Source organism: Brassica napus, chromosome C2 (genome assembly GCF_020379485.1).
Source record: "Brassica napus cultivar Da-Ae chromosome C2, Da-Ae, whole genome shotgun sequence".
Classification (NCBI taxonomy): domain Eukaryota; kingdom Viridiplantae; phylum Streptophyta; class Magnoliopsida; order Brassicales; family Brassicaceae; genus Brassica; species Brassica napus.
The window spans coordinates 17608790-17680878 of record NC_063445.1 but is presented as its reverse complement, the minus strand read 5'-3'; the positions used below and the strand labels follow the sequence as shown (position 1 = coordinate 17680878).

Below are 72089 nucleotides of genomic sequence, written 5' to 3'. Positions count from 1 at the left end.
TAATATGCTTCACGTGTTATGTGGTAATCTAAAACTAGAATATATGAGATGGTGTTCATAAAAATAAACCACAAGTAAAACACTCCTATAATTGGTCAAAATAATTTATAAATCTTTATTTTCGAGTTCATGATGGTCAATCCATGGAAGTTGACCAGTAGATAAGTCTTAACGGTGATGGAGCAAGAAACTTTTTGTAATGGAGTAGGAGAAAAAAAATCAAAAACATAATTTATAAACCACAAAAGTCTACAAATATACTCTATGCATACTCTTTTTTTCTTGAATGTGAAAGAATTTGTTCAAACCAAATAAATGTTTGTACAATGCTGTTTTTTTTCTGTTTAGAGTGTTCTTTGTTTCTCAAACCAAACCATACGGCTATAACTTTTCCACTCTACGCATACTCATAGGTTAGAAACTTTTTTATAACAGTTTCATTGTCAAAAAATATATAGAAAACTAATCTGAACTTTAACTAAAAAAAATAATTGCGGAACACGAGGTGGGAGTTCGCCGTCGTCTGGCGGTTTGTGAGGAACAAGAACAAATTTTTTTCCTTTTAAGTTTACTTTTTAATGTTTATATATTATAAATTAGTTGGACCTAATACAATTTGGGTTTAAAATAACACAACGTGTTTAGTGATTTTATATTTTTTTGGTAACTATAGGAAAATGAGATTTAAAATAATATAAATCCAAAGTGTAATTATAGGAAAATGAGATTTAAAATAATATAAATCCAAAGTTTTAATGCAAAAAATATAAATATTTTAGTTGTATAATTAAATTTTATCTTTTTTGTTTAGTAATTATATATGTGGGGTCAAATTTAACTTTTAGTGGAGTCAATATAAATTGTACTTAAAAGAAAGTAATTATATATGTGGGGTCAGGTGACCCCCTCCTCTTAAGCTGCCTCCGTCCTTGAGTCTTAACCTATAGGTTTCAAAATGTGGGAGCAAAAATAACAAATCTATCTAGGTTCAGTATGATGAAATTGTAATAAGCTCAATTGATCTCTCTCAAATTAATCCAAACCGTATTTGTTTGCTTCAGATTAAAAATCTGAAAAGCTATCACAGACAGCACCGGAACCACTAAGCCACTCACCAACTCTATACAAAGATCTGCTTTTGAGATCTACTAAACAAACCAACAAAGACCCAATATACACAAGATATAGAAAAGGATAACCATGTGGGAAACCGGACCGTCGCCGACGCCGGGCTATTTCAAACAAGATTTAGTCTGGAAATCCAAACCGAATAGAATAACCAACAAAAACTACACTTCTATGAAGAGCCCGGAAATCTTGGCTACGGAGTCTGCCGTCCATTTTTTTGCGTCTTTGTATGTGTGTGATCTTGAAATTTTAGAATCTTCTGTGCAGAGAAGCTATCTCCGTCATTTCTGTTATAATTTTATATACTAAAAGAAAGTAACATTTTATATATTTCGTTTGTTTTAATTATGAATTGTTCATCGTACATGTTATAATCTATAAATGTATGTTGGTTACGCAAAATCATTGTTGGGATCAAAATCAGCCACGGCGAAATTAACGGCTAAAAATGTCTGAGAAAATATTATTTGAACATAAACAATAGAAAAAAGTTCTTACGAAAGGTCTTATGATAATTTACAAGTTTTACGAAACAATCTTGCGTAAAAAAATTTCGGAAAGTTTCCACGGAACAACCTTACATGGAAATCTATGAGGGAGCTTTCCGCAAGACAACTTTCATGACATCCATACGGAAAAAAACTTACATAAAACAAACCAGTAGTTCCGAAAGTTCACATAAGCAACCAACGAAGGTATTGCGAGCGAGAGAGAGGAGCCAGTGGTCTCCAATCGCCCTCATACATGCTCCCATGAGCTCTTATCGCCCACATAGCCTTCCTCATCTCTTCTCATCGCCCACATAGCTTCTTCATATTCTCTAATCGTCTACATAACTTCTCACACTCTCTAATCGCCCAGATAGCCATCTCTAATCGCCCACATAGCTCACACAAGCTCTGATTGCCCTCAGAGCTTCTCATAGCTCACACAAGCTCTAATAGCCCTCATAGCTTCTCACACTTTCTAATCGCCCACATAGGTTGCACAAGCTCTCATCACCCTCATAGAGTGCTCTCATCGCCCTCATTGGCTCTCTGGCGTATAGTGATACTTTCAGTGTGTTCTCCTTTGAGTCTCGATCGAAATGTCTCTCATTTTGTCTCAATTGGAGTTTTTCCCTTGAGATTTTACGATAAAAATAACAAAGACTTATTTTCTCGTAAAAGTTTGAATCAATTGTATAAGCGATAATGGTTAACTTAACACCATTGTTGTCTCGGTTATATGATTGGTTTACATCATCCCATAGGACCAACGATACGGGAATAAACATCGTATAAATCTGTAATTTCTCCAAAAATAATCGTAAAAACGTTTAAGTCGAAAACGCCTTGAGAAGGTTTGAAACATGAGAAAATCCCACTTACAATTAAAGCAAGAATAGGCCCAAAGAATAATGATGGTTTATTCAAATTTTGGTGGAAGATAAATGGAAAAGAAGATAAATGCAAAACTTCCAAAATAAACATGAAGATCGAGGTGATAAGGAAAATTTCCGCAAAGAGATATACTCTAATCAGGGGCAGAAAAGAAAGGACGGCCGACTTGAAGGCAGAAGAGCCAAGGCGAGGGGCACAGGGAGACAAAAAAATTCAGAGCTAACTTAGAACCTAGAGCAATTTAGAAATTTTTTGATTTCATTATTGAGCTGCGACTCAACTAGGTCTTAAGGTCTTAGGTTGTTAGAACTAGAGGACACACTGATAGCTTTTGCAGCCGAGGCTATTCATCTGCTGTAATGCTTATATGTGGATTCAAAATAAGAGCATTCATACTTTGCTCTTTGTTTCAATTTATTTTACTTCGTTTGTTTTTTGCAATTTGATCACTTTTCATTGGCTTAACAGAATTCTGAGACCTCAAAAAAAATTAAGGGCTTCCTCCGTTTATTGAGATCAACAGTGTGAATTTTGATTCTCACAATCATATTTTCTCACTAATTAATTCCTTTTATGAAGGTAATAGTCGTTATTCAGAACAAAAATAAAATGTACTTTATCAAGAACGTGTTGATATATTATATTTATAGAAAATAAAATACAGTTTACATATTAATTTATCTATATTATTTTTTTTTTTTTGTCAGCAAACAGCTATTCTATTAATTAAACTTGAGGTGGTCTAGGTAACCAGACCGGAATAGAACAACCAATAAAACATAGAGATCTATGAAAAGAACGTGCATTCCTAGCTAACGAATCTGCAATCTCATTTTGCGTCCTTGGTACATAGCTGATCTTGAAGTAAAAAAAACACAACACTCGTCCTTGGCCACACTTCTGGTTCTCGCATCATTGCAATCAGCTCCTTGCAATCCGTCCCAAAACTTTGACAGGTCGAGTGTTGTATCATACTCTCCATTGCCCATCTTAACGCTTCTAGCTCTGAGTGTAATAGTGTTTCGCGCCGCGTTAAGTTCCTTGATCCCATAAGTTGAATTTTCCCCGTGCTATCCTTCCAGACCCATCCCATTCCACTAAACTGAGTTGTGGAGGTCCACGAACCATCCACCATGCAGATATTACTCAACCTTAAGGCATGTGTTTCTTCTTGGGGCTGTCCCTTTAGAGGAGCAGATATAGATTCCTTGGCATTATGCCAAGCTTGGCACTCACTCTCTGCATACCTGACTAGTTCCAATGGGTCTCTATCTATACCTCTGAACAACTTATCATTCCTGGCTTCCAAGATGTACCAAATTATCCAAGGATAAGGATCCCTGTCATCTTCCGGCTTCATTATATTATTTTTCCTCCAGAACAGGTAATCCATGTTAGCATAAACGCTTGATACCGGAAAGGTTTGAGAACTCGATGGTGTAGATGATAGTTCCCACGCATGTAAGGCTGGTGGGCATTCAAAGATCGCACAAGTAACATTTTCCTCTGGCTCTCCACATCTTGTGCAGTAGTTATCACATCGCATATTGCGTCGGTTCAGATTCCTTGTTACCGCTACCTGTCCAGAGTTTAATTTCCATATAAGATGACAAATTTTTTGTGGCGCATTCACTGTCCAAACAAAGGCTTGGAGTTTAGTTATACTGGGTTGTAGAACTTCTAAAGCCTCATCTGTTCTCATCAGATTCATAGCAACCCAATATCCAGACTTAAACGTATATTGCCCATTTTTGGTGTAGCTCCAACGGAAAGTATCCCGTCGGTGAGTGGGGCTTTAGCCAGACTCTGAATCATCAAAATGTCTTCTTGATCCACATATTGTTCCAGTAATCGTGCATCCCACTCCTTCAACTCGAAATCAATAAGACTGCTGACGGTCATCTTGGGATGTACAACTGGGACTTTTGCTCGAGCTGGCCTCCCTGGGATCGAAGGAATCCAAGGGTCCTCCCACACATTAATTTCATATCCGGAATGCACCTTGCTCCTAATACCCAATAGTAGTTGCTTCCTCGCCGCTATAATACTCGTCCAAATATACGATGGGGTATCCACTGCTCCAGTTCGCAAGGGCGAACTTAGACGGTAATATTTTCCCCGAAGAACTCTCGCCACTAATGAATCCAGAAATTGAACAAGTCGCCATAGCTGTTTAGCTAGAAGAGCTAGATTGAATTCATGGATCATACGGAAACCAATTCCTCCCTCCTCTCTAGGCGCACACATTTTCTCCCATTTTGCCCAGTGAATTCCTCTCTTTGGTGGATTCGAACTCCACCAGAACTGTGCAATGGCACTTGCTAGGTTTTCACATATCTCCAAGGGGAGCAGGAAACTGGACATGACGTAAGTCGGAAGAGCAAGCAAGATAGATTTGATTAGGACCTCTTTTCCTCCCTTTGACAGCCATCTCCCAGTCCAACCATTCACTATGTGTAGTAGCTTATCTTTTAAGAAAGCAAATAACTTACACTTTGATCCACTAATATCCTCTGGGATTCCTAAGTAGGATCCCATTCCTCCTTCATTTTGAATTCCAAGTGTATCTTTGATCTGTTGTCGATCATTCGCTGGAATCCTTTTACCAAAGAGTAAAGAGGATTTATCGAAATTGATGCATTGACCTCATGCTTTCCCATATGTCCTGACTACTTTCATAACTTCTTCACATTCATGGGGTTCTGCCTTACAGAAGAAAATGCTATCATCAGCAAAGAGAAGGTGAGATACCGAGGGGCTAGCGCGAGCGACTCGCATCCCCATTATCTTCCCTTGATTCTCTGCGTGATTAAGACGGCTAATGAGCGCTTCCGTGCATAGAATAAATATGAAAGGAGACAAAGGATCTCTTTGGCGTAAACCTCTCTCTGGGACAATGTTTCCCCTTGGCTCACCATTCATGAGCACTTTATACTTAACCAAAGTGATGCATCTCATAATCCAATCAATCCATATCTCCGAGAATCCCATCTTCTCATGACCGCCTCAATGAATGACCATTCCATCCTATCATATGCTTTGCTCATATCAGTTTTTATGGCCATTCTCTTAACTCCCCCCCCCCCCCCCCCCCCCCCGGTTTCGTTCGCAAAGCATGAAACATTTCCTGTGCTATCATGATATTATCTGTGATCTGTCTTCCAGCAACAAAGGCTGACTGGGTCTCAGATATCCTCTATGGCATAACCTTCTTCAATCTTTGGCATAAGACCTTCGATGTTATCTTATAGCTGACATTGCAAAGACTAATAGGCCTAAACTTTGTCATTTCATTCGGCTTTGTTGTCTTAGGGATCAAATAGATATTCGTATCATTCAGACCCTGTGCCATTGTCCCTTCAAAGAGAAACTGATTAACCATACGAGTTAAGTCCTCTTTGACAATATCCCAAAACTTCTGGTAGAAGAGGGCTGTCATTCCATCTTGTCCTGGAGCTTTCTCTGAATGCATAGCAAACAGAGCTAATTTGACCTCCACTCAGTTACTGGGGCTGTAAGTGTATCGTTTACATCCCCAGTAATCGTCGTCGATACCTCTTCAAGCGCTTCAGCTATATCCTCTGGGTTAGAAGACTCAAATATTTGCCTAAAATAGCTAGTAGCAATGGCTACTAGTCCCTCTTCATCCTCCACCACATTTCCATTTTCATCAATGAGCTGAGTTATCCTATTACGTGCTCTTCTTTGCTTTACTAGTGCATGAAAGTATTTTGAGTTCCTGTCGCCTTCCCTTAACCATATGACCCTACTTTTCTGTCTCCAAAACAACTCATCTGCCTTAAGAGCAGTAGATAGTTCCTTTAGAGCTTCTGATATCTCCTCAGAAGTAGCATCATCATCCGCATAAAGGCCCTCTACCTTTTCCTTAAGCTCTTCCACTAACTTTTCTGAGTTCACATTGTTTTGCCTCCTCCATTGGCTCAAAGCTTTCCGACAGCTAGCAATAAGTTCCATTATATTTGCTCCAGGAGGGAGATCCTCAGACTTCCATCCTTCCAGAATAACTTGCCTCAGCTCCTCATTGTCCAACCAACGCTTGTTAAATTTAAACTTCTTTTTCCTCCTTACTGGTTTCGTGAGAACATCTGCTAGGACCGGACGATGATCAGAACCCCAGAGCCTGAGATACTTGACAGCTGAATGAGGGAACTTTTCATGCCAATCATCATTTCCCACAGCTCTATCTAATCTGCATCTAACAATTGTTCCTCCTGATCTTTTTCCAACCCAGGAAAGTTTATTCCCAGTAAATGGAAATTCCAGCATCCCACAATCAGTTAGCATCTGCTCGAAAGGCAAGAAAGAGCTATCAGAGCGCTTTCTGCCTCCCTCTTTTTCGCTATGATCAATTATCTATATTGTTATTTGAGAACTGATTTTGCTTACTTGTTAGCTTCTCCATGATTTTTGTAATAACCAATCATACTAATAATTTTAATAAATAGTTTATAATATTTATATAATTTAATAATAAAAAGTTTCGAAAATATTTATGATTATCATAAGGTATAATCCAAATAAATATTTGATATTATCTTAAATTATTATTATTTAAAAGGGAATTTTTTTCTTTGCATACCATTAAAATATATATTATTTTATAATATTATTTAAGAATTAGTGTTGTTTATTTGTTAGTTTCTCCATTATTTAGGAATAATCAATAGTTTAATAATTTTAATAAATATTTTTCATAATATTTATATATTTTAATAATAACAGTTTTGATTTTATATGATTTTGTATGATTTCAGTTATTATTATTTAAAAAGCAACTTTTTATCACATGCAATTAAAATATTAATATATATTTATAGGAAATTTGCCAAATATGATTCAAAATTTGATTTTAGTCCTAAAAGTGTACCAAAACTTGATTCAAATGCAAAAGTAATCCAAAATACTAATGAAATTACAACCAACCCTTTATGACCAAACAAAAAAACCAGAATTCATTTTTTGTGAATATAACCCCGTGAAGTCTTCAGAGGGTTTGTAAGTCTTCTGACGTTTTGTAAGTCTTCCCATATAGTAGATCTTAAAAATAATTTATAAATTTTATAAAAAATATTTTGATGGTAAATTGAAATCATGTAATTATAACCATTTGTAAATGATATAAATTAAAATCTAGCAAAACTGAATTGTTTTCAACATAGATGAGTGAATATAGTGTGTCTTGGTATTCTTTGGTTAATGGTTTGGTAACATATGTTTTAGTATTTTATGTATTCTTAGGGTTAAATTTTGGAAGCTTAACCATTTTTTGAAAAAATAATTTTTGACTTATATGTGTTTAGTTTTGTGTATATTAAACACTTTTATAAAGTTGATTTTAAGTTTTATGAAGTGTTTGTTTCTAGTTAGTTAGTTATTTTGAGATTAAAGCTTGTTACAAATCTTGCAACAAAAATGTAATGTTTGTCATTCTAAAACTCTTCAACCTCTCTCTAATCGCTTTGAACTTAAAAACACCAAACTTTATATCAATTTATCATATTTTTCATCTGGTAACCTCGTGTTGCTTAAAGATCTTATCTTTTGAAAATTATTTTGGTTTTTTTACGTTCTTAACTTATTTTTCAAGCTTTCCAATGTTTGTAGCCATTTGAATGCTTTTGGATATACAAGTTTTTTAGATCTGAGACCGATTTGGAACACTTCTTTGGAAGTCTTCTCGGAAGTCTTCTTGCATTTAACGCACTGAGAGTCTTCTAGAAGACTTTTGCATTTAACGCACCGAGAGTCTTCTAGAAGACTTCCTGAAAATCTTCTAGAAGACTTCTGGCAGAGTCTTCTCCTATTTCTTCTCTTTCATAACAGATCTGAGTGTTTTGATAAGTTTCTATGTGTGATTTTCTTCATTTAGTAACTTCTAGTTGCTTAAATCTCTTACCTTTTTCCAAAACTAAAACTCTCCGACCTCTCTCCAATCTCTTAGAACTTGAAAAAATCAAACTTTATATCAATTTACTATTTTTTGTCTCATGTTTTTTTCTCAATAATTCATCATTTTTCATTACATCGTTCTCATCTTCCAATCCTTTAAAGGTAGTTCTATAAAAAATCATATATTTTTTATATTTGGTAACCTCTTGTTGCTTAAAGATTTTACTTTTTGAAAACTATTTTGGTTGTTTTAAGCTCTTACCATATTTTTGAAGATTTTCTATGTTTTGAAACTATTTGAATACTTTTGGATATGCGGATTTTTCAGATCTGAGACGGACTTGGAAGAATTCTAGGGAAATCTTCTAACATTTAATGCACCGGAAGATTTTCTTGTAGAGTCTTCTCTGATGTCAAGTAGAGTCCAAGTTTGTCTTTGTGGAGGAATGATCTATAATAGTTTTGTTTATGGTTTGTCTTGTGATTTGTAGGTATACTCTTTTAGTTGTGAATTCTTTTGTAAATCTGAAGAGATATTAATGAAATTGTTTTGGTAAATAAGTTCATGTCTACAATATTATCTTGCCAAACGTTATTGATACAACTTCAATAGCAAAACATAATAACACAAAAAAAGTCAAACTTACTACAACTAAGGGAGAAAACTACTCAAGAAAATTTAGTCAAATTCACAAAAGATCAAACATTACATATAAGTTCAAACATATAATAGTTTCATTAGAAGTCTTCTAGGAAGTCTTCCGGAAGACTTCTGGGAAATCTTCTAGATTTATTTTAAGACTTAAATTTAAAGAGGGAAATTAAAATATAAACGGGAAATTTAAGCGGGAAATTAAAATTTAAGCGGAAAATTAAATTAAAATTGAAATTTTAAGTGAAATTGAAATTTTAAATTTCATGAAAGTTAAAAAAGTATATCTTATGATCTAAGAAGATACATTAAACCATGTGACTTGATATTTTTGAAGTTACTTTCCACTTTTAAAAGTTAAAAATATATCTTGAAGTTGATAATACAAGTTTTACAAAAAACTTAAACCGAGAAGACTTCCCGAGAAATCTTCTAGAATTAGCTAGAAACATTAATACACATGAACGGTGGTAACCTCATAATTAAAACCAATTAAGTTATGAATACATGAGTTGACAAAAAAATGATAAAAAGTATTTATAGTTTTATAGAAAGTGAAAGATTAATAGACATTAAAGTAGAAGACTTCCACGGAAGTCTACTCTACAGCAGACTTCTTTGGAAGTCTTACTTTGTAAATATTGGCTTACTTTTTTTTTTGAAAAATTCTCGAAAATACCAAAGAAGACTTACATGTTAGTTTTCTGAGATAAACATGTTAGTTTTGCAATTGATCGAATTGTGTCAGAAATTTGAATTTTTCTACAAGACTTACATAGAAGTCTTCCACCAGAAAAATAAAACAATATTTTATTTTTGCTAGAAGACTTCCATGTAAGTCGCCTCGGGTTATTTTTGCAATTGAAAAATAAAACTTTAATATTTAATTTTAACTAAAAGTCTTCCAGCAGAAGACTTACGCGAAAGTCTTCTGTGATAACCAAAGGTTTGACCAGAATCTCGGAATACAACTCTGGAGGGCTTCCGTGTAAGTCTTCTCTCGAAAGATTTACGTGGAAGTCTTCTAAATAAAATCAGATAGTTAAGTTTTATTTTTCAATTGCAAAAATAACCTGAGACGACTTTCACCGACAATGAGATGACTTCCACCAACAGTGAGACGACTTCCACCGACAATTAAGAAGACTGCCATGTAAGTCTTCTAGAAAGAGTCAAATTTCTGACACAATTCGGTCAATTGCAAAACTAACATTCTTATCTGAGAAGACTTACGTGTATTTTCGAGATTTTTTTGTTAACAAAAAAAAGTTGGAAGACTTCCAGGGAAGCCGTCTCTAAGAAACATACATAATGTAAATTTCAAAACTAACCTGCATTGACCAGAATACTTTCGTATAAGTCTTCTACGACCAAAATACTTATACGGAAGTCTTCTGGCGAACATATCTGGAAACAATTGATTTCATACATTCAACCAGTAAGATAACTTGCTTAGTTTCTCCAAGCACACAGAAGTTCAACACGAAAGTGACCCACTTGTTAATGACCAAGAATCTTGAGCATGAATGGCTCTATGAACCTTAAAAACTTTAGAATCAAAATCTTGGGTTTTTTGGATGAATAAAGCGAGAAGTGAAAGAGATGTTGTTTTCGTGCATAAAAAATGAGATAGGAAGAGTGGAAAACGATTTTTAGGTGCATTAAGAGGTTCAAATTGGTCGTTCAGGGTGATTGGTGTATTGATGACAATGACAATATTGTAATACTTGAGGAAGATAAGGATGGTAGAGTAAAATGCTCATTTTTGGAAAAAAACGTAATAGCATTTTTGTGAATATTCCAAAATTTTGGGGTGAATATGGCAAATGAAAGTTTCAAAAAAATCATGGATTAGTTTTGTGTTTCACTTTGAATTTTGAGTAGTTTTTGCAACAAACCCTATATTTATTTAGGTAAAAATAGGTTATATAGTGTTTTAGTCATGTTAACATCAGCTCATGAATCGAAAGTTATGTGCTCTTATAGTTACATAAAGATATCTCTAAACTCAGATCATTTGGAAAAATGTTAGGATGATAATGTTTATTTTTTTGGAGACAGATTCAAACTCTGATGAACATAAAAACCATGTAAACTGCAATCAAACTAATGTTCGTAAGCTTGATAAAAAACAAGCTCAATCATGTATTATTTGACGAAGGGGGGTATACTTGCTCCCACATATCTTAAATATAGTGTCAATTATGTTTTTTTTTATTCCAAACCAATACGGCCATACAATTTGCATAAAGACAATTGGTTATGTACAAGATCTTTAGAAGCATTCCAAGACTTGGACCAAACAGCCTCTAATAGGATCAACAATAGACGTACATCTCAAATCAAGATCTCGAGAACCATTAGTTACGCCCTCTTGAAGACTTTTCTAAATGCTATTTTGATGTAGGTTTCAACAAAGATACAAGACACTGAAGAGGTGGATAGATAATGTGCAACCACGAAGGACAATCTCCTTATTGGGATTCATGAAAAACAAGTTTATTAAGTACTACACTCGAAGCTGAAGTTAAAGATTTATTGATGACAATGCAGCAAACATGGAATATGAGATTCAGATCAATTATGTTCGAAGAATATTGTAAAAAAATTTGATATCTATACGTGGAGTAAAAAAATGTAGATCCTACTTTTGTTTCACCCAGAGAATAAACAATGTCTCAGCTCATCCGCTTACAACTTATAGTGATCTCAACTTCGTCTTTTATACATATCGGTTGTTTCCATCTTAATAGCTTCATAATTCCTTGTATCATGATTATGTAAACTTAATATAAAAATAAAATATGAATTTGACATTAAAAAAATTCAAAAACTTCTTAAGTCAATCAAAACTAGACAAACATCACCACTCTACAATTTTGAAAGAAACTTCGCGAAAGTTAATATGTGTACTCAATGAAGTTTAAATTTGTATTTTCAACATTAAGAATCGTGTATAAAAAAGAAGAAAAGGAAAGTCTACCCAACAGGCAATTAAGATTTAGTTAAATAAAGTTCAATAAAACTACCAAAGAATAAAAAATATTAATTTAATAATTTATATAAATATAACACTAACATTAAAATTCGTTGGGTATATAGTAGTTTGCAAAAAATGAGGGATCTCACCTAGTTATAATGTATTTTAAGATATCATCAACGACATTTTGATGTCAGTTTTAAATTAATAACTAGATTTTAAACCGCACGTCCGTGCAGATATTTGTTTATTTAATAAATATATTTGATATTTTTACAAATGTTTTAAATATATAATTTCCATTTTGGTATTATATATTGTATAATTTCATAATATTATTATTTATATTTTGAATTCTGCATTATTTTTGCTATTAATTTTTACTACTTACTAATATATTTTTGAGTTATGTACAGTAAAATAACAATATGAAATAATCAAATTGATAACTTCCTTCAAAATATTTTTTTAACTTATACGTTTTTAAAATTTGTTTATATTATAGAAAAGAATTATGTTTAAGATAATTTATATTTACATTTTGTGTTTTAAAAAAACATACTTTAACATATATTATTTTATTATTTTACGGGATTTATAAATAAAACATTTTTTTTGTTTTAATGATATAACCCTATTATTTTAGTAAATTTTATACATAGTAGCAACTATTATATTATTTTAGTAAATTTTATTGATATAGAATATTTTTTGGATGTTATGTTATTAAGTTTTTTTTTATTTTTTAATTAAGATTTCAAAATATTTGACTGCTTTAATTTTTACAACATATACAGTTTGTTTTTTCGTGGTGCCTTTCAAAACTTTATTCTTTATTATCTATGATTTTATCTTTTGTAAAATTTAAAATATTATAATTTTGAGTTTGAATATTTATTTTCAAAAATTTATATTTTGTTTAAGATAACTTAAAAAAAATACACTATTATTTTTGAGTTTGGAAGATTACATGAATTTTGAATTTTTTTTAGTTACTACATTAACATATTATTTTATAAAAAATATTTGAATATTTGGTAATATTTTGTAAATTTTTACAATAGATTTTGTTACAATTAAAAAATATAATTAAAATTTGATTTGTCCTTAATATTTTAAATTAGTTACTAAAATTTAAAGGTTATAATATACTATTATATTTTGTATATAAAATTTTTAAACAATATATTTTTGAGAGTTTCAAAATAAATAAAAATATAATATACTAGTTGTAGATATAAAAGTTTAACCTATGTCAATAAATTTAATTTGTATAAAAACATTATATAGGTTAAGAATTTTAACATATTTTAATGATAAGTGATAATTTATTTAAATGATACATTTAAGAAAATAAATTTGTTTATTTAACTATTTAATATAATTTTGTCATATTTAATTCATATAGCACTTCTATTTTTATTTGATACAAAATATAATTATAGAATTTATAAAAAATAGTATATAATTTTATTTTCTTTTTTATAATAAAATTTTATTTAACATTGATTTAAAACAATATTATATTGCTAGTTACAAAATTAATTAATATGTTATTTTATAAAATATTTAAAATTTTAAATAATATTTTTTTAGATTCTTCCTCAACAGAATTTTTATAATTAAAAAAAATTAATGTTATAGTTGATTTATTATTAATGTAAATAATCAAATATGTCATATTAACAAAATTTTAAACGGTCCTACTATGACTTGTTGATGGTGGATAAAAACAGGACCCTAAATTAATAGATTAGATATAACATAATTATATTTATATAAAAGAAATGGGAAAATCTCCTAAATAACAAATATTTAGTTTTTGTTCTCTAAAGAATTCAAAAATGTCAAAGTGATCAATTTAGATTTCACTACAGAGGTAAATAACAATTACATACTGAATTCATAAAACTCTTTCTATAATTATAGGAATATATTATACAAATTTAAGAATAACTTACTAAATATACATATAATTCAAATTTAGTAAAATATTCATAAATATATATTCATGAAAGTCTTCATAAATACACATTTTAAGAATGTATTTTTTAAATAGACATTGAATTATTTTCTAAATATTAATAAGATATTATATGTATTCAGTAATATTTTCTAAATATGCATATAATTCAAATTTAAGAAGATATCATATACACTCAAAAATGTTTTCATAATTTTTTTTAATCATTTTCCAAAGTAAATTATGAAATAGGATTCTCCTTGGGTGAGTGAGTGAGAGATGCTGTTAACTGGAATAGAGTTTGGTAATTCGTAGCTTTTTGTCTTATTTTGATGAGGTTTAGGAAAAGTAACATGCGCCGATCAATGGAAGTCTAAACTATCGGAGAATACTAAAGCCTTTAATTCTTTTTCGATAATCATCGTCTAAGAAATTTCTCGGTACATCTTTGGTTAAGTACAAGAAAAAAAGGTGTTTAGTTACAAATTAGCTATAAAAAATTTTTGGCTACTTCTTTTTACCACAAATAGCTATAAAACAGCCACAAAACTTATAAGTTGTAACTGTTATACTGATTTTCGTAGCTTAGTAGCTACTAATTTTATTTCATGGCTATTTAAAAAAATGAATCACGATTAGCCTGAAAATAAAATGTAAAAATAGAATATAAGAAATATTTAAATATAATAATTTTCTATCACACTCTAAATCCTAAACAAATTTCAAACTCTAAGTATATTCTAAACTATAAGTCTTTAATACTAAGCCCTAAATCTTTAAAAAATTTCTAGAATAAATGAATCACTATTTTAGGTAATTTCTTAACTTTTATTTAAGGAAAGAATAAAATATATTAACTGTAAATTATAAATTAATTTTATGGCTAGTTTAATGAGAAATATAATATATGTTTCTTGAACCAACATATTTATCTAGGAACTTTAAGAAGCATTCTAGTGATGACATGTGTTATAACTAAAATATTGTAATTTTTATCAAATAATATAAGAAATATTTAAATATAATAATTTTCTATCATGCTCTAAATCCTAAACATTTTCAAACTCTAAATATATTCTAAACTATAAGGCTTTAATACTAAGCTCTAAATCTTAAATCATAGATTCGTAAAAATAAACAACAAATAATGTATAGAAAAAAATCCAACATTTATAACAAAATTTTACAAGCTTCGAGAACGATTCTGCGATAGCAAGTCAGCCATCTATATAGTGGCCAATCCCGTCTTTCATGAAAATAAAAAAAACTAAGTACATTGAGAGCGATTATCATCAAGTTCGATATGCTATACAAGACAAGCTGATCACTACGGACCACATTTCTACAAAAGAGCAGCCTGCTGACATTTTTACAAAATCACTGCCAGCTCCGACATCCGCATATCTACTATCCAAGTTAGGCATTTAAGACATTCATCGCCAACTTGAAGGAGGTATATAGATAAGGAATATATTAGAGATAATGTTAACTTTACATATTAGGATTATCTATATTTCCATTCCTCTAAGGAGTCGGTCTATACCTTTGTACATATATTTTTTCTTGTACGTCAATTAGATTAGGGATGTCAATGAAGGAGCTGGACCGCGGGCCTGGCCTGAAAAAGCTTGCTGCGGGGTGACTTCTATTATTCTTATTCGCAGAAGATGAAGTTGATGGTGAAGAAGAGAAATCTCCATCTTTTTGTCGCTTGTTGGTGATAAAGATGAAGAACAAGAAATATGATTGGTGTTTTCTTTTTACTTATTTTTGGGATTAGCATCTTTGATATGGTGTTGGTTTTATTTAATTTTGGATTCAGAAAACTAAAGCATTTGTTATGAACTTATGAGTTATAATATTTGGATTCAGCAACTAAAGTATTATTTATTTTTAAAATGTTTTGAGTCTATCAAAAGTAAATAAACTAGTGTTTTGATCCAACTAAAATCTTCAACTAACAAGTGTATTGCCTTATCCAGTTCAATCCTCGACTAAACTCACTTACTGATGCGTCATGAAGCTGATAAAGCATCCTGAATCATGTATTGAAGCATTCTGGAGCCATATGTCCGTTTGTAATTCTATGTTCCCCGAACCGATCAGCAAAGGCCTACATGTTTTGCGGTACGGGTTTGGTCGGCCATTTTGAAGACCGCAGCCCGCGCGGGCCTGACCCGCCGTGACCCGCTCAAAGACAAGCCCGCTGCGGTACGGGATGGGATGGGACGGGACGGATCAACCTGTTTGACATTCCTAAATAAGATACACGCTTCTTCTCTATCATTACAATGTACCAAAAATTCTAAACCCTTAGCATAACATATAAATAATATAAAAATTAGAGAACAAAAAAGACATTCTCAACTTTTGTTTGTCCCTTTAGGTCTTCTGATATTTTTGGCAATTCTGAACATATTTTATCCTTCTTTTATGAGAAAATAGTAAACTGAATTGTAAAATGTAAAAAAATATGAAAACTATTGGAAATATAAGTATGGCAATATATATGTTTAATTTTTTTTCTTAAAGTGAAATCATATTTCATTCTATCTTCTACCTAAAGTTAGAATACCCATTATGGTTATCTACTTAGTCTAGAAATCGGATACTAAATTTTATACATAGATATATCCAGGGTATATAACGTAAACTAACCTTTCTTGTATATTCTGATGAAGCTAGAATTGGTTATGTTATAATCAAGAAAGATGTTTTCAATCTACCTACAACTTGATAACGACATATAGCCACAATTCAATGATATACCTTATATAGGTTATGTGCCATAACCTGTTCTGCCTTTTCACCTTATCTGACGCTTAAGGAAGAATATGTTTCTCACATACTCTATTCTGTTCCGCGTAAGGTAAAATACATATTCTAGGCAAATCCGAAAAATATGAAAACTTCCATATTCGGTTAAAGATGTTTCCTAAATCTAAACTAAATCTACTCTAAATCTCTCATAGATTATTTCTCCCACGTTTTCCTCCTCCTCCCACGATCTTTTTCTCTTCGTTATTTGTGTTTATCTCTTCTTCATCGACATAATCATTTCTTCTTTCTATCAATACAACATAGTTATAATCTATGTTAAATCTGGTGAATTGATGTTTAGTTGCAGTGACGAGTGAAGTTTCGTGGTAGACAAAGAAAGGTGTGGTGGAATGGTAACATTAGCTAGAAACTACTACTCTGTTGGAGCAGCTCAAGGTCTTGGTGTGTGAGAGCATTATGGTATTTACAGGAATTAAAATCACATTTTCCTAAAAAATCTTATAGAAGTCTTAAAGGGACACATTAAAGATGAGAATGTCTTTTTTTTTTCTAATTTTCCCATAATATAATACATAACATAGAAAGTATATTGGGGGTTTGTATTTTGAACATCATAAGTCTTAATTGTGTGTTTTGGATATATAAACTCCATGACATAATCTAATACTATTAAAGTACAATCCCTATTATAGGATTATGCTCTTAATTTTTTTTCATAATTACAATGCTATGCCACTGATATTTTTTATTTTAATAAAAGTTAAATAAAAATAAATATATAAGGGAATATTCTAAACGAAAAATCAAAAGCATTCTTCCACTTAACATATTTCCAAAAGCATCTGACGCATATGAAAATCGTATAATATCTACGATTCTAATTTAAAAAAACTGTTCTAACTAAATCTTTGTAATTCACATGGTTATACTTCGGAATCTAACGAAGGTATATGGGTATCTGACAAACATTATTATAAATCTTCCCAAACCTTCTCATGATTTCTCCCTGTGGCTACGGTAAATCTAGCTATTTATCAATGTGGTGTTTTTTAACAATGTGATGTAACTTTTTAACAATGTGATGTAACTTTTTCTCAAGGTTGAAGGTGGTGATGACGACAAATGTTGGAGTAGAGGAGGCGAAGCAATCAAGGCGCCGATTATGACGACCGGTTGATGGGTGCGCGATAAGGTAACTCCCTTCTTATGGGATTCAATAAGTTCAGTGAATTTTTGTGGTTGCTCTAGAAGGATTTTTGGTATTCAAACATAGAAATTGTATTTAGAAAAAAAGCTTGACGAATGGTTGAGAGATTCAGTTGTTGAGATCAGGATGAAATTGTATGTTTTCAAAGATTCAATTGTCTGTATGGGAAACCAGGAGCCTATGATGTCGTGTCTCTCCATTTCTCTGCAAGAGAAAGAATCAACATTTCCCACAGAAATATACGTTTTAGAGATGAACCACTGACCTCCAAGGTAAACTTGTTTGATGGTGCAGCAGTTAATGTCGCTTCACGAAGATAATCAATGTTGTGTTTATGATGGTCTTTTTTGTTCGAAGGTTTCTGAGACTCCACAAGAAAGTGCTGACTGCTGAGTAAAAACAGTCGTACGCTAGGTACAAGTATCCCACCAAAACACAAGGAAATTTACAGAATTCAGTTAGACATGCACTTGCTACATCAGAAGATTCATGATTAATACATCATGCAGGGGGGAAGCTAGGAATTTTGTTTTATGGGTGCACAATTAATAACAAAAGAAAATAAAATATAAGAGAGATCGAACATGGGTTGTTAGGGGGTGCACAAACAATGTTTTACCATCAGACCTACAAAAACTTTATTGATTTGTCTCACATAATTTGAAAGATTAATAATATTACGGGTGCATATGCACCCATAGAGTACAAGGTGGCTTCGCCGCTGAATACATGGAACTGCAGTTTGTGTCGCAGTCGCACATGATGAAACCACTACAGATTGAGCAGCTGATGGATCGACAAGTTGTCAATCTCTAAGAAGAGTTGCAAAGGGTTGCATTAGCTCTGTGAGTATTTTATGTTAGAATTTATAGAAACTTAGTTATATTTCTTTGTCTCGGAGATCTCATGCATGCACAAACTATGGGAAACCCTGCGGGAAAATGACCTATTTCTCAATGAACTAATTGTTTCCGGATTTTTCACACACGAATTTTTAAGCCATGCCAAAAATCACATAAACAACAAAAAAGTGGTTTATTCCCCTATGAACTAGTTTTTCCTGGTTTTTCACACACAAACTTTTAAACCATGCCAAAAAGCACATGAACAACTCTATTTTTTTGAATAACATACACAAACTATCGATTTTTAAACTAATTTTCTTAAAATCGTAAATGGTGTTATTTAAATGTTAACTAGGTTTGTGACAGGTGGAGAGCCGGTTTAATTTGGATTGATAAATACTATGTAGTTTTATCCTTCTTCTCTTTTTTTGTCAACTGTTCTTCTTTTTCAGGAATAGTTTTACTCTTCGTCATCAATTGGAGATAAAATTTATTATTCTGTAGAAGAATAAAACGTTTACATTATGCATAAAGAAAGAAAAACATAAACTACTAGCTTACAATCTCCATGTATTGCCACAATGAACTATAAAATCGGCGCACCAACTGATGATGAAGAGTAAAATGATTTCTGAAAAGAGAGCAATTGACAAAAAAGAAAAAAAGAATAAAACGATATAGTATTTTCTTTATCAACCCTAATTAAACCAGTTTTCCACATGTCATAAACCAAGTTAACGTTTAAATTACACCGTTACAGTTTTAGGGGAATTAGTTAAAATAGATAGTTTGTGTATATAATTCTAAAAATAGAGTTGTTCATGTGCTTTTTGGCATGATTTAAAAATTCGTGTGTGAAAAAACCAGAAAAAACTAGTTCATAGAGGAATAATCCATTTTCGTGTTGTTCATGTAGTTTTTTGCATGGTTTAAAAGTTTGTGTGTCAAAAAGCCTGAAACAATTAGTTCATACGGGAATAGACCATTTTTCCGAAACCTTGCAGCCTGCTGATATATACATGATTGATGAGCCAAGTGAATATCTCGATTCAGAGAAACTTATTGTGGCTTCTAAAGTCATCAATCGCTTCATTCTCCATGTAAAGAAGACCGCATTTGTAGTTGATCATGACTTTATAATGGCAAATTCATTAAATACGTATATACAAGCAGCCACATATAGGAGATGACCATTATTAATAGATACTAGATTTTGACCGCGCTTTGAAAGCGCAAGATATTTGATGTTATAAACATTGCAATGTTTTGGAAATCAGACAGGGCCAACCAGTCGAAAAACGTCCGACCATGACTCGTCTAATAAGTTGAGTTCGATTCAGTTTAAAATTTGGGATTTGAAAAAAAAAAACTGGAAAATCCAGTAAAACCGATAACTTGAAATTTTGTTGTAAGAAAAAACATATATGGTGATTTGAATGTTAATCTTATGTATGTCAGCAATTTAAGTTCACATAGAATTCATTTTTTTCCTTAAAACATGGTATATATACATATATAATATACGATAAAATTTTAAAAACCCGTTAAACTGGTCAGGCCAGTCAACTTGGATTTGAGAAAAACTGAAAAATCCAGTAAAACCGATGATTTGGAACAATAAAAACTGTATTTAAAAAAATCCAGAAAACTCAGTAAAACCGATAGTCCGGATAAGAAAACCATGGATTCTGCAAAATTAAAACATAATTTATAGTCTTTTAGCTGTTCTAAATTTTTTTTTATGAAGCTGTTAGTAATTAATTATTTTTTTCTTTTCAGTTTTAACATATTATTTCATACGAAAAATTATAAGTCTTATCCCCACTTGTCATCTAAATATTATATGTTTCAAAATTTTCCATTAATATAAGATCTGGAATTTTGTTGTAAGAAAAAATATACATGGTGATTTTAATGTTAATCGTATGTATGTCAATAATTTAAGTTCATATATAATTCCTTTTTTTCTTAAAGCATATGGTATATATACATATATAATTATAATAAATTTTAAAAACTCGTTAAACTGGTCAGACCAGTCAACCAATATATATACTGAGTCGATCTTGGTTTGGTTTTCAAAATGTTTAGAGAGTAACATGATAAATGTTTTGTTATAAATTAATAGTTTTATATTATTATTTTCTAACTTGTGTAAAAATATTACCAATAATTAATATTTCATTAATATTTATAGAACGATACACTTATAGTGGTTAACTACGTTAAGTTAATAATTTTGCTAAAAACTAAATGGTAAAGCATATTAATCGTGGTGGTCAGATATGATGGTCAGCTATGGTGGTCAATTAAATCGTGAAGTTTGCATATATTATGGTCAACTACATTAAGCTATTAATTTTGCAAAATAACAACTTTCCTTTTAATATGGAAGTTGAGAGATATTGTTGATTAAATATACAATTTGTGTATCGTGATTTCTGCATATATCATGTATCCATTTCAATAACTAAATTATAGCAACTGAATTTTGTTTGAACGTTTTATGAATGATTTTTTAAACAAAAGGATTTTTTGCTGTTTAATTAAAATAAAATTCCAAAAATACGGAATTTAATTAAAAGCATATGTTTTAAATAAATCAGTGGCAGTGGCACTGGCATGTAATTACTTTTAAAAAAAGAAGTGCACCTAAAAAGAGGACATTATGATTTAATAGTATAAATTGTTAGAAGATAATACTAAAGTTGATGGGATGAGGTAGCACACTTGGTAAAGATCTTGGGGGCCAATTGTCATGCTCCCGGGTTCGACGCCAGGTGGAGGGGAACTGCCCATTCTTGTCACCAAATGCGGTACTAGGTGTTAGGCCTTGTCCCCAGCCCAGGTAAAGCCTTCCCGGATGAAGTGGACCACTGCCTGACCGGGCCCAGAGGAATGATCCACGTAAGTGGGGAACCCCTGGATTATCAAAAAAAAAAAGATAATACTAAAGTTGGTGATTATCCTTCGTTAAATAATAGTGATTGTCCAGCTTGGTACACGTGGGGCAACAACACTTATCCTTCTCATATTGCAGATGTCATTTTTATAATGAGACACATTATACGTGTCTTCTTACTTCTCTACTATAAATACCTCTTCTCCTTTGTATTTGTATCAAGGAAAAATAATAAAAGACTCTCAATTCTCTACTCTCTCGTTGTTATACAAAACATAAACATACATATATAATATATAGATACATCCGAGCTAGTAGTTTACAACACGTTATCAGCACGAAAGCTCTGACCAACTGAGGTTTATCAATACGAAAAATTCTTAAACCAGTCGAGGTAATGTTTAAATTTATGTGTTTCAATATACTTAATTTATTTAAATTTTATTATTGTTCCGGAGTGAGAGGCTAGGCCTTCTCCGTTTATTTTCGGGATGATAGGCGTTGCCTTTCCCGACTGATTGTTATGGTAGGCTATGCCTTCACGATCAAAGAAACACGTGGTAGGCGTTGCCTCCGTGAAAAAAAAAATAAAGGTCAAAAATGGCAGACTAAGTCTCCTCAGACCTTGAAATAAGTAAAAGTCAAAATGGTAGACCATGTCTCATCGGACTTTGAAAAATGATCAATATGGTAGTCTAACACTCCTCGGATCATGTGGTAGGCTAAGCCTCCAATTTTATTTATGCTCTTTAAATTTCTGCAATTTAAATTTATGCCTTTAGTTTCTGCATTTAAATTATGCATTTCAATTTCTGTCTTTATATATTATTATTCTATGAATTCGGTTATCATATCAAATTTGACAAAGCTCAAAATAAATTCCCTTGATATTACGGGAAATAGTTATATAACCTGGGCAGTGGGTGCAAAGACGCACCTGAGAGAAAATGAGCTTTGAGAAATCATCAATAAGTTGAAACTATATCGGATAAGAAAACGATAAAGCCATGATAATTTACACCACTTTAATGATGGTTTATAAGATGAGGTGTATCATGAGAAATATCTAGAAGATCTTTGAATAATCAAATCCTTGAAAGAAAGAAATCACCAAATTGTTGGAAATGATGTAAATCCTCCGTGAGAATTGAAAAAAAAAAGAAAAAAACTCATGATACTAAACCATCAAGTATGTGGATGCGGTTGAAACCGCTATCGTGGTCGTGGAAGAGGACGAGGAAGATAAGAATAATGGAAACTTCCACGAAAAATGAAAGTGGTCGGATGATAAAAGGCAAACAAAAAAGGTTTGCTATAGATACGGCCAGAAAGAAAATTGGGTATGTAGTTGTCGTACGTCAATAATTAGCCGATCTATATCGAGAATAAAAAAAAAAAAAAAAGAGAAAGGAAGTATATCAAACTTCGTCTCTTATGAGCCCGAACCATATTTCATAGCTTGAATACTCATCTTGATGATTCAGACTTTCTGGTTGGTCCAGAAAATAAAAATAAAATATCGATGTGATATGAGAATTATCTTCCTGGATAAGATTTTGAGATTCATGATGAAGATAAATATACCTGACAGATATTGGGTCATCGTCATAACTACTAAAGGTAACAAATATCTTTCTTCTCTCAAACTAAATAAGTATAGTATCTAGTAATATAAACATATTATTGGTTCTAGAAGAGCTTATGATGAAAAGACATGCATAAGAAAAAATGGCAAAATTATAAATGAGTGGTAAACTTGAAGTTTACTGATATATAGTCATCTCCAATAATGTTATTGACATTATTGTGAAATGTTGAAAAACCAGAAGTTTTTCACATATAGCATGTCAATAAAATAAAGGAAACCATCATGGTGATGAATCATCAAACAAGTTCATTTATGTGATTTCTTTAAGTAGACCCCAAATTAAGATCTCACTCTAAAGGATTTGAAACATAATTCATCCCAAATGGGAAAACTGAATATGTTATTGGTTCTAGAGTGAAATTCAGTACGAGATTTTAGACATGGTGTGTCATCATCTCGAGGGGGAGAATTAAAGAATCCTAGTAAGTGGAACATTGAAAAAATTATGTTCGCACTCGAAAAAGAACTTGATAAAGTAAATTCAAATAAGATGATCCTCATGATCGGGTGTAAACATGCAGTTGTACATTTAATAAAGACATATACAATCCAAAAGGATAAAGTGTATGGATAATTAGAAATATGCTCGCAAGTTTGCTAGAAGCATATGATAAGCTGATGGAATGAGATATGTGAAATGGATTACAATGAAAAGTAGGATAATCCATTTACAAAATGCATGCCAGACATTTTGATGAAATAATAAAATCTCATATTCCAGCTGAAAATGCTCCAATAAGAAAATAGTGTCCTAAAAGGACGATATATGAGTCTATGGTACGCTAAAGACGTGATAGACCATTTTGGTTCCAAAGAGTCCTCAAAAAGGAGCAAAAATATAAATAGAGAATGAATCTCATGATGAGACCGTTGATATGGTTTATATAATAGTCAGGTACCTGGGTAAATCATTGATGATGATAAAGAGATCTCGATTAACCATATCAGTACAGGTAAAAAGATGGAACCAAAAGAGAAAATAGATTGTCGACGATAAAATGAAAAAACGCTATATAAATAAGGATTATGAATGTACCTCTATGTATGAGGGTAAAGTGAATAGATTGGCCATCAATTCGATATAAAGCTCGTTAGAAAAACGAGAGATTTTTGGACCAAAAGTCCAAGGTATAGTTCTCCAGAGAATGAAATAAAAGATGACCTTGAGGTATGAAAAACGGCTTGTTCCAAGGTAACTGGAGAATATTTAAAAATAGATGCAGTATATTAAAATGTCTGGCAGGACATAAACGACTTGAGTTGCATCTTGATATTTTGTAGTCCCTGGAGAGTTAAAGATGCTCTTGGGAATGTATAAAACTCTGGAAGAGTTAGAACAAGCCGTATATAAGGTATCTTGAACCAGTAACTGGTGATATGTTTATGGCATGGTTCGCCGATTGCCATTTTAATGAGAATGAATTTCCAGTGTTAGGGGGAGGAATTAGAGAAATTCCTAAAGATATTATATGGTGTACACAATCGTTGTTACACCTTGACCCCTCTATGAATTAAAGGGAATAGGAAATTCAGAAAATTGTGCATTTGTATAATTTGGCAAACCAGTTACCAAATGGGTTCACAGATACGACATGATATACCCGCTGAAAATGTTCCATCAAGAGTTGATGTTCCTAAAGAACAAACTGATGGTTACAAAATGAATGAACCTAGGGTTCAGTTAAAGAGGGGGAGACTAGCAGGTTCTAGAGATAAAAATCTCCGAAAGAAATTGGTTGAGAAAGGTTCAAAGAGAACTTGATACTGAAAGATGTCTGAAAGAAGGCATAAATAGTAAGGTTCCAGAAGAACCTGATATTATAAGATGTCTGAAAAAAGGCATAAGTGGAAATGTTCTAGAAGAACCTGATACTGAAAATGTCTGAAAGAATGCATAGATGAAAAGGTTCAAGAAGAACCAAATAAAGATATGGATCCAGATGACGAGAAGGGAACATAAAAGTATGAGATTTCCATCAACTACGCCCTTGATGAAAAGTAATAGATAAAAGATGTGGATGGAATGTTCTCCTTTTCTGTGTCCAAAGAGATTGATCATAAAAATGATGATCCCGATTCAAGGTCCATTTTGAAATGTTAAAAAGACGTGATTGGGAGGAGTGGCAGAAGACCATTTAAATTGAATTATCCTCCCTAAATAAAAGGAATGTCTTTGGACCTATAGTCATAACGTCTGAGAATATAAATCTTGTTGGGTATAAGTGGGTATTCGTGTGAAAAGTAACACGATATAAAACCTGATTAGTTGCCCAAAGATTTTCCCAGATACCGGGAATTGATTTTGAGAAAACGTATTCCCGATTTTGAGGAAACGTAATCCCCAGTAATGGATGCAATTACGTTTAGATTTTTGATGAGCCTAATGGCGTCTAAAAATCTTAAGATGCATCTCATAGACATTGTGACTGCATATTTGTATGGATCGTTGGATAACGATATATATATATATATATATATATATATATATATATATATATATATATGAAACTCCCTGAAGGGATTGAAAATGCCAGGGGCGTTGAAAGAAAAATCCAGGGAGATTTGTTCGGTCAAGTTACAGCGATCACTTTACAGATTAAAGCAATCCGGGCGCATGTGGTACAATCGCTTAAGTGAATATCTTTTGAGTAAAGGATATGTAATAATGCGATATGTCCATGCATTTTTATAAAGAAATCGTCATCTGGCTTTGTGATCATTGATGTATATGTAGATGACCTGAACATAATTGGAACTCAAAAGGAGGTTGATGATGCTTGACCTCATATGAAAGAGAAGTTCGAAATGAAAGATCTCGGAAAGACAAAGTTTTGTCTTGGGCTCCAGATAGAGCATCTCCGAGAAAGAATAATTGTACATCAATCAGATCATACAAAAAAGTTATTGAAACGCTTTTGTATGAATAAAGCGACTCATTTGAGTACTCCAATGGTAAATAGATCTCTCGATGTTTAAAAGATCCTGGTAAGATCTTATATAAATAAATACTTTGGAGATGCTAATGGTAATAAAGCATACATGAGCTTATATATCTTGCGAGTTGTATTTGATTAAATATACTTTTAGATACTAATGTCTTTGCGAGATATAGCTCATTTCCTATTTATGGAAATTAGAACGGCGTCGAGAACATATCTGTTCTCTCCAAGGTACGTATTGATTTAGGAGTAATTTATCCTAGAAACCCCGAGTTTGGTATGTTTTGCAGATACATGATATTTATAAAGTCGAACACAAACCGGCTATGTTTCTACAATTGGTGGAACCGCGATCTCTTGGCGGTCCCAGAAACAAACTCTGGTTGCGACATCTTCGATTCATGCATAAACTATTGCGCTTCAACTATTGCGCTTCACGAAGCATGTCGAGAATGTGTGTGGCTTCGGTCAATGAGTCACCACATACAAGAATCAAGCGGAATAGTTAACGAAAAAGATCCGACGAAAATATTTGAAGATAATTCGGCTTGTGTCGCTCAACTCAAAGAAGGCTACATTAAGAGTGACAGGACAAAGCACATCTCTCCAAGATTTTTCTCGTACATAAGGAAGCTCGAGAAAAATAAAGAAATGGACATCAAGTATGTACGGTCATGCGACAATCCGGCTGCTTGTTCACAAAAGCCCTTCCCACTATAACATTTCGAAAACACGTTTATGGTATCGGAATGCGGCATTTGCGTGACCTCTGACGAGAAAACTATGTCCACTATTTTTAGGGAGAGATTACGGCAGTGTACTCTTTTTTCCTAGTCATGGTTTTTGTCCCAATGGGTTTTTCCATGATAAAGTTTTTTACGAGAGACTACGTAATACAAAAAGGATAATCAAGGGGGAGTGTTAGAAGATAATACTAAAGTTGGTTATTATCCTTTATTAAATAATAGTGATTGTCCAGCTTGGTACACGTGGGGCAACAACACCTATCCTTCTCGTATTGCAGATGTCATTTTTATAATGAGACACAGTATACGTGACTTCTTACTTCTCTACTATAAATACCTCTTCCCCTTTGTATTTGTATCAAGGAATAATAATAAAAGACTCTCGATTCTCTACTCTCTCATTGTTATACAAAACATAAACATACATATATAATATATAGATACATCCGAGCTAGTAGTTTACAACATAAATGAATATATACAAGCACTCCAAATTGAATTTTAAGCTTAATAAAAATAAAATTGCCATTTTATGTTTTTTTTTTTGGCAGCAAACGGCTATTCTATTACTCAAACTTGAGGTGGTCTGAGAATCCCGACCGGAATAAAACAACCAATAAAACATAAAAGTCTATGAAAAGAACGTGCATTCCTAGGTAACGAATCTGCAATCTCATTCTAATGTGTTTATGTTTAATGTGTTTCGATAAAAACATAAAATTTAACCATGAACCAAAATCATAATATAAATTGTTGTATCTTTTTTGACAAATAAAATTCCAATTAGTGTAATAAATATTCATTTTTGTATTGGGAAAAGTGTACACAATAAATAATTAAACTTTCTCTTTTTCTGATTAAATTTTATTATATTAATTATAATTATTTTCTTTTAAAATTAAATACTATAAACAAGACATTGAACTTATGTTTTATAAAACTAAGGTCAAAGAAAGATACAAAAAGAATATGATACATTAAAATATAGAAACTCTCAATTAAATAGTTTAAACCTCAAATGTTTAAAGTGTAAATGTTTATTATATTTGACATTTGAAATTTTATAAGTTTTGTATATAAAAATTATCCCACGTTTCAAAAGCGCGGATAAAAATATAGTGTTAAATTAAGAGAATTTCCAATGGAGAAAAGATTCTTTTTGAAGGTTTAACAATAACATGTTAATATTTTTTTAGAAAAATATATATAATTAAATTAATATTTGTTGAAAATCATAAAAATGTATTTTTTATAGTTTTTATGAATTAAAAACATCTAAGAAACAACTCTTTTTACCCCTTTAATAGAGTAAATCGAGTAAATACATTAGCCTTAGAGATAGTCTAAATTTCTTTTTTGTTCTAAACTTGGATTCCGAGTGAACAATTAGTTTGTACTAGGTGCATAGTCTCCGCGCAAGCGCGGGATCGGCTACATTATAGGTGTATTGTATAGTTTTGTTTACGGGATTTTATTGTTTTTTTTGTCTATAATGTGATTGATGGGACTTTGGATATTACATGGGTTGATGAGTTTGATATAAGAATGAACGACGAAGTCATATGTTGATATTTTTATATCTTATATGTTCAAAGTTGAGGGTGATGGAACTTGTTAGTGTTTACTTAGGTAGTTGTTTGTATATAAATCAAATAGTGCATGGAAAAAGATAATAAATTTGGATTTAAAATGTTAGGGTTTCAAAATAACTGGGTCTTGAATCTGTGGTTTAGTCTAATACTGAAAAAACTGTTAGGACTTCAACTCTTTTTTTTCTCTATGTCGGGAATGTGGGCACTAATTTCCTGACATGTAGGTAAAATTGTTTCTTAGTTTGTGAGATTGAAAAGCGTAGATTGATTTTAAGCATGATTGATGAGAGGTTTACTTGCATTAGCTTCGTCTGCCGTGGGTGTTGAGTTTTGTCGGCGCCAGATGTTAGACATACAAGAGAGAAGATCTGAATATGTTAATTTCGTATTTTGTTTTTTCTTCTCTCGTGTTTTGTGGGTTCCACTCTTTGCTCAGACTGTACAAAAGATGAAGTCTGGCTAGGCCGTCTCACTTCTCTGAAGTATTCCCTTGATTAACCTCCCACCAACATCTATCTTCTGATTCTGTCTTGAAGTCGAGGAGCTTCCGGAAAAATTAGCTTCCATCTGCTGTTCCGCTTGGAATGAAGAGTTTTGAAATGCCGCATAAAAAACATATTGGCAAATAACTAATGATTATCAACAACTATCACTATACCAAATAGAAAATAAATCAAGGTTTTTTGTTCTGCACAAACTAAAATCTTACAACAGGGTTGTCACGGTCTTTTTTCAGGAGCAAGATCTTTTTCTTCCCATAAACCATAGTCAATGCAATTCTTGGGAGAGAGCTATCCATGACAGAGGTTAAAGTTGCGTAGATGAAAAAATAGATCAGAAACACAGTAGATTTTTTCAGATAAGGAAAATATGGGATAAGTTGTTGACTAATTATCAGTTTCAGTTGTTGATATGTCATTCCACTTGAATTTGCCTGATTGTAATCTTGCTTGGAGCTGCCAAATATGCTATGTTTACCAATTTCTAGGCTTGTGTTCGCAATCACTTGGAGCACCTAGCAACCTCAAAACGATCGACTTTCACAATGGAATCTGCTTTCAAAGATGGCATATAATGATTAGCACGTCCGACGGGAGTAAACCAATGAATCACAGAATCTGTAAATAATATTATCCAACAAAGAATCATGAAATAAATTAAAACAATTATGTTAAATAAGTGTGATAGATCGAAGATTAACTTACTTTTTCATCGAGGAAAAGAACCGTGATTCCCACAAACTCTCTGTCTTTCTTGAAGTTCAGGAAATCCCAGAAGCGGAGGAAGCCAGGGCTATGCTCTGACTACTAAGACCAAGACGGAGAGACTCGAAGGTTGAGTGACGGATGCCGGGACGCCGGTTTGACGAACTGGAGAAGCAGAGAGAAACATTTTCTAGAAGATGGTTAAAGCTAAAAGGAATCAATGAGTTTTGTGGAGATGCAGATTGGGTTCAACAAAGATGAGAATCATATATATATGGTTTACAGAGGGGCTACAAATCAGGAACATTTATGATCAAGCGATTTAAGATGGGGACATGAAGAGTTCACCGGTGAAAAAATAGATTACGAACATACACACGGCGCAACTCTGTAACTCAGACGTGTTTGAGACAATAATGAAAAGAACCCATATTAAACTACAACAGTTTACAATATAGGAAAACCATAATTGTTGCAAACTTAAGCTTTTTTCATATAACGTGATGAATCTCATTTAAAAATGAAACCCATAACACACTTGTAGGTCCGACCCTCAGAGGAAGCCGAAGAAGCAAGGGCTTCCAACCTTCATAAATATATATTAGGTTCGGCCATCAATGTACAAAGGCATCAGTTAGCTTAGTGGTATAAATGTTGATGTTTATATCTCAATAACCCGGGTTCGAGCCATGAGCTTGACACTTTTTTACACTTTTAAAAAGTGGGGCCCACAAAATGATGACGTGGCGCGCTGAGGAGTGAGAAAAACTGATCTATTATAATATAGATTACAAAACTCTAATTTTAACCATTTTAAATTTCTGCAAGAAAATTATTTAACTGAATTATATTCAGAGTTCATCGAAACTGGACCATTGAACTGATCAACCACGTGGTGGTAACGATACTTCAGATTGCAGAAGGTACAAAGTAATAGACAAGCCGAGCGGTGAGTGAATGTCGAGATATATGTGAATCTGTGATTGTGATGGTCGTGGCAATGTGAAATCCACAGAAAACTAATTGTTTATTATTATATAACAAGAATACACACCATCATCTTGATATTTATATAACAAGAATACACACCACTATCTTGATATTTATTAGATTAAAATAAACAGCGGATTTCTTATTTTTTTTTAATATCCAGCAGTATTTTATGTTGATCTATTATTATTTAAGATTTTTCGTATTTATTAGTATAACTCTTTTTTTTTTGTAGGAGTGATTTGCATCATATAACTATAATAAAGAACTATGGATCAAAGACTTGGAATATCTCCAAAATTTAGCTTAAGAAAATAGAATAAATCTTAAAGATTCATGTGAAAGTTCTATAATCAGGACAAGACATTGGAAATGCATCTAGGGAGGATACAAATGAGACATCCTTTGTTCTTTTCCTTATCTTTAGCCAAAGTCGTTTTAATGAAGTGCGAAGACGAGATATGCATTATAGGATTCTTGAATCAAACAGAGACAATAACTTGAACAGTTAGTCGACGTCACTCTCAACCTTGTTTGTACGTTCGATTATAATATGAAAAACTATAAAAAAAATATAAAAGGATGTGGACATAAAATCTGACGTGATCATGTAAACGGCCAAAATGAAGAGATATGGGAACTTGAAACACAATGTTAATCTGCCAGTTTATCCGAAACCGAGATAGACCAAAGTAAACCGGAACAATTGCAGTATATGATCAAAGTTGCACGAGATTTTAAAATCACAACTATTAGTTCGCAGCGTAAGACTTTTAAAAGTATCATAATACTGCATAAATCTAAGCCTCCATATTGCAGCCGATAAAGTCAGTCCTTGAGTAATCTTTACATGGCCTCCCCAAGAAGTTCTTATGCATATTAGTAGGCTTGCGTTATTAATCAAACCGAACAAAATGTCCAGTTCTCGGTTCAGTTCAGATAAGAGGTTTAGTTCGATTCGGTAATTAAAAAAAAAATTGGTTTTTGGTTTCATACGTACGATTAATTCAGTTTTCTAAAAAAATAATTAACAAAAATATTATACTGATCTTAACCAAAATTCCGAACAAACTAAGCAAAATCTAAAATAAAATAACCTAACTTGACCACATATTTCAAAATTTTAATCAATTAAATTTAACTGAATTTGAAAACTTTGGTTAAGCTCAATAAAAAATTTAAAATCTAACTCACCGAAAACCAAATCGAAACAAACTTTTTCGGTTAAATTTTATGAAGTTTTGACTTAAATAAAATAACTGAATTCCAAACTAACTGATCTAAGAAACCAAATAACCAAACCCGCATGCCAACACATTAGGGTTAGCTTTCTACAACTTCATGTATTCCTCTGTAATTTTAAAAAATATTTTTTTTTACAACAATAAAATGTATACCATATATACAATTCTAAGATATATTGATCTTTTAAAATTATAATATTTTTAAAAAGAAATTTTTAAAATATAATTTTATATAAATAGCAATGCATATGATTGTGTAATATTTCAAAAGATATATAACAATATTGTTGTAGGTTATATTTTTAAAAAATAAGATATAATTTTGTAAATAAAATAAAAGTTTCTCATTTTTATCGAAACTTAATTATAAAATATGAAATTTATTTTAATTTGAACGTGAGCAGAAATTAACTTGTTATCTGTCCACAACATTACATCTTGCCACATCATCATTTTGAGTAGAAAATATAGTTTGAGATTTAATATGATAATGTTTATAGTGAAAAAGAATTAAATTTTGAACTGGTGTTAGTGCCACACTAAAAGTATAAAATCCGATTTTTCCTTTCTTAAAACTGGTGAACTAATAATTATTGAGTGTTTTCTAGCTCATGTCTAACTGTACTTTTACCGATTAGTATGATTAGGCTGTAACTGGTGAATCAAAAAAAGAATAAATGGAATAGGAGGAATGAAATAACATGAATGGAATGCAGTAAAAAAATGGAATAGATCTATTCCATTTATTCTTTAACAAAATTGTTATGAAATTGTTTGTTTTGTATTTTGTTTATTTTTTAAGAAAATTGATGGAATGAACATTTTATTCCATTCACGTTAAATGGTAAAACAAATTCATGAAACTAATTGAATTTGATCATTCCAAAGTTTTCTATATCAAAAAAGGTAATCCAGTTACAGCCTTGATTCTTTTTCAACTTGCCCCTCATTTTCAGAAAGCTTCATACTGATCAGAATTAGATACTATTTATATACAGTATTTAAATTAGTTCACAAGTTTAGAAATGGGAAAATCAGATTAATAAATATCATATATTAAAATGGGTTTTTCTAGCTCATATCCGACTACAAGTTTAATAAATTTCTAGCTCATGTCCACATCAGAAATAAAATGAGTTTTCTAGCTTATATATTAAATATTATATGTCTAATTTTCTGATGTGCACTTAAATTCACTTATCACTTAAACCAATACCAACCATTTTCTAGTTTTCAATTTGTTACCAGAAAACTGGCTAAATGTTTCATTGAAAAAACATTTATCTTTAGTAAACATACAAAAAGCTAAAATTTTACTCTATTTACCATATAAGTAGTTATAAAACAAATTTTGTTTCACAACATAAGTTGTATTCAAAGTCCGATACAAAAAAGTGATAAAACATGTTTAAACAAAAATTTAAAATTAAAATTTAAAAATATTATTTATCATTGGTCTTTCTCTCTCTTTTATATTTTTTTGGGCAAATCTTTATCTCTCTCTTTTATTAAATGTTAAGAACATAAAGTTTTTTTTCTTAATACTTGTCTTTTTAGTCAACATCCATGTTCTAAAACGCGGCACAAGCTGATAATACGGTGGTGTTTTGACCCTATTCGGCCATTCAATCAAGAATTATCAAAATCATTCGCTTTTTTATATTTTAAGCTTAAAATCGGATCTTAAATGCTAAATTTACAAGTTTGAAATATAAATATCAAGAAAAACGTAAAAGAAATAATGAAATCTGAGAAACAAAGATATGGCGATTCTGAAATCTATTGGTATAACTTTAAAATGTCTGGAAGAAGAAGATGAACAAAAAAAACAAAATAAAAATAGACAAATTGCATCCTATAACCAACCAATAAAAACAATAATTCACAAAATAATCAAATCTCTTATCTCTATCTTCTTTTCTCTTCCTATTTTTCTTTATCCTCTCTCTGACAAATTAATTTTAGTTTTTCTTTTTGTTATTTCACCAGTTCACCCATTAAAATGGAAAAGAATGACTATTTGTTTCCATGCCGCCTTCAAATTGGTGCTTGGAACCAAGAAAGAGTGAGAAAGCATATGGAACAGAACAACAACAAAATATGTTTGCTTCGTATATGGATATAAAAAACAAAACATATTATATAACATGATAAAAATAAAAATTGTAAGTTCACGTGGATAATCAATGTTAGAAAACCACGTGGCGAAGCAATATCATCTGTTTTTTTTTTTCCGCTCAGTTGATGCAATTCAAAAGCAGCTTCGTAACTAGATCACATCCCCTATTTATAGCTTTTGGCTCTACAAGCTTCCTCTTCAGTCTCATAGACTAAAGAAAAACTCAATTTACTTGAACTTGATCATCAATGGAGATAAACAACAACAGCGGTACTCATGATGAAGAACTATATTCACTGTCTGAGATAATCTCTTCGTTGTCTTCAGAACATCATAATGAACTAAACCCTTTGCAAGAGATATTCGGTGCGCACTCGAGCTCTTCAACGCTTTCCTTTTCCGAGCCTAAGGATGTTACCAAGACAAGTAATCAGGGAGACAAAAGAAGTCATTGCAACAAGAACAACCATGCGGGTAAACGACAACGTTCCATGGAATATCGTGTGCTGATGGAGAAGGTTAGCTAGAAGGATCTATATATCTAAGTTACAACTTACAACAATCCCTTATATGGTCTCTTCTCTTGCGTGCTTTCCAAGCTAAAGTATGTTTATTTTCTTTTCTTGCTTTCTAAATTGTGCAGAAAAGACGACAACTTATAAGAGATAAAGTAGATATATTACAGGAGCTGACGCCTAATTGCGCAAAGGTTATAATTACTCTATACATTAATCTAATCAAATACGATAATGAGGTTCTAATGCTTCTTTATTTTGGGTTTATCTACAGTCCGACCTTGCAACAAAGCTTGAAAGCATCGTAGAATACATAAAAAGCTTGAAACATCAGATAGATGTAACATACTTTTTCTCATCTACAATACACACGCACATTCACGAATTAACCAAGTCTTATGTGGTCCAGATGATGTCTAAAGCATACACAGAGCCTGCGGGTTACATGGCACCATTGTATGGAGCTCAAGCACCATGTATGTCTCCATACACTAGTCCTTGGTGTTATTATGCGCCAGGAATCCCAATGATGCCTCACCAAAACATTCCCTTTAACCCGCAATTTCATCAGGTATGGATCCTTGCTACTTCGATTTAATTACAACCTTATCTTATTCAACAGATTCTGATTTATGCCATCAATTTGCATTACAGGTATATGAAATGGCGCCGCCTAATCAAACTCAAATTTAGTATAATCTTTACAGCTTCTTATTTAAGACCGTGCTGGCTTTTGAACCGTTTCTTGCTCATGTAAATATTGTTGTTATAAACTTAGATATATATATATATATATATATATATATATATATATATATATATATAATACGTCTGAAATGGATAAGTTTCTTTTAGATATGAAGTTTAATTGATGGACCGAACTGTGACACCACTTATTTCCTCTGTTTTGCTCGACAACTCCCATTGCCGTATGCAAAATTAATAAACAACTCCATTTTTTTTCTTTTTAAATTATTTGTCAAAAAAACAACAAATTTGATACTTAATAAAACAAGAAAGCAAGTATGATTTATATTCATAATCCTTTAAATTATTTATAAATATTAGAGCAAGAACCCAAATTTGATTTGTATTCAAATTCCTTCAAATTATCAATATATATTAAAGCAAGAAAGCAAGTATGATTTGTATTCAATTTCCTTTAATCTGAACCAAACTACCTCTTTAAACTAGACCCGTTAAATTATCATAACATACCAGTTTGTATTACTGACGTCGTTGTAGGCCGGTTAATAGATAAATTGCATGTTGTTGACACAAAAAACAAAAATTCTGCCAGCCGTTTTAGCCTCCACAACCACCGCCACAGCCGGCGGCACATGCAGAGCTATGCACGTCGTCAGTGTGAGATTTAGAAGCTCCGTCGCTACAAGTGAAAGTCACGGCGGCTATAATGGAGAGAGCTAAAACTGCTGCCCAAATGTAGAGTAAGATGGTGATGCCTTCGCCGTTATCCGCCGCCACGGCCGCAAGTCCTTCTCTTACCATTGTACAAGTTTTTGTGCATCGCTCTGAGTCTCTGACGATTGTGACTGGTTGATAAAGAAAGAGAGAAAGCCAGAAAGAGAGAGTAATTGGCATCTTTCAAATGTGTGGTTTTAGTTTATTTCGAGTCAGCAGTCACCAAAGATGTGACGACTCTTTCTTTACTTTGGCCTTTGGTTTAACTCTATGGTCAAACTAGTTTTACCAATATGTATGTGGAGCCATTCGTCATATCTCATTTTTTGTTGTTCAAAAATGATTTGAAATGAACTCAACAAAATGATTTGAAATTAAATATGTGTGACATAAAATAGCTCTACTCGTGAAACGTAAGAGAGAGTAAGAAGAATAACTGGTGTGTAGACTTTAATCTAGGGCTGGGCAAATAAACCCAACTCAAAATCTGAACCGAATCCGATAAGATAAAAATGAATCTGAACAGATTCGAATCTAATATAAATACCGAATGGATCTTATTTAATGGTATTTTAGATTATGGATATTATCCGAATCGAACCCAAATCTGAATAGATACCCGAAGAACCCGAAACATTCAAAATTAAAAAAAAGAACTTGTGCCAAATATGATTTCAATTTCTAATATGTATCCAAAATATATTGAACATCTAAAATAATTATATATTACATGAAGGTTGATGGTTAAAGGTGGCGGTTGAACCTTGAAGTTTTGAGATTTTAGTTTTTTCTTCATTGAATAATGTTTCTCATTTCATGAGAACTTAGTTTTCGTTTTATGCTTTCATTTATTTGGTTTTATTTCTATCAATAACTATGTTTAACTTTCGTTTGATTTTGAATGATCACGTTTGATGTTCCTTTCTTATTTTCGAATCGATTTCACTTATTTTCACTACAAGAAAACATAAGTTTAACGACGGCGGTTTTTCTCGTGAGTTTGTCGTAAAAGAGGGTTTACGAGGAATTAGCAAGGAAATGGATTTCATCGTTATACGTTCGCCGTAACGCATATTTCCTCGCTAATTTGTCGTAAAATAGCGAGGAAACCATTTCGTCGTAAAGACGAAAAAAACAAATCATCGTAAAGACCACGTAGATAGTCCCTGTAAGAATTTTGCTAGTGTTCCTCGTAAATACCACGAAAGCATTTCCTCGTAAACGACACGTACATATCTCGAAAGTAATTCCTTGTAAAATTCACGTAATTACCGTGAATTTTTTTCCTCGTAATTTTCAGGTAAATACCTTGAAAGTATTTCCTCGTAAAATACTCGTTTAACATTTTTCGTGATTTTATCGTAAATGTTCAACGTAAATAAGTCATAGATTAGCTACAAATCTACTTCGTTTTATTATTTAATAAATTTAAAAATATAATTAAAAAATATGTAAAATTATTTAATTTATTAATAAAATTAAAATTTTAAAAATAAATAAATACGCAAATATTTTATATATAAATAAGTTTTGAATTTATAATACAACCATGGAAAAAAAAAGAACTAAGAGTCATGCATCGCCCGGAGGAATTTATCACTCCTCCTGTCTACATCCTCCTCGGCATGTGTGTCGTCGGATGGTCCCTCGCCTGGAATGAGATTTTGTCATCGCATGTTCCTCAACATGGTCTCCCATTCCGGATTTGTGGCCGCTATAAAGTCCAAGAAGCCCTCGAGTCCACCCACACGAGCTGTGAACGCAGATTGCGTCGAGGCCAACTCGTTACGCAGCTGAGTGACTTCATCATCCCGTCGCTGACCATAAGACGATGTCGCTCTCGGAACATCGTTGACGGAACTAATCCCCAACGTCCGTCTCTTTTTTTAGGGACAACCTTAAAAACAAAAAATAAATATTGTTAGTAAAAATTTAAAGTTAAATTAAATGAATAATAAAAAAATTAAAATTTTAGAAAATTAACCTCCTCGTAAATCTTATCCACTTCAAGTGTGGATAAGGTGACGGGTAATCCGTCGGTAGACTGCTGGGTCAACTGGGTCTGGTTGTCTTCAACCCAAGAAACCACGTCTCTGTAGATTTGCTCGGACTTGTCATCTACAAATACGCCAGCCTTGTTCTTGTGGGTCTTCTCGTAAAGTTCCATAAGAGATGGAAGATGTCCCGTCTCTTTGGCCTAAAACAAATTTAAAAAAGTTAGAATAAAAAAAATATATATATATTAAAATATTTATTTAATAAAATATTTAATTACCATTTCCAAACGGACACCGGCGTGGGGTTTTTGGCCCGTAGTGTGAAGCATCGGTCCGTTCCCGTGCTCATCGACCGTGTTACGGGAGTTAGAGCAAGACTGGGCGATTCTAATGGAATCAGGAAGACGCCAATAACGGATGAGGCCATCCCACACATCCGTGGTGAGCTCAGCGGGTTTGCGACGCTCATACCCCTTCACTATCCAGTCACCCTTCCAGTTGGAGACCGTGTCCAACAAGTGAACTTTCGCCTTCGCGTAAAACGCTTTCCTCACCCTCTCAGTGACCCCGAAGGCCCAATGATATTTTTGCTATGGAAAAAATTAAATTAATAATTAGTTTTTTTTAAATAAATATATATAAATCATGAAAAAATTAAAGTATATATAATTAATTAATAGAAACTTACAGCGTAAATTTTGAACCACGTCTTTCTGACGTAGTGAGGCGTCTTACTCCAGTTCGGATGTGGCATGGAGAAGTAACCTTTGATCGTGTCGGTTACGTCCGATGCAAGACATCCGTCAACCCCAAGCCTGGAAAAAAACAAATTTATAACATAAATTATTTTTTAATGTTATTAAAGAATTTTAAACGAATTAAAAAAAAATAATGTAACATACCACAAAGTTCCGTCCGGTCGGTCGGGGTCGATGACTGGTAAACCTTCTCTGCCTGGCAGACGGAGAATGTCCTCGACAGTGTACTGCGAGTAAAGAGCACTCGGAGGCACCATCAAATCGGGATGAATATCGGCGGGCATCGGAGGAGCCATCGGAGGAGGCACAGGAGGAGGCATCGTCGGAGGAGCCATCGGAGGAGGCACATGAGGAACCGATGGTGTACTAGAAGAAGGAGACCGAGAGACTCTCTGCGAAGACTGAGTCTCGGGGACAGTTTCCTGACCCGAAGAACCGGGAGCTGAAGAAGACGGGTCTAAACGACTTCCCGGCTCACCGAACATCTCTTTGAAATGGGCAGTAAGTCTGTTCTTTCGAACCTCGAAAAAAATTTTAATTTTTAAAATTAATATCAACATTATAATTCTCTACATTATCCACCTAATCAACACTAATTAACATAAAACCCGTAAACCTATCTAAATCCCCTATACTAACCACCTAATCTATCCTAAACTAATCAAATTAGAGAGGAATTAGAGAGACTTACCATTGCTACGAAATAGAGAGGAAGTGGAGAGGAAGTGAAGAGGAAAGAAAGAGTGAGCGCTCGGGAGTATATATAAGATTACTTATCCTCGTAAAGTTACGAGGAATTACAAAGGCCCGCATTTTATTGTACGAGAAAGTAGCGAGGAATTACAAAGGCCCGCGTTTAGGTTTACGAGTTTTTTACGACGATTAAGCTTACGTGGAATTTACGAGTCAACCTTTTACGAGGAATTAGTGAGCTCCGCTTTTCTATAAATACCCGCAACTTTCCTTCTCAAACCACATACAAACTCACAAATCACACACAAACTCACAAATCACACCCTATCTCAAATCACACACCTCAGCAAAATACTTTTCAAATTAGAAATATTTGAAAAAAAAAAGAGGAGAAGAAGATATTGGAACACATGTGGGCTAGACTTACCTAAGTCTCGCCACATGTGATTCCTGTATCTTTCTTCTCTTCTTTTTTTTCTAGTTTTTATTCTACGAGGAATTAGCAAGGCCCGCTTTTTTTTTTTTGGTTACGAGGTATTTACGACGATTTACGCTTACGTGGAATTAACGAGCCCCGCTTTTTTTCGTCGTTATTTCCACGTTAGGTTATGAGTGCTTTTCGACGATTTCTTCTTACGTGGAATTAACGAGGCCCGCGTTCTTTATTTTATATTTCGTCGCAATTTTCACGTTTCTTTACGAGGAATTAACGAGTATTATGTTTAAATCCCTAAAATCCGAAACCCCAAACCCCCATCTTCCTTATCTTCTACTTCATATATTCCAAACCCCAAACCCATCTACCCTTTAACCTCAGTATATTATTTCACCTCAATCCATTCTTTCCATTCCAAGGATACTTCCAGCAATTATAGAACCTTCAACTTTGGCGAGGTTCTTTGCTTTTCCCTTCAAATATTTCATGGCTCGTTCATACTGATACGTCCATCCGTAATGTACAGGTCCACGAAGCAATGCCTCATATGGGAGATGGACAGCTAGATGCTCCATGACGTCAAAAAATCCGGGAGGAAATATCTTCTCCAAGTTGCACAATAAGATGGGAATGTTCTCCTGAAGCTGTTCCACAACTTCTTTTTTAAGAGTGTGTGTGCTCAGATCCCTGAAAAATGCTCCAATGCCTTTTATATTCCAAAAACAATTAAACACATTGTTAGTCATATATTATTTTGCAAACTAAACCGTTATAAAATTATTGCGCTATAAAACACTACCTGCAAGTGCTTCATGTACGTTTCTTGGAAGTAGCTCCACAAATGCAAAGGGCAGTAGTCGTTGCATAAAGACATGACAATCATGACTCTTCATCCCAGAGAAATTTTAACCATTTTCAACACATCTAGAGAGATTTGAAACATACCCATCGGGGAACTTCACTTCTGATGCCACCCAGTTGAACAACACCGACTTTTTTTCCGAAGACAATCTGAATATCAGAACTGTAACTTGTCCATTGCTTTTTATATGTAACTTGCTTCTTGAGCAAATATCCGGCAAGTCCAACCTAGATTTTATGTTGTCTTTTGTCTTCCCCGGGACATTCAATATTGTATTCATGATGTTCTCAAAGAAATTCTTCTCTATATGCATCACATCGAGGTTGTGGCGCAGAAGAAGATCCTTCCAAATGGCAACTCCCAAAATATATTCTTCTTGTGCCATTTGTGATGAACACCGTAATAATCAGGCATATTACGAGGGACATGCCAATTACCACCCCAACGAACTATTTCGTTAGCTCCGTACTAGTCGATTTGCGCTTCAATTTGTTCTCCAGTTAGATATGGAGGAGGAGTGTCTCTCACAACCCTTTTGTGCCTAAACAAATTCTTGTTTCTTCGGTACGGATCGCCAATGGGAAGAAATCGACGGTGACAATCAAGCCAACTTTTCTTCCTACCATTCTCCAGTTGAAACGCATCTGTCGTTCCATTACAATATGGACAAGCTAATCTCCCATGTGTAGTCCATCCAGCCAACATCCCATAGGCAGGAAAGTCACTTATGGTCCACAAAAGCATCGCTCGCATCGTAAAATTCGTCTCCGTTGAACAGTCATATGTCCTCACCCCTGTTGACCACAAATCCTTCAACTCTTTTATCAGTGGTTGTAAGAAAACATCCAGGGACCTTTTTGGATGATTCGAACCAGGTATTAATATGGTCAAGAATAGCAACTCCCGTTGCATGCACATCTCCGGTGGCAGATTGTATGGCGTAAGAAAGACTGGCCACAATGAATATTGTCTCCCTGACATTCCGAACAGACTAAATCCATCTGTGCATAATCCGAGATACACATTTCGGCTATTGCTAGCGAAATCCGGATGTACTTTGTTAAAATGTTTCCAGGCTCTTGTATCTGATGGATGAGTCATCTCACATCCGTCTGAGTATGCTCGGCATGACATCTCATCTTTCCAACAGTCTACTCTGATTGGTATAATCTTTTCAATATGTCTGTAATTGGTAGGTACCACATCCTTTGGTACGGTACCCTATTACGTCCCCGTCCTTGCGGCTTGAATCGTGGCTTCTTGCAGAATCGACATTCTTCTAACTTCTCATCATCTCCCCAGTAGATCATGCAGTTGTCGATGCAAACATCTATCATCTCCGAAGGCAACCCAAGACTATAAACCAGTTTCTGAATCTCATAATAAGAATCAGCAGACACATTGTCTTCCGGCAAATACTCTTTAAACAAGTATGCCCATTCGTTCTTGCAGCTTTCAGATAGATTGTGATCAGTTTTAATATTCATCATTCTAGCAGCCGACGATAAATTAGAGAGACCTTCTCTACAACCACTGTAAAGTGGTTAATTTGCCGTATTTAACATTTCCTAAAACTTTTTTGCATCTATATTAGGTTCATCGTCTTCATCATGTGCTACGAATGCATCAGCTACCATATCATGAACCCTATCATAATCTACCATCTCCTCCTGATGGTAACTATGTTCATTATGTAAATGATGATGTTCTTCCTGAAAATTGCTATTACTACTACTAGCTTCATTCTGATCATAATTATAACCTTCTCCATGTTGAAACCAGATATAATAATTTGGCGTGAAACCTCTATTTATTAAATGCTTCCAAACATTTCCACGGTTTTTCAATTTCGAATTGTTGCATTTCCAACAAGGACAGAACATCTTACCACTTTCTTGGCGAGCGGTGTTGAATCTGCTTGATACATAAATGTCTCCAGCCCCGCAAGGTATTCTTTTGTCACTCTCCCGTTAGCATCTCTATGCATATACATCCACTTCCGCAACTCGAAAATATTCCCGGAGCCAACCATTTATTTTTCTTTCACGTTTTTTTGTTGGTGTGTTTAAAACGATGTTCAAACGTCCGTATTTATAGAAAATTTTCGAATCTGGTAGTTGTAATTTTCCTACGAATTTACGACGAAAATTAGTTAGCTGGCCGAAAAAAAACGTGTGACAAACAAAGTTGGTGGATTCAAATTTTCCTTGCCAAGTAGACGTAAACTATTTCCTCGTAAAGAACACGCTAAGTTTACGTGGCTTTTATGAGGAAATACGCTTTCCTTGTAAAAGCCACGTAAACTTAGCGTGTTCTTTACGAGAAAAGCGTATTTCCTCATAAAAGCCACGTCACTTTACATCGACTTTACGACGAAACTGTTTCGTCGTTACTTTACGAGGAAATAACGCTGATTTTATTTTTCCGCGAATTTTCCTCGTAAAGTCGACGTAAATTTACGAGGAATGTTTTTCCTCGTTAATTTTCCTTGTTAAGCTTGTGTTTTCTTGTAGTGTTTTTGGTTACAAAATATGTACTAATCATGTATTTTAAAACCGAAAACCGATTTTACTTATGTTTTGGTTACAAAGTATATACAAATCAGGTATATCTAAACCGAAGAACCGATTAAGACCAGAACCCGAAAGTATATCTGGTTGTACCGGTTTTTTGAATATTTACTAACCCCGATCCAAATTCTATAGAACCCGAACCGAACTTTCATATAACCCGAATGCGGTTGATTTTGATAAACCTGAAAAACCGAGATCCGATTGGATAAAACGGAAACCTGATTGGGACCCCGAATGTCCATGCCTACTTTAATCATTTAATAGCTATTTTATTATTTTTGATAGGAATGTATTTGATCACTATGTCAAACGGTTATTTTATTGGTTTATTTGAATTGATGGTACTGTTGTATTTACAATTTTATGCTAAGTTCTCTTCACCAATATTTAATAATTTAAATATTGAAAATCAATAAAGGTAAGAATTGTCACAGTAAGATTAATTTACAATTAAAAGGAAAAAATAGGTACAATTTCGAATTAAATACTAGTTGCTCGTGTTTAAAAAACAAAAAAAAAACTAGTTACTCGAGCTAATTACAAACCAATCTTTCTTTCCTTTTTTTTGGTCAAAACAAAATCGACGATGGTTTAACTCATAAAACAAGTTTAATTACCAATTATATTCTTCAAAATAGACGATAAGAAAGCAACGAAACACATGAGTTACTGTTTCAGTTTCTTTTTAGATTTTTGAGATTTTCAGAAAATCTAGTGTGTCCGAGTCACCGGTTCTATCCGATTTACTGGTCTTCGCTGGTTTTTAACGTGTCTAAACGGTCTCTTCCTTCCTCCAACTAATTCTGGTGTCAAAGCCGAGAAACTTGGTCTCTTATGTGGAACATGATTCGTTAAAGTCATCCTTACGGGATTTGCCTTATTATCAACAAGAGGTTGTTGAGATATTAGTTGCAATGTTTTTGGGGTTACTGACAACTGATTGCAAGCTTACCTTCCTTCATGGCTCATCATTTAAAGTCCTAGAGGACTGGACTTCGAAAGTTGAAATATTGGCGGTGGCGTGTATTCTGTATGCAATTGTTATTACCTCAATGCAACCTTTTGGAGTGCAGTTCTCTACTGCTATGTGCATTTCTAAGTCAAAGCGTATTCTTCATTTGAAACCTTGGTTACATGTTTTTGGACCCATGTTCTCTTGCTTCCTGATGTCGCAAGGTATGGTGTTCATATCTTGTTGGAGTGAGTCATTCTTGTTCGATCATTGCCTCCGAATAGATTTGATTGCCTTAGTAAGAGATCCTTGTTTCCTGGTAATCAAGAGATTATGCTGCTTTTGAATGGATCTTTACCTAGTAGTGAGGATGTTATAAACCCTTTGAGCTTCAGGTTTAAGCTCCCTTTACCTCAGTATGAGGATGCTACTCTTTATAGAACCAGGTTATTACCTCATTATGAGGCTGTTATCTGGACTTTTGTCTTTATGGCTATGGATTCTGTTGTTTCAAGCTTATCTATTTGGCGATGGTGGTTCAAACAATCAATCTTTTGGAAGAGGTGTTTGGTCGCCTCTGAGTTGGTTGAGAACTTCCCGAATTCTTCGGCTAATGGAACGTGGATTTTGAGTTCTGCATTAAGAGCCAAGGATGGAATGCCGCAGGAAGCTCCTCACTCAACATTATCATCTGGACTCTCGAGTCTTCAGATTCTTCGGACTTTATCGTCTCCTTCTTTGCCCTGCGCACAAGGTTGGATTTGATTGAGATTACAGGTTACTTCGTCAGGAACCTTGTCCCTCTCGTCACTCCGCTATCATATTCTTTTAATTTTTGCACAATCTTCGTTTTAGTTGTTGTTGTTTATGCAATGGATGCTGTCCCCAAACTTTGGTGTTCTTCAAGTACTCTATTTTGAATTTATGAAATGAAACCGTTGACAAAAATAAATAAATCATGGTTTTAAATTAAACCCGAACCAGAAAACGTACTGTGTCGTGCTTGACCGGTCGGACCTAGCTATCGGTCTAGTCAAGTTTTCAAAACATTTGATACAAACACAACAAAAGTTGAAATATTTCCGGCATCGAGACAAAGCAAATTGGATTGTCTTCTAGTGACCTTGAAGAATCCAAAGAAGCGTTAGCGTTTTCTTACGGAAAATCAAAGATATTTTATATATAACATCAATTTATTTCCCAAAATAAAGCGAAAGTTTTTTCTTATATATAAAAATCAAAAGTTTATTGTTGTTTGTGCTTGTTCATATATCATAATCACTGAAAAATGATTTTCTCTGGACTTGAGTTTTGAACATTATTAACAGGATAAGATATTAAAAATAACTGCACAAACTAGGAGAATAAATAGATAAAGTGATAAACTGCAAAAAGATCACGATTACCCTTAATTATTGTCCACTTATCTATTTCTTAGATACATCCTTTCATATTCAGTAGATTCTAATTTCACTCTAAACATATTAAAAAAAAAATTCTCCGTTCAACTAATAAGGTTATGAAAATGATTTCTATTTTTCCTTTTTTTAATAATATAATAGATTTGTCTGGATCAATACATGATTTTCTTTTAATTTTTTTTGGGATCTAATCATCTAGTAGGCATGGCCGTACCTGACATTTGGAAGACTAGAAAACAAGGAAAAAAAATTGGCTCCTGTAAAAATAATTTACCATTAACATAAAAACAAATTGATGATTGGAAGACTAGATATAAAAGAGATGACTCCATAGTGGACTTTTAAAAGTCTAATAATTAAAAAAAACTTTACCAATGGACAATGGTTCGTAGATGATGTAACCTGTACGAGAAACAAAAGACTTTGTTAATTGAGAATTAAGGGAATAACTAGAAAACAGTCGATTAGGTATTGATAACCGCTAACAATTCAACTCATGTAACTAAGCTTTCACCACCTCTACTATCTAAACATTTGAAAAATTGGCCCCGAAATTATTTTTAAATTGATCGGCTCTCAAATAAATGTTTGATGGCTTGTATCCAGGCTTGATGAGTTTGTATCCAGGCCCGGCCTGGCCCTGCTAGCAGGAGGTATAGGAGTGGTATTACTTCCTAACCCAATATTTTCAGAATTTTACTTAGGATTTGTTCTTGTTTATATATCTTTATTGTATATTTTAGAAAATTCTTATTTTGTAGCTTCGGCACAACTCCTTATTTACGTGGAGGCCATAAATGTAATCTTATTTACTGTTATGTTCATGAATAATTCGGAATATTTCATAGATTTAAATATGTGGAATGTTGGGAATGAAATTACTTCACCGGTTTGTACAACTATTCTTTTTTCATTAATTGCTATGATTTTTGATAGATCATGGTACATGGTTATTTGGACTATAAGATTAAACCAGATTTTAGAACAAAATTTAATAAGTAATAGTAACAAATAGGAATTTTTTTATCAACAAATTTTTTTCTTCCGTTTGAACTCATTTCAATAATTCTATTAGTTGCTTTGATATGTGCAATATCTGTGGCTCGTCAATAAAAAAGGTTTCGATTAGTAAAGACCAAAGAAAACTTTGTGTTTGTGTCTGTTATGCTATTTTTTCCGTTCATTCAATTCAATTTTATTTAATACTATTTCATATTTTAAATATAAATTTTTATATTTGATATATATTTGAAATTTTTTCCCTAATATAGTTTTTATTCGTACTTTGTTGTTATATTCTAGTTGATTGAATCCGGTGAATTTTTTTAATATTTATATTGAAATGAATCAAAATTGATAAAGAGTTGCTTAAAAGTACTCGAACATGTACTTGTTTTGAGTGCCTATTTATTTTTGATTGGTCTTTATGGATTGATCAAGAGTCGAAATATGGTTAGGGCTCTTATGTGCCTTGAACTAATACTCAATGCAGTTAATATGAATTTTGTAACATTTCCGTAACGTTTTCTATACATGTTATGGGACGCAACAAGGGAGTTGTGTTCTTTGAGAGAGGGTGAATTGAAACATCCCGAGTTGTGATATATGGAAAGGCTTAAGAGAGTTGATTTGGGTACCTATGTCACTAAAGTTGACTTATTTTTTCGTCACACATCCGTTTAGAACTCTAGAGTTAAGCGTTCTTGAGCTGGAGTAGTTAACGGATGGATGACTTGTCAGGAAGTGATTTGTGATACCGTGAGGCCAAAGCACGTGGAAAGGTCGGGTGGTGATTGCAGGGTTCTTAAACAATTTTTTCGAGCTTTGGAAAATTAACGCACTGACTGTCGGATGGGATGGGATCCACGGGCCGAGTGAGTGGGGGTTGGTGGTCCATTAGCCGTGAACAGTCGGGGCGTTACAAGTGGTATCAGAGCTGGTTAGCCATCTCGGTTCTGACCCGAGAGCCGTCTTGAGACATGTCGTGGGGCGCAAAGAGGATATTGCGTTCTTTGAGAGGGGGTGAATTGTAACATCCCGAGTTATGATATATGGAAAATGCTTAAGAAAATTGATTTGACTACCTATGTCACCAAAGTTGACTTACGTTTTCTGTCACATATCCGTACAGAACTCCAGAGTTAAGCGTGCTTGAGCTGTAGTAGTGGAAGGATGGGTGACCTATAGGGAAGTGATCGCGATACCGTGCGAGTGAGGTCAAAGAACGGAAAAGCTCGGGTGGTGATTGCAGGGTCAGTAAACAAGACTTTCGGGCCTTGTAAAAACTAAAAGACCGACCGTTGGAACGAGATGGGGTCCACAGGCCGAGAGAGTTGGCGTGGGTGGCCCATTAGCCGTGGGCGGTCGAAGCGTTATAAGTGGTATCAGAGTCATGTTAGTCATCTCGGTTCCGATCCGAGAGGCGTCTTAAGACCTGTCGTGGGACACAATGATGACGTTGCGTTTGTGAGAGGGAGTGAATTATAACATCCCGAATTGTGATATATGGAAATGTTTAAGAGAATTTATTTGGCTACTTATGTCACCAAAGTTGACTTACTTTTTCCGTCACACATCCATTTAGAACTCTAGAGTTAAGTAGGCTTGAGCTGGAGTAATGAAATGATAGGTGACCTATCGGGAAGTGATTTGCGATACCGTGTGAATGAGGCCAAAACACGGGAAAAGTCGGGTGATGATTGCAGGGTCAGTAAACAAGATTTTTGGGCCTTTGGAAAATTAATGCATCGATTGTTGGAATGGATGGAGCCCATGGACCGAAAGAACATGCGTGGATGGCCCATTAACCATTAACGGTCTAGGGTGTTATATATATATATCATAAATAAAAACAGAATCTCCAATAAACTCTTAAGTGGGATCGTAGGAGCTAAAAGACGTGGAACCACCAGTCCACAACGAAAGTAACAATTGTTTTTTTTTTTCAGATAATATTTCTTAAGAAAATCAAATAAAATAAAAATCTTAAAAGTCTGAAAATATGTAAAAATAAGTAGAGTTTGGATCCAAATTATGTATAGCTGTGACTGAAAATTCTAGATTCTTATAAATCTTGCTTTTCTAATAGGACACTTGTCTTAAAGATTTATAAAGCACATTTGTCTTAAAGATTTATATAAAATTTTCCTTGAAGATAGTATCCCTGTTACTATTTAACTTGAAAATAGTAGCTTTAAGACACAAACACACACACACACACACATATATATTTGAAGATCATCATAATCCTACATATTTTAAAATACATATGAAATATTTTTCTTATCATTTCGACAAACTTTTTGAGTCACCTTCCATAAAAACGAAATATAATTTAATATACACATTGAATCCTGATTTCCTGATGGACGACTATTCATGATTACTTTTTTTTTTTGAGGAAGAGTATTCATGATTACTTTAACGAAGACTTATATCAGTTTTAATATGTAAGATGTACAAATTCAGAAGATTGATATAAATTTACATATGCCTCCTAGTTTTAGCATTAGCTTTAGGGATCTTGTTAATGACTTTAGAGTTGAAGTCTTTAAATAGCTTCTTCATGTCCCTCCCGCTTTTACTTGCTGCATAATTCAGCTCTTCTTCGTATAGCTCATACAGCATCGGTATCGTCTCCAGAGCTACGAATACTACACCAAAAAGTCACACAATGTAATTAAATACATATTCTATAATAATCATCATGTTATTTTATCGGATGATATGATAAATGTTATTATGCTATGTGTAATATTAATGCACAGATGGATGCATCATTGAACACTGAATCCTAATTAGTTTTATAGCAAACTCTAGTTAGATAAAATCATAAAGACTCACCAATGTATAGGAGAGTTAGAGAGCTGAAATAGTTTCCGACCACTGATAGTATCCATAGTGAAACAACGGCCTGAAAAAGAACGTGAAACAAGTTTTTAATCCAAACAATATTTATGTGATTAATATTTCTTAAATTAAGGTTTATATAATGGGTTTATACCAAAACCAGGAGTCTGAAGTCTTTTCCACTTGAAATATCATACAATTTGATGATGAACCAATTTATCTTGTTGAACAAGAATCTCCAAGTTGATTCCGAAATCTTTAGATCGTTAATACTTGGTGGTTCCCTGAGCGAAATGTCGTGTTGTTTCAGTACTTGGTTATATAAAGAAGAATCAAGTGTTAATGTATTTTTACCGCTGAATTAATTGTGAAGAGCCAATGTAAGACCAAATGAGGAATATAAAAATGGAGACCAAGAGGATCTGGCAGATGAAAGTGATGAAAGGATATTCAACCACTTCGAACAAGAACCATATCAATGTGAATACCGCCAAGATTGTTCCTGATTCTTTCTTGTTCTTCCAGAACATTACATCAGCAACTACAACATTTCAAGAGTAAATCTCGTTCAGATAGGAAGATTAAAAACAGAGAATTAATATAAACAATAAGAATAAAGATATAATGTTACAGTGTCCTCCTCCTAGATTGTGGTACAGAGATCTTCGTTTCCTGGATGAAGAAGCTCCATGTTCATCCATTTCGGACCCGTAAATCGCTATCTTTTTGGTGGCTAAGATCAAGATGCAAGGTTTATATTTATATACTTCTCTACTCCGAATATAAGCAAGGATTTGTTCTTAGATTCATAAAGAAGAAAGTGATTTGAGAAAAGGGAAAGGTATGGCTTTTGCATGTTGCAAAACTCATCCTTAAATATTATTGCATGTGTAAACTATTTTAAATATCTTGTGGAGAATCGTTCATTTTTTTTTTTTTTTTTTTTTTTTTTGAATCGTTCATTACTTGTACTGATCGAAAATGTATTCCAAAGTTATAAAACATTTGAGCTCTTTGTTAAACCCTTTCGCATGCAAGTATATTCCATTATTCCATATATTCCAAGTTGAGGCTAGAATGTTGTGAGTAATGACTCCTGATTGTTAGCATCCCTGGTTGAGGAATCAAGCTTGGTTATCATATACTCTGTGAGATCAAAAAGTTGCCGCCGGGATGGTACTTCTGACCGGGTACCACTTTCGCAACTCCGTCAATGCTCACCCTCACGAACTCAAGCTAAGTCGCTCTCCTTTTCTCTCTTCTCTGTAACTCGATCGAATTCTCCTTCTCTGTGTTTCGTGATAGTGATGATGCCAGCTCACGAGTTTGTTATAACAAACTCATCCACTTAATTAACCAAAGCGCAGCGTTTCCGTTTCACAAAAGATGGGCAGAGACTTTGGGCTTTATTCTTTCTTGCAGGTTTCGTACGAGGTGGGCCACGGAACGCGAAGCCCACTTGGAGTGTTGGCTGAACTTAGGTCCACAATCTCCACCTTTCAGACAAAACACCAAAGTGATGTCCCTCTCTGTGCGAAACCCTAGTCACCTTGTCTCTCTCCCTTCTCTCTAAGGCGATCCAACGCCTCCGCCACTTTGCGTCTGTCTCCGACGATTTCTGAAGCTTCTACAGTGCTCATCCAACTCCTGAGAACCCATGTAACAACAAGGTGCTCTCTGTATCTCTTCTTTTCCCTTCTGTTACTTTTCCTTAAAGTAACTTATCATCGGATCTTTCTCCGACTAAACCTTTCTCTGTCTTTTCAGCAGATCTTCAAAGGACTCAAGCCCAACTTCTGATCTGAACACTTTGCATGACCCAGAAACTGAACCGACGAATCTTCACCGTCTCTGCATGTACCCGATCTGAACCAGACTGCTTCAGAATCAACCATCCGACACCAATAGCTTCAACCTTTCCTCATCACTGAAGCCAGATAAGTCTTCTCTTACCTTTCTCTTTTCCGATGAATACTGAAACTTTTCTGATGAACTGATGTTGACTGTAGAAACCCTTTCTGACTCTGATCTTTACTCTGTTTCATGAAACTTGAAGAGACTCCACTTGAAACTGAACTCCTCCATAGAAACTCCACCTCGCTTCCAATACTCGGTAACAAATTCTATCTTTTTTCTTCAAGTTGGTTCAAGACAATAAGAATAGATAACACCTGATGTTTTATGTTTATGTTATCTAACCTCAATGTCTCTTTTGTTTTGCGAGGTAGCCAACAACGGAGAGACATCGTTACCCGAAGCCGCTTCTTCTTCAGAACAAGCTCACTAGCTCAGAACAAAGCTTGAACTTCGGACCAGGTAACAGTTTAGTTAGGAAATCAGCTGGATTCTTTCTTGTGTGGATCTTGTGTAGGATAATATCACCCTGAGCAACAATATCACAGATGAAGTGATATTTGTTAGCAACATGTTTAGTCCTTTCGTGAAATACTTTGTTCTTTGCTACAGCTAGGGCATTCTGTGAATCACAATGCATCTTGACATTGTCCGTCTGTTGACCTAGTTCTTCACATATAGCTTTTAACCAAACTGCCTCCTTGGTTGCTGTAGAGAGTGCCATATACTCTGCCCCAGTAGTTGATAGAGCTACAACTGATTGCAAATTTGATCTCCACGAAACTGTATTACCCCAAAATTTAAACATATCACCAGTAACTGATCGTCGTATGTCCAAATCAGCTGAATAATCTGAATCTGAAAAACCTTCAATTGAACAAACTGAACTCTTAACAAATGTTAAACTTAGTTTAGATTCACCCCTCAAGTATTTAAGAGTCCACTAACTATCTACCAGTAATCCATTCCTGGTTTGGACATAAACTTGCTCACAACTCCCACTGCGTGAGCTAAGTCTGGTCGGGAGCCTATCATGGCATACATTAGGCTCCCCACATCACTTGCGTAAGGAATTCCTTCCATTTTTGCAACTTGTTCTAATGCCTCTGCCTTGGTTAGACTCTTCAATTTGAATTGAGGCACTAATGGAGTTGTGACTGGCTTAGAATCTTCCATTCCAAAACTCTATAGTACTTTCTCAATGTATGCTTCCTGAGATAGCACTAGTGTTCCTTTTTTTCTGTCTCGGACAATGTCCATTCCAAGAATTCTGGAAGCTCTTCCCAAATCTTTGATTTCGAATTCTCTGCTCAGACTGTCTTTCATCATCTGAATCTCGGTCTTGCCTCCTGAAGCTATTAGCATATCATGAACATACAACAGTAGATAGATGGATTTTGGAGTATTTATGTTTCTCATATAGACATAGGAATCGTAGTCAATCTGTAGGAAATTTTCCGTCTTCATAAAGTTGTCAAAACGTAGATTCCATTGTCTAGGAGATTGCTTTAGACCGTATAGAGATTTCCGTAGAAGACATACCTTGTTCTCATCGCCTGGTTTTACATAACCTTCAGGTTGATCTATTAGAATCTTTCGTCTAGGTTTCCATGTAAAAACACGGTCTTGACATCCAACTGGTCCAATTCGTAATCTTTATTCACCACAATTGAGAGGATCAGTCTTATTGAGACGTGCTTGACCACTGGTGAAAAGATTTCGTTGTAGTCAATTCCTTCCTTCTGTGAGAATCCTTTAGCTACTAGTCTTCCCTTGTATCGTCTATCCTCAACCATAGGGATACCGGTTTATACTTGAAAATCCACTTGCAGCCCATGGTCTTTTGACCTTTTGGTCTTTCTATGAGATCCCAAGTGTGATTTATTTCAAGTGAATCCATCTCATCATCAGCAGCATTATTCTCATCATCAGCAGCATTATTCCAGTGCTTTATTCACACCGATCCATGAAAATTCTGGGTGTTATATCGTCAGATAGTCGCCTGGAACAGCCGCTCTTTTCAGGGGGCAGGTTGTTCCGTTGCTGCAACCTAAAATTTTTGAAGTATCTCTGATTTTTTTGCTTTTTGACCTGAGACACTAAAATAAAAAATAAGTAAACAAAAACAAAACCAACTTATATTTACACTTACCAGTGGGTTGCCTCCCACCAAGCACTTGGTTTAAGTCACTAGCTTGACTTGGTGACAAGGATCAGTCGGGTTGATCATGAGGGCTTGTTTCAAAACAAGCTCCAGAATCAGACATGTTCAACTTCAGAACTCTGCTCAGCAACCCCTTCACAGCAGCTTCTCCTTTCTCTTTCAGCTCATGTGTGAGAATTACTCTGACTTTAGAGAAAGGTTGAGAGGTACCCTGGCACTTTACCTCATACTCAATGAATTTCTCATCACACAAGCGAGGTATCAAAGTCATTGTAGGATCACCCTTGATCCTTTTCTTCTGGACTTTTTCTTTCACCTTTGCATTCCCACTGAGTTTCTTTGTATCAGTGTGAGGATCTCCATCTAGGACTTATTTGATCTCACTCTTATCTCCAAACTCCTTAGGAACAATTTTCGGCTATTCTCCATTAACCACTGAGATGCAAGAAGCGTATCGTATTTGTGATTTGGTTGGGACAGCCTTGTAGAAAACCTTCTTGTTGATGTTGGAGAAGGAGACTCTCTTATTAGGCATGTCGACGATTGCTCCCACTGTAGCAATAAATGGCCTTCCAAAGATCAAAGGCATCTCATGATCCTTCCTCATCTCAACAACTTGAAATTCGGTATGGAGCACACAGTCCCCAACCTGGACAGGAAGATTGCGGATGGTACCAAAAGGGACTGCCTTGGAAGAGTTTTCAAAAGCCAGCTTCACCTGAGAAGGCTCAACATCAACAATGCTCAGCTCGTCTACAATCGCTTTTGAGACAAGGTTCACACCGGACCCAAAATCACAAAGAGCTTCCTTGAATTCTACTCCAGCAATAGAATAAGGAAAAACAAACTCTCCAGGGTCATCAACCTTAGGAAGTACCTTCAGTGATGGTGTCAATGCTTCAGTAAAGAGAGCCTTAATTTTCTCCTGAGATTCTCTGCAATTTTTGAAGAACATATGCAATGGCCGAATCTCCCAAGCATGTTCAAATGAGATATTTTGAGGAAGCCTTCCCACCATCTTCCTAAACCCAGCTAGTTGTTCTACACTAATGGGATCCCTCAGATGTTTAGGTGGAATTGGATAGGGAACCTTAGGAAGATAGACTCGCACTGGTGGAGTCTCAGCAGATTCGCTAGGAGCAGTCGCTCCAGAGCTAGCAGATTGCTATGTGTTCTCTTCTGCACCTAGAACAGTCTCAGCAAACGGCTGCTCTATTGCATTACAATGCCCAGTCCTAAGATTTTTATCAGTTTTTCCCGGGAGCGTCCCTTGTTGCCTCTTGACACTCTCAGCTGTTTGAGCAAGCTGAACGTCGATCTTTCTTATGTGGCTCGCAACAGCATCATACTTGGAATTCAGCTCAGTGAACATGTTGCCCATCCTGGTGTCGATTTTCGTGGTTACCTGATTCAACCTGCTGACCCTGCAACTGCTGTTGCATAATCATACCCAGACCCTTCAGCTCATCTGGTTGACTGTTCCCGGTAGCTGGAACAACTGATCGCTCTGCGGTTGTCGCTGATTCTAATTCTGAATCTGCCCGGACGTAGCTTGCTCCATGCTGAAGACGTGCCCTTGGTTATTTTTCAGTAGCTGATCAACCTTGACAGTCAGCTCATCTATCTTCTGGGTGTCATAACTGTTCTCTTTCTTGGAGCAATCACTCTCCTCGTTCTTGTTGGCTGAGGTAGCAACCATGTTCTCAGTCAGCTCAAACGCTCCATCAATGGTCAGAGTCATGAAGTCTCCATTGCTGGCAGAGTTCATAACACTCTGAAATTCCCAGTCAACTCCATCATAGAAAATGCCCAGGAGATAATCATCATCAAATCCATGGTGAGGGCATTCTCTGCGGTAGTCATTGAAGCGCTCCCATGTGTCGCAGAAAGGCTCATCAGTGAGCTGTCTGAAGGAGATGATCTTGTTCCTCAATGTAGCTGTTCTCGCCTTAGAGTAGAAATGGCTGAGGAACGCTGATCGGACCTGTTCCCAGGAAGTAAGAGGACCAGTAGGGAGAGAATTCAACCACCTTGCAGCCTTGCCATCAAGAGAGAATGGGAACAACGTGCACTTGATGTAGTCTGGTGGTACTCCATTGGCGTGAGTAAAGCTGCAGACTTTTTCGAAACTTTCAATATGCTTCGTTGGAATCTCTACTGGAAGACCATTGAACACTTTCCTCTGCACCAGAGCGATCAAAGCAGGCTTGATCTCAATGTCCTGTTTGAGGCAGGGTGGAGGAGTAATGGCAGAGCGCGTAGTAGAGAAGTTACGAGGAAGGTTTCTGATATCACTCAAATTACCCTAAGGAGTGATTTATACTCTCTCAAATAAGAGGTCGAGTTGTAGTACTTAGGGATCTAATCCATAGGGAGCTAGGGAACCAAATAAATCTAATCAAGTTTGATTAAGCTAGGTTGATTTAATGATTAAATGTAAACAGCAGGTTTTGTGAGCAAGTTAATTGCTCGATTGATTGATTGGGGTTTGATGGAAGGAAGGTTTGCTAGGCTTAGGGTTTCTATTCAGAAAATCAGGATTATAATCCTACAGATGCCTAACAAGTTGTATGCATGATATTATAGAGCTCAACACTTATAAACAAACCATTAGGCTCTCGCTTTATAGGTTTGTCTATTGACCAGTGTCGTTCGATGATTCTATAGGAATATCGATCGATACACTTGTTGAACCGTCGACCGATTATTCGATTAAAATATCGATGGACGCTTTTGGTCAAGCTTTAGCAGGCAGGTTGAATGTGCTCACTAAGCTTACTATATCAGTTCTCGCCTTACTCTAGTAAGTCTTAGCTCAATTAAGATGGTTTCAGGATGAGATGCAAGCTATCGCTTATGTCTACAATTCCTAGGGCAAGTTCTAGGTAGCTAATCTAGAAACATGGATTAATGACAATCCTAAAGATGAATATCACAACTTATCAATCTATAGTTGGGGCTAATCTCTCATCATATTTGAACCCTAAACCTAACAGATATATCTATTCAGACATGAAGTTTGTCACAGAAATCATAGATGAATAGATAAGAAACTGCAATAGATACTATAAAAACTAAAGGAGTTCCAGGAGGACTCTGAAGGAGTTCCTCCTTTCTCTCCTAACTAAGAACAATGAATAAAATAAAGCTTAGCCGTCAACAATGGCTTAGAAAACACATAAATAGGGTTTTAGGTCGTCCAAGGGTATCCTGGTAATTTGTGGTTGCTTCTGGGCTTCAGCAGTCATAAAATATGCTCATCCCATGTTCTGGCATCACTGTCGATCAACACCAATGCTGTTTCATCGATCGACAGTCTTTCATCTCCTCGACACTTTCCTCTCGCGAGGCAGACAGACCACTCTTCAGTAAAACGGGCATAACGTCTGCTACAGAATGCTGATTGACCTCAAACTGATGGCATTGGAAATATAACTCAAAGCTATATCTTGTATCAAAGGATGGGTTCAATCTAACGGTGGGAAGGTGTCCATCCATAGCTAAACATCTGACGCGTCTTTGCAGTTCTACCCCTCAAAAGACTCCAAAAGACACCAAATCACCATATTCCTCCAAATTGTCCTTGAACCTGTAAATACTATAAATAAACTATATATAGTAGTAAATATATATTAAAATACTTATAGACCATGGCTAAAAGTGGGTACAATCCATGGCCTATCAACTCTCCCAGACTTACCCTTTTGCTTGTCCTCAAGCAAAACAAACGGACAGTCTCTCTGAAAGAGGTTTGAAAACAGCAGAGACTCACATGATTTAAAACTTAGAATCATCACGTCTGCAATATTGCAATCCATATCTAAGAAGTCCTAATCACAAAAGCACATTATACCATATCCTAGCTTAGCAACCAAATTCACCTATCCAACAACTTAGCAAATCATGTCTGACATTCCCCTCTACCAACCTCATTTTTTAATATAAATAAAAGTGCACGCTTTACCTTGGGAATATCGATCACAGAATGCAAGGATTTTCAAACAAGTATCTGGAACTGCAGATAAAAGTTAGTTCATATATTTTCTCTCTACTAATTTCTCTCTTTAGTCAAAGTCTGCTTTCATTGCAGGATCATTGACCAAAATTGGACAGGCTTCCATGAATCAAGCCGTAATGGTGGTTGCCACCAAGTCCTGTTCACTTCTTTTTGACCTATATCCAAGAATTCATGTGAATCGAACCTTGATGATTGCCGCCACAAAGTCCCGTTCGAATTCTTTTTGTTGGAATCCATATGAAGCAAGCCTTAATGGTTGTAGCCACCAAGTCATGTTCGGATTCCACCTAACTAACACCTATTATATATATATATTTTTATTTATATATTTTTTTTTTCTTTTTCTTTTTTTTCTTTTTTTTCTTTCTTTTTTTCTTTTCTTTTTTTTTTTTTTTTAAATAAGTATCTCTACCTATAAATCTAGGGTCGAAATAGAGAGAGAAAAGGTGATCAATCTACACAAGTTTTTACCTTCAAGACTTGTTTGAAGAATCCGATCCCATGTATACCAAGCCCCAAGACAAGCAGTTGTGTAAGATTTAGTGTTGGAGGTCAGCTTTGGTTCCTTCAAACAATCTCGGCAAGTGTGAATAGTTGACAGGTTGATCCACTTTAGTATTTTTAGTACTTTCTCCAATCAGTAAGTCTAGAATGGTACTAAAGAGTGGTTAGATAACAAGAAAAAATCAAATAAGTTCATTATCCCCTTCTTGACTCAATAAAACTCTTTTGAAAACATTTTGATAAGACTCATGAACACACTAATATCAGTAAACATCCCCTTAGACTTAAACTACATTATCCCCAATGTAAATTCAGTCGGAGTTATGGTAATAACATAAACATAAGTACATAATTTAACAAGTAAGAATGATAACCTGCTCGCTGATGTCAGTGTCGATCGACACAATGAAGTGACAATCGATCGTTGTTACTGAAGTGTTGTCGATTGATGTCGACATGGTCTCATCGGTCGATGGCTAGAGCAATCATTCGACACAATGAAGACACAATCGATCATTGGATCTGAAGTTCTGTCGATCGATATCGAGCTGGTCTCATCGGTCGATGTGCTGAGAAATTGTCTACTCGGATCTTTTTTTAAAAAAAATAGCTTACTAAAACACAATATTAGTAGAACCTCCCCCAGATTAAAACAACACTTTCTCCAGTGTTATTCAGTCTAAGATTAGTGGGGAAATAAATCATAAGGACAATATTTAACAAGGTTTCACGAGTATATATGTCATTGATGTGAGTATCGATCAACAAAGTTAAGTGGAGATCGATACTTATGATGCTCTGTCGATCGATGCGCTGGCTAGCCGTCGATCAATGCTGGTGCAGAACTTGTCTTTCTCGTATCTATTTCCTTTTACCTAACATAAATCAAACACTAAAAGTCAGTAATAAATAAATAATAAAACCAATTATCTAAATTTTGTTTTTCGATGAACAGTGACTACTACAGTAGCCATGCTTCAGTATCACAACTACAGTAACTCCCGAGTTTTTGCTATAGTGTCGGTCGATGTTCTTGCTACTGTGTCGCTCGATTTTCTTGCTACAGGGTCGTTCGATTTTCTTGCTATAGTGTCGCTCAATTTTCTTGCTACAGTGTCGCTCGGCGCTGCTACATTTTTTTTTTTTTTGACCTGCATAAAAATAAAACAAAAATCAGTGACAATCTAACATAAACTGAATGAAATTACCTAATAGAGGGTTGCCTCCCACTCAGCGCTTTGTTATAGTCTTTTAGCTTGACTTTGGAGATCTGATTTAGTCCGGATGAGAATGAGAACATGCTCCAAAACAGGTCTCAATGTCTACTCTCTGAAGCTTTATCATTCTTGTGTGAAAGCCTCCTCCATAGACTCTTCTCCTTTGTCAATCATCTCAGCAATAAGTAGTGCTTCTAGCTTTGCAAAAGGCTGTGAGAAGCATTTGCTGCGCACTCTATATTTCCTGACACCATCTGAGAAGCGAGGAAGAAATGATAACTGAGAATCACCCATGATCCTTTTTTCTCTTCTTCCAATTCCTCCTCTTCTTTCCCCAGACTTGTCTGATCGCATGGTGGTATTTCCATCCCTAAGATTTCCACACACATCGAACTCCTTCTGCTCTGATATGCGTCCAGTGTCGATCAATGGAGAAGTGGCATCGTCAATCGATGCTGGTTTGTTCGTGTCATTTGATGGTATCCGATTGGTGTCGATTGATGCTGCTTGTGCTGGGCCCTTATCGACTTCATCTCTAAATCGCAACTCTCTCTGAGAAGCTTCTACGTGGTAATGATCATCCAACACCTCAACGTAAGAACTCAGATGCACACCTTTATCTGGTGGGATAGAAAATTCAACTTCAAACATATCGCATGGAACAACAATCTTCACAGGGTCATATATCCTCTTCACTCTTTTGTGAAACCCAACAACTTCTTCTGCGCAGATAGGTGGTCTCAGATGTTCGTGGACAACAGGGTGTGAGGCCTTAGACATGTACATCCTTTCCTCAACTTATTCCAGCTCGACTATATATCCTCTTCACTCTTTTGTGAAACCCAACAACTTCTTCTGCGCAGATAGGTGGTCTCAGATGTTCGTGGACAATATGGTGTGAGGCCTTAGACATGTACATCCTTTCCTCAACTTATTCCAGCTCGACTATGTATCCTGACAGTTCATCCAACCATGGGTGTCGATCGATGCAATCGGGTGGGTGTCGATCGATGATAGAGTGTGGGTGTAGATCGATGATGGAGGGTGGTTGTCGATCGATCTCATCAGGTTGGTGTCGATCGATGCTAGCCTTTGGTGAAGTTTCCAGATATCCTCTCGAAGTATGCTGATCGTCATCAAGCTTCTTCTTCGAATTCTGATCCATATCTTCAAGCCATTCCTCCAGCTATAAGAAGTCTTCCATAGTGACTTCTCTACTCGAATCCAAGTCTTTAATCTTTTCTCCATCCTCCAACTCCAAGAACTCTTCTAACTCCAGGAAATCTTCCATGGTGATATATTTTTTCACATCTGGAGAAGGAGAACAACCTGATACATCAATGCTCTTATGGGTCGAGTCTGCAATGTCATGAGGACAACTCGATCTTCCATGGATTTTGAGTGGTGTCGATCGGAAACAGGAGTCTCCGTCGATCGATGCTGGGATTGTCTGGGCAATCGATTCTGAGGTCATACCATTGGTCGACGTTGAGGCTGTGCCGTCACTCGACGTTGAGGTTGTACTATCGATCGATGTTGCGGCACTGGTGTCGATCGATGTTGAGGTAGTGGTGGTGATCGATGCTGAGGTCGAATAACTACTCTCAGCTTCTTCTGCTCTGCTCAGCTCTTCCATGTTTTTTATTACTCTCTACCATAATGTATTCGAGCAACTGTCTCGAAATCTGATCTTCCCTCTTTATTTGCCAACTTTCAACAAGCCTGTTCCACTTATCATTCTTCTCTTTTTCTCGAGTTGCTTCAGCATCATCAAGAAATTTGTAAAGGAAGGCTCTTTCAATGTCCTCCCAGCTGGTTAGAGATCCTGGTTGTAGTTGATTGAACCAGCTGAATGCATCCCCAGAGATAGAATAGGGGAAGATCTTGCAGAGCATGTGGTATTCAGACACTTCATTCTGCTCACTCCTTGACACGAGATTCTCAAGCTCTTCGATGTGATTTCTGGGATCTTGGTGAGGAAGACCCTGGAAGGGGTCTTGACCTGCCCAGTCATATCACTCTCGGCTCAGGTCAAAGTCATTCATCTCAGCAACATCAATCACATCAGGGATCACAGCTCCCTGAGCATTAATAAACAGTCCTGCGCTGCTGCGAGTGCGATCTTCTTCGTCTCTTAACATCCCATTCTCATCAACTTTAAGTATTAGCACTTTGATCTTCTCTGTTTCCTCGCAAGTGGTGTCGTTTTTCACAGGATGAACAGTGTTCTGATGAACAGTGTCACAGTCAACAGTGTCGAGATGAACAGTGTCGAGATGTACAGTGTCGATCGACGAGTGATGAACAGCATCGATCGACGCAGGATGAATAGTGTCAAGATGTACAGTACCGGGATGAACAGTACTGAAGTGAACAGTATCGTGGTGAACAGTGTTGTCCGACACAAGATGATTAGTGTCGTTCGACGCTTGGTTCACGCTGTCGATCAATTTCTGGTTCACGCTATCGATCGCTGTGCTTGTAGGGTGTCGATCCATACTTCCCTCGTAGACTTACAGATCGTGCATAAACCAGCAGACTCCTTCTTTGAAAAACCCATAAATCCGCTCTTCATTATTTTTCATGGTACTAAGATGTATGTATCTGAAACAAAAGAAAAAAATTTATCAGTTTTTTGAACTGTAATAAAACCTAGACTAAATCTAATTAAACAAGATCTAATGGCGATCAAAGCTCCCCGGTAACGGCGCCAAATTTGATCACTCAAATTACCCTAAGGAGTGATTTATACTCTCTCAAATAAGTGGTCGAGTTGTAGTACTTAGGGATCGAATCCACAGAGAGCTACGGAAGCAAATAAATCTAATCAAGTTTGATTAAGCTAGGTTGATTTAATGATTAAATGTAAATAGTAGGTTTTGTGAGCAAGTTAATTGCTTGATTGATTGATTGGGGTTTGATGGGTTTGCTAGGGTTAGGGTTTCTATTCAGAAAATCAGGATTATAATCCTACAGATGCCTAACAAGTCGTATGCATGATATTATAGAGTTCAACACTTATAAACAAACCATTAGGCTCTCGCTTTATAGGTTTGTCTATTGACCAGTGTCGTTCGATGATTCTATAGGAATATCGATCGATACACTTGTTGAACCGTCGACCGATTATTCGATTAAAATATCGATGGACGCTTTTGGTCAAGCTTTAGCAGGCAGGTTGAATGTGCTCACTAAGCTTACTATATCAGTTCTCGCCTTACTCTAGCAAGTCTTAGCTCAATTAAGATGGTTTCAGGATGAGATGCAAGCTATCGCTTATGTCTACAATTCCTAGGGCAATTTCTAGGTAGCTAATCTAGAAACATGGATTAATGACAATCCTAAAGATGAATATCAAAACTTATCAATCTATAGTTGGGGCTAATCCCTCATCCTATTTGAACCCTAAACCTAACAGATAGATCTATTCAGACATGAAGTTTGTCACAGAAATCATAGATGTATAGATAAGAAACTGCAATAGATACTATAAAAACTAGAGGAGTTCCAGGAGGACTCTGAAGGAGTTCCTCCTTTCTCTCCTAACTAAGAACAATGAATAAAATAAAGCTTAGCCGTCAACAATGGCTTAGAAAATACATAAATAGGGTTTTAGATCGTCCAAGGGTATCCTGGTAATTTGTGGTTGCTTCTGGGTTTCAGCAGTCATAAAATATGCTCAGCCCATGTTCTGGCATCACTGTCGATCAACACCAATGATGTTTCATCGATCGACAGTCTTTCATCTCCTCGACACTTTCCTCTCGCGAGGCAGACAGACCACTCTTCAGTAAAAAGGGCATAACTTATGCTACATGATGCTGATTGACCTCACACTGATGGCATTGGAAAGATAACTAAAATCTCTATCTTGTGTCAAAAGATGTACGCAATATAACAGTATGAAGGTCTCCATTAATAGCTAAACATCTGACGCGTCTGTGCAGTTCTACACTTTAAAAGACTTCAAAAGACACCAAAATCACCATATTCCTCCAAATTGTCCATGAACCTGTAAATACTCTAAATAGACTCTATATAGTAGTAAATATATATTAAAACACTTATAGACCATGGCTAAAAGTGGGTAAAATCCATGGCCTAACAGTTTTTCTGCCCAATTGGAGCAGCTTGCTCCTGCTGTAGCGCGGTCTGTTCAGCAGCTTGTTGAGCAGCTGGTTCCTGCGCTTGAATGACATGCTGCAACTGCTGTTGCATCTGTTGCAACTGAGCAGTGAGTTGCTCTTGATTGTCGTCCATTATGGCGTTGTTCGGCCCTTATTGTTGACGGTTTGTTCTTTCTAACCTTGCTAGCTCCTGGTTGCTAAATGTAACTTACTCTCCTTGTGCGTTTCTCCGAGTATGTCTACTGGTCATACACCTGAAAAATTAGCTGCAACAAAAAGGATAGAGCAAGTTAGAGGTCTTAGACTAAATAAATAACCGAAAAATAAAGGTAAAGAGCTGGTCCCCGGCAACGGCGCCAAAACTTGATACACTAAAATTGTGTATTTACTACTGCAAGCTTACAGTGTAGATGTAGTATTTGAGATTCAATTCCAGAGGACCAGTTTACACTTTATTTCTATAGGATCAATATCAAGCTAAGACAATGTGGGGGTTTTAAGATTTGTGTATCGTGACAAGAAAGTAACAAGATTAATTAAAGATTTCAGATGATTAAAATGCTAGTCTAGGGTGGTTTGATCAGGTGTTGAACAAGTGTGAGCCAAACAATTATTCAAGTTCAATTAAGAGGAAGTCTACAACTCGGATCACTCAAGTAGAACAGTCCACAATCGTGGTACTGCTCCCTATGCTGATCGATCTTGATACCTAAACTCTCGTTTGGATCAAGACGCGACAGCAAGCAATAGAGATCAAGTCCGATATGTTCACAAAATACCCTAATATCTACTTTCGCTGATTAGGAATGCAATTCTCATTCATAACAGATCTAGCAACCTATTACACGGTTAATGAACATGTTAAACCTAGGATCTAACATTAAGCGGCCAGTTTAATGCAAGGAACAAGAGCAGTAATGAATGAAGACAAACGATTTATAACTTATTCATGTTTAGCTCATGGATCTAACACCCTAACACTCTAGACTAAGCAAGTTGACTACTCAGCCATGAAACAAGAAAACACATAGATTGAAACTGAATAATACTGCATATAAAATAAAATAGAAGCAAGAGGGTTCAGGATAATCTTCTCTAGGCGAGATAGATGGAGCCTTCTCCCTTTACAAAGTAGCAAAATCACAATATCAAAAGCTCTAGGGTCTGGTTTCTTCTGTAAAAATAGCGTAGAAAAAAATAGAAAAACAGAAAAAGAAGTTATATCAAAGCCACAGACGGTTGGGAGAGAAAAATAGGGAGATTAGGGCAAATCCCGAAATAAGTTGTAGTTTCCTTAAAAAATCTCTGCCACTGGAACATGCACTCGGAGTGTTCCGCGCGATTGGGAACAACCATCAAGACTGTTCTGCGTGAAAGTCACCAAAATGTACTCTTTTAATTTCTACCTCTTTTGTTCCAGCTGGTCTATCTCCCATCCAATGCAACTCCAGACCTGTCATGATTCGAAAAGGACTAAAAGGACTCGATAAAGACTCAAAAACACTTTAGAAAACATTGTTAGAATGTATCAAAAACACAACATATGACTAGCTCAGCGGGTTATGGAGAAGGTGAAGAACCTGTTAATTAAAGCTAATTCTGACTATGAAACAGAAATAGAAAGTAACAGTGAAGTTGATTCAGAAAACTAGAGTGATGGTTTGACTAACTATCGACTCGCAAGGGATAGGCAAAGGAAGACTATTTTCCCACCAACACGATACGCAGATATCAGCCCTCCTTTGAACTTCACGGAAGAGTCTGAAGTGGCTTTTTCTCTTGCATCAGCATAAGAGTTAGCTGAGGCCGAAGAACCGAGAGATTATTATGAGGCCATGAGATGTAAAGATAAGAAATTATGGAAGGCCGTTGCTGGTGAAGAGATGACGTCCCTGGCCAAAAAAAACAAAATGCGCTTGGTGGTAGATAAACATGAACGACAAAAGATCATTCAGAGTAAATGGATATTGAAATTTAAACTAGGAATACCAGGATTTGAGCCTAAGAGGTACACGTCTGGATTAGTAGGTAAAGGATATGCTCAATGTGAAGGTATTAATTATCAAGAAGTGTGCTCACCCGTATTGAATATCTCAATTTGAGTTATTCTATCATTGGTTGCTTATGGTGATTTGGAGCTTGAACACATGGATGTTCAAACAGTTTCTCCCAGCCTGAAGGTTTTGAAGTAGGTGGGGATGAGAAGTTTGTTTGCTCAAGAAATCTCTCTATGGATTGAAATAGTCTCCAACATAGTGGAATAAACGGTTTGACAAGTTCATGATGAATCAAGATTTTGTGAGAAGTGAGCAAGATCATAGTGTGTCTACGTGAAGAAAGTATCTATCTTAAACTGTACATATATGAGATGTTATTAGCAGCCAAGGAGATTCATTAGATTTCAAAGTTATAGGGCTTGTTAAGCTCTGAGTTTGAAATGAAAGATTTGGAGCGGAAAAGGTAGAAGAATTCTTGGTATGAACATTTTTCAAGACATGAAGAATATAATAATAATAAAGCTGGCTCAATCAAAATATTTTCAGAAGGTTATGAGAAACTTAAATATGGCAGCATCTAAGAAGGTAAATACACTGATTGGAGAACATTTTAAGTTGTACTCTATTGAAGAGGATTTTGAGGCGTTAGACACAAACACAGTTCCAAACTCAAGTGCTGTAGGAATCATCATGTACGCCATGGTAGGATCGCGACCCGACCTAGCTTATGAAGTTGGTTACATAAAAGGTTTATGAGTAAAAATGGGGAAATACAGTAGGAAACCGTAAAATGGTTGATGAGATACATCAAATGGGAATCTCAGTTGTGTCTAACTTATACAAAAGGAAAGGATTCTATGATTCTGATTAACGCAACTGATTTGGACATGAGAAGATCGATTTCTGGATATGTGTTCAAGGTAAGGGGAAACATTGTGAGCTGGAAGTCAAATTTTTAGCCTGTAGTGGCCCTATCAACTAATAAAGCTGAGTGTAGTCCATATCAACTTAATATTATGAAGATGTATTAGCCTGTAGAGGGGTCATAATTAGACCATTTCCAATGTTATCTTATTTGGAAGAAAAACATCAAAAAGGGAAAAAAAAAATATTTTCTAATAGTACATCATTTTGAGGGAAAAATGAGTTTGTGAATAGTATTTCTCCAAATTTGAAAACACTATTCAAAAGCCTCATTTTAGTGTTAAACTTTTTTTATTTTAGTAGAGTTGGCGTTCAAAACGGTCCAACAAAAAATCTCGCTTCAAATCGACTCAAATTTCCTCCGGTTTCATTAACGGCGGTCATGATTGTCGGATCAATTAGTTCCGGCTAGAGCGAAAGGCATCATCAAAGGAGAATACAAGAATTAGATGATGTAAGGCATTGTGATGGTTTCAGCTGAAGCAGTTTCGCCGGCGGTGTCACCCACGGTGAAGCCAAACGCGGTGGGGTCAGAACAGCGGAGTCAAGTCTCATGTACCCTAGGTGTAACAAAAGAACACCATGGGCCTGATTGGTAAAGACTGTAGTTTTAATATTTTTTTTCTGTTGTAAAATTATAGCTGTCAATTTTTTGTCGTAGCTTGAAATTTTGTTGCTCTAGAATTTTGGCTGTAAGATTTGGACTTTTGATTTTCTTTAAAAACATAATTGGTATACATCTAAATTAATATTATACACATGATTTAACACCATATTAACAAATATGAAATTAAATTTTAAACTTGTTTCATTTTTATTGAATAAATATAGAAATTTTAATTTTAAAAAATTTATAAAATAAATTAATAATTTTTTAGAATTTTGTAATAATGTTTTTTTTAATATGAATTTAATTACTACTATTACTGTAAACAAACTAACACGAAAAAACTAGTTTATACCCAAATAATAAATTAAATAAAATATAAAATAGGAACATGTGCGTGCAACTTTACGTTTCTTTTTCGTTCTTTTTTCTCTATGACTAAATAATATACTTCCTCTGCTTTATATTAAGTGTCGTTGTAGAGAAATTTTTTTCGTTTCATATATGTATTTCAATGCAGAATTTATTAACTTTATTTGCCTGTTTATTTTTCTATTAGTTGAAATATGGTTAGGTATATGGGTGATGATGTTTTTATATAAAAAAAATGTAATACTAAATATTTTCTTAATCTGTATTCACAAATCTAAAGTGACACTTAATATGAAATTGGAAGAATATATGTTTACATCTAGGGCTATTATTATTTATCCAATTCTTTTAATAAAAGTTAAATGAAATGTGACAATTTTTCTGGAAATCTAATAAAATTGAGCTGTAGACATTTGGATTTCCAAAGCACTACCGCAGACTTCTTTTTTAAAATGGCTGTAGCATAAAAATGTTAATAAAGCTTGATTGTTCTGAGATTTATTGCTTTAAATTTAAAAGTGCTGTGTGCAGCTCTCACAGCTTGTACCAATCACCACCCATGTTGCAGCATCTTTAAGCAAAGCTTAAACGTGTTTTATGAATTGTAATCTATTTTGTACTCTCTCTGTTCTTAAAAAATAGACTTTTTAATATTTTCACACATATTAAGAAAACACATTAAACTATCATAATAAATGTATCTTTTTCTGTAATTTTCAATTTTCAATAACTTTTAACCAATAGTAATTCAATAAAGACAATTAATTTTTTAAAAAATTACAATTTTTTTCTTAGAAAACACAAAAAATACATCTTTCGGAAATAAACGTTTTTTTCTAGAAAGTCTATCATTAAAGAACAGAGGGAGTATTATTTATGTGTTGGGCTTATAAGTCTAATATTGTATTCGTACTTCAGCCCACGGAGCTAAATGAAAAAGTAGACAAAAACGATCTCGAAAATAGTTTTTTTTTAGTTTTTCTCGAAAAAATAGTTTTCAACTAAGAAAATGACCAAAATATGTTTTATTAAATGGTAAAAATGTATTTTTATTTTAGGGTTAACTAATCTATATTTATGATTTATAGTTAATGGAATTTTGGGGATAGGCTTTCAAATTTTAAAAAATAAAAATTAAAAATTAAAAATTTCAAAATAAAAATGAGCTATTTTGATCATTTTCTTTTCCAAAGGTTATTTTTGCGACAAAAATTTAAAAATTCCATATGAGAGAATTACAAAAAGAACCACCCTACTTTATCCGAAAAGTAAACAAATACGATCAAAAAGGTGAATTAAAACCCTAGCTAGGCTACCTAACACGCAAGTGAAATTATTTCAAGGATTAAAACTCAGAGAAAAGCGATTTTACGACATGCCTCAGTATCCGGAGATCATTAATCGTAACATAAGACATGTGTCTCGTTGCTTCTTTCTTACGTAAAACAGTTATATTCGTGTTTCTTTCTGTTTACTTCACAATTTATTTTGTTTGTTTCAAACTTCGAGATCAGCAAGAACATGTTTCTCTGTTCTCTTTTTATTGAAACGGCTGTTTATATCCGAAAGAGAGTCACACATTGCATCAACCTTTCACTATTAAATTAGTGCGAGTTACAAGTGAACAAACCTTGAAAATCAGGAAACATTATATTTATTTATGTTTCCTTATTATACTTAGAGAGGTGTAACCGCATCGGTTGCAACTGCGTTGCGGATGCGGATAGTTGCAGTTTTAAGCAGTTTTAAGAGATTTGTAAGATTGGTACTGCATATAGAGAAATTTGTGCGTTTGCGAGATACTTATGACTGGTTCACCACCAAATACAACAACAGTTAAATAATAAATTAATAATATTTATATGTTATAATTATAAAATTATAAAAATCATAATATTATAATAAATATAAAAATTATATTTATAAAATTATATTTTTAAATTTTTAAAACTATAGCAAAATATTTTTATTTCAAAAATTTATAATATAAATTAAAATATGATAGATATATTTTAGTATTTCTATTATTTCAATTTAAAATTTTATTTTTATTTTTATATTTATATTGTTTTTAGAAGAAATTTTTTTTTACCCTTCCTCGACCGATCGCAGCCGCAGACGAAAGCTAGAACCAGGTTTTGAATTTAAAAGGTTTAAGCGATTTAGAACAGTTTGGGTTATTGTTGCAAAACGTCAACAATCGCTACCAATCGCAAAAGCTACGCTTGTAGGTGGTAGCGAAAAAACCCAGTCATGCCTTCGGTTTATGTATCTCGAAAAATATTAGGCGCTAAAATCATGAAAATCTTGGTAGTTTGAAATTCTTGAAAAGCGCTTCTTCTTTTTTTTAACACCTCTTGAAAATCGCTAAATGTTGAAAAAATGGAATCACATCTTTCTTCTTATTTTTACAAACAAAACATGCATAACAAAGGGTTTAATAATGGGGATTTTGGTTATTAGTTATTAATATCTGGAAACAGTCAATTAATTAAGAAATTAGGATTTTTCATATGAATAACAGAAATGATAATTTTAAATATAAAATTATTTTATACTTTAAAAAAAATTGGTTTCGTTTTAACAATATTATTTATATATTTTAGCTTTATTGTTTTGGAAAAATTAAAACTGTAAATGTAATTATAAAAAGGGGGCTTGTTCATTTATATTTCGTTGTAAAAATATCAGATTCATTTTGTTTAAACTTCAATAGAATTATTAAATTAATAAGAATAACAATTTTTTATTTTATATTTAATGACAATTTATTTTAAATATGTCTCTTATTTCCTTATTTTAAATATGCCTATATTTAAATATATAAATTCTAATAAATTTTGGCTTTTTACTTATTTTAGTTAAAATACATTAAATTAGTAAATTAATTTCGTTAATTAACCTAACGTTCCGCTAAAGTTTTAAAAATATTAATTATTTAACTATGAAAAAATTTATTAATTGATTAGTATTGCTTTGGTTTTTTATTTGTTAAGGAACTCTTAGAATTGATTTTGATTATATATATATATATATATTTAAACAAGAATATTATATATAAGTTAATGTATAAAAATATATTTTTATTTTTTATTACTAAATATATATAATATTTCAAAATATTATTAAACATATTGTAAAGGAAATTTACTTTAATGGTGATATATAATTTATTATTTACAAAGAAAAATTTTACATATCACAATTAGGTGTTGTCATGTCACATTTTTCAAAAACCATATTTGTTCCTGTTGAGATGAATATAGTGATGACAATTAAATAATCACTTTCCAAAATAATGTTTAGCGGATATTTTCTATTTATCTAAGAGATAAATATTTAAGATAAAAATGTGTTTCCGCAAAATACATGTTTTAAGTTTTCTATGAAAATTTTATTAGTTTTTAAGCAATTTTTAGTTAATAATGTTGAATTGTAAATTTCAAAATAAAAATTAAAATACTATTGGTTTGGAATTATAAAAAAATAGTCAATTTCTAAAACAATACATTTGTAATGAAACAATGCACATGCTAAAACCGGTCATGTATCTTAGGGCTTTTTTTTTTAAAAAAAAAGTTAATTTGTTTGAATCTACGACGTCATGGGAATACACTCAGTCACTCACCAATTCACCATGTCATCAGTACGTGATGCGTTACACTACACCACTACAATCAATCACTAATTGCAAAACAGACCGATATCTGTTATACTATCATGAAAGACCCCCTCGCAAAACATTCTATATAATCTCTCAATAGTTACATCCTCTAATAAGTAACACTTCAAACATAACAACAACTATCATAATAAAAATGAAGACATCCCACACTGCTTTCCTTATCTCCATCCTTCTCTTAGCTTCATTTTCATCCCTCACTCACGGACTCTTACTTAACGGTCTCCAGATCGGTGCTGTCAGAGTTAACGGCGTCCTGTTCTGTTCCCTTGACGGCAACCTCAGGGGAAACAGTCCTCCGTTATCCGGAGCCATTGTCCAGCTATCGTGCGCCGGGTCTCAAACCAATCTTGGCCAAGCTTTGACTAATCCCGCCGGAGCCTTCGTCGTCTTGGTGAGGATTCTTGACACTATCCTCTTTGACCCTTCCTCATGCTTCGTCAGGGTTAATCTCCCTGTTGCCACCTGTTCAGTTTTCCCGCCGGACGGTGCCCTCACCGCCTCCATAAACCTAGTCAATATCGTTCAGACCGCTATTCTCAACATCGCCAACTTCACCACCGGTCCTTTCGTCAGCTCTGTCCTTTGAATGAAATGTAACAAAAGAGTACACAAAAGTCGGACGTGCATGTAAGTTTGCTTTTTGTTATTTGTGCTTTGGTTATGGTATCTTTATGCTGGCAACAAAAAAATGTAAAAGCTCTAGCTTTATAGTTGTTTTGTAATTGTGTTCCGTTACGACCAACTTAATGAATAAAGCACGTACTTGTATATTATATTGGATGTTTTGCTAGTTTTGATCATCGTTTATTGAACGAAATTTTACTTGTACCACACTGAAATTGAAAACCTAGAAAACTGAAGAGGTTATACATGTGTACTATTTATCAAATAATTATAGGTGTGTCTGTT

The 72089-nt window shown here is 34.5% G+C and overlaps 3 protein-coding genes, 1 non-coding gene and 1 pseudogene across 5 annotated transcripts; 3 read left to right on the top strand and 2 right to left on the bottom strand.

Annotated features, from left to right (window-relative positions):
- Window positions 1-34242: 34242 nt before the first annotated feature.
- Window positions 34243-36537, bottom strand: LOC111212973. Its single transcript, XM_048747819.1, has 2 exons — window positions 35967-36537; window positions 34243-34638 (listed from the first exon to the last, which is right to left on the bottom strand). Exon 1 carries the CDS (start codon window positions 36348-36350, stop codon window positions 36054-36056), a length of 297 nt encoding a protein of 98 aa, XP_048603776.1. The 5' UTR covers window positions 36351-36537; the 3' UTR covers window positions 34243-34638; window positions 35967-36053.
- LOC106365060 (transcription factor bHLH109-like) lies at window positions 34460-35545 on the top strand. 2 transcript variants are annotated; one of them, XM_013804517.3, is made up of 5 exons: window positions 34460-34751; window positions 34877-34942; window positions 35023-35088; window positions 35158-35319; window positions 35403-35545. In XM_013804517.3, the coding sequence occupies exons 1-5, from the start codon at window positions 34482-34484 to the stop codon at window positions 35439-35441; spliced, it is 603 nt and encodes a 200-aa protein (XP_013659971.2). In that variant the 5' UTR covers window positions 34460-34481; the 3' UTR covers window positions 35442-35545. The 2 variants fall into 2 exon arrangements, with proteins under 2 accessions (XP_013659971.2, XP_013659969.2); XM_013804515.3 differs by having other exon boundaries at window positions 35023-35319.
- A 12642-nt stretch (window positions 36538-49179) lies between the features above and the next one.
- On the bottom strand, window positions 49180-50613 carry LOC111212974 (annotated as a pseudogene).
- A 4945-nt stretch (window positions 50614-55558) lies between these two features.
- Window positions 55559-55665, top strand: LOC125582758. Its single transcript, XR_007320212.1, has one exon. It is a non-coding gene; the product is annotated as a small nucleolar RNA R71 (small nucleolar RNA).
- A 15648-nt stretch (window positions 55666-71313) lies between these two features.
- LOC106368388 lies at window positions 71314-71766 on the top strand. The gene has a single exon (XM_013808337.3). It carries the CDS (start codon window positions 71314-71316, stop codon window positions 71764-71766), a length of 453 nt encoding a protein of 150 aa, XP_013663791.1.
- Window positions 71767-72089: the final 323 nt, after the last annotated feature.

Excerpts from the sequence above, each read along its gene's own strand:
- LOC106365060 (XM_013804515.3), top strand. The coding sequence starts at position 34,482 with ATGGAGATAAACAACAACAGCGGTACTCATGATGAAGAACTATATTCA. Across the intron at positions 34,752-34,876 it reads ATCGTGTGCTGATGGAGAAG|AAAAGACGACAACTTATAAG; the intron begins GTTAGCTAGAAG and ends TAAATTGTGCAG. Across the intron at positions 35,320-35,402 it reads TTAACCCGCAATTTCATCAG|GTATATGAAATGGCGCCGCC; the intron begins GTATGGATCCTT and ends TTTGCATTACAG.
- LOC111212973 (XM_048747819.1), bottom strand. The coding sequence starts at position 36,350 with ATGCCAATTACTCTCTCTTTCTGGCTTTCTCTCTTTCTTTATCAACCA.
- LOC106368388 (XM_013808337.3), top strand. The coding sequence starts at position 71,314 with ATGAAGACATCCCACACTGCTTTCCTTATCTCCATCCTTCTCTTAGCT.